The sequence below is a fragment of the Bos taurus genome, chromosome 2, assembly GCF_002263795.3.
Source record: "Bos taurus isolate L1 Dominette 01449 registration number 42190680 breed Hereford chromosome 2, ARS-UCD2.0, whole genome shotgun sequence".
Taxonomy (NCBI): domain Eukaryota; kingdom Metazoa; phylum Chordata; class Mammalia; order Artiodactyla; family Bovidae; genus Bos; species Bos taurus.
In genome coordinates, this window is record NC_037329.1 from 126,089,708 (window position 1) to 126,159,450 (window position 69,743).

General features: G+C 53.3%; 1 protein-coding gene and 1 pseudogene across 1 annotated transcript; one reads left to right on the forward strand and one right to left on the reverse strand.

Moving 5' to 3' along the window:
• Nucleotides 1–604: 604 nt before the first annotated feature.
• Nucleotides 605–52,620, forward strand: SLC9A1 (solute carrier family 9 member A1). Its single transcript, NM_174833.3, has 12 exons — nt 605–1,745; nt 38,944–39,404; nt 42,663–42,913; nt 43,840–44,057; nt 45,198–45,400; nt 47,167–47,256; nt 47,713–47,783; nt 47,908–48,081; nt 48,300–48,414; nt 48,579–48,680; nt 50,067–50,139; nt 50,727–52,620. Exons 1-12 carry the CDS (start codon nt 1,394–1,396, stop codon nt 51,071–51,073), a joined length of 2,457 nt encoding a protein of 818 aa, NP_777258.2. The 5' UTR covers nt 605–1,393; the 3' UTR covers nt 51,074–52,620.
• A 4,822-nt stretch (nt 52,621–57,442) lies between these two features.
• Nucleotides 57,443–58,608, reverse strand: LOC104971349 (small ribosomal subunit protein eS10-like; annotated as a pseudogene).
• Nucleotides 58,609–69,743: the final 11,135 nt, after the last annotated feature.

The following is a 69,743-nucleotide window of genomic DNA, read 5'->3' on the forward strand; positions in this document are numbered from 1 at the left end:
CCTGGTAGCTCAGTTGGTAAAGACTCTGTCTGTAGTGTGGGAGACCAGGGCTCGATCCCTGGGTTGGGAAGATCCTCTGGAGAAGGAAATGGCAACCGACTACAGTATCCTTGCCTGGAAAATCCCATGGACAGAGGAGCCTGGTGGGCTGCAGTCCATGGAGTTGTGAAGAGTCGGGCACGACTAAACCACTAACACAACATACTTTACTACAACAGGTATAGGTACTCCTGTTATCTTCACTTTTTCAGATGAGATAGCTGTGGAACAGAGGTTAAGTAATTTGCTCAAGGTCACATGGTAACTAAATGTCTAAGACAATAAAACATCATTCACGTTTCCTGGGAAGTCTCCATGAGACTGCGAAGGTGGATGTGAACAGCGCTTTGTAATTAGCAGAGCATTTTACCCTTTTTAAAGTTAGAATCTCTGTAGATGCTGGACTTTGGCTATCTCTGACTCTTCCCTTCTCTTTCGACGCGATACTTTCTTTCCTCGGCGACAGGGGTCGCTGCATCGCGCGGGCACTGACAGGTCCTTCTAGCCCGCAGCGCCGGCTGCTCGCTGGTGCCTATAAGTGGCAGTACAGCGCTCAGTAGACAGCAGTCAGCCGCCGCCGGTGCCAGGGCCGGGGCTGCAACTGGAAGCGGAGCTGGATGCGGAGAAACTGAAGCTGGGCCGGGGCGCAGCGCAGCACCGCGCCGGGGCCGCAAGGAGGGGCGTTTCGCTGCTGGCCCACCGCGAGCCGCCCCCAGCCCGCGCCAAGGCGCCCTTTCTCCAGGCCGCCTGCCTCCGCCTTCCGCCTCCCTCCATTTCCCCGGAATCTCAGCCCGGCGCGCCTGCACCCGGGTTCTTCTTTGGGTGGGGAAGCTCCCGGCCGCTCTCTGGTTTCACTCCTTCCTCGCAGCCTGGGCTCTCAGCTCCCTTTCTTCTTTTCCTGGACTGGGTCCCACCCCCTTCGATCCCCTTCTTTTAGCTCAGGCTCTCTGCTCCTTCCCTTAGCAAGAGTCCCAGCAGCTCAGCCACTTTTCTCAGCAGAGGGTCCCCGCCTTCCCTTTTCCTTGCCTGGGGTACCCCCCATTCTATTCCTTCCTCTGTCCCTAGGGTGCCGCCTCTCCCCTCCCCCACCCTCTTTCCCAGGCCTGGAGTTCCAAACCTTTTGGTCTCTTCTTATGGTCCTAAATAGGTCCTGGTCCCTCTTCCCCAGTTTGGCGTTCTAGATCAGGAACCCAGCCTTCTTTCCACCTCCAGAGGACTGCTTCCACAAAAACACATCTCTCAAACATGAACTTTGTCTAGAGTCTCTCCTGCCCCCTCCTGCTGACCCTTGCTACCTATGTCCCAGGTCTTACTCTCATTTTGCTAAGGGTCGGGGGGGTGGGTAAGCAGCGGGATGCTTCTGTGGCCTGGCGCCAGTGGCCTCCCTCCGCCTCGAATCTTCCCTTCGTTGCTTGTGGTGGTAGCCTTGGTGGGGCTGCTACCCGTTCTCAGAAGCTATGGCCTCCAGATCAGCCCTACCGCCAGCACCATCAGAGGCTCAGAGCCGCCCCGGGAACGCTCAATTGGGGATGTCACCACCGCCCCACCGGAGCTCGCCCCCGAGAGCCGCCCTGTTAACCATTCCTTCGCTGAACATAGCCCAAAGGCTCGAAAGGCCTTTCCAGTCCTGGGCATCGACTACCAACACGTGCGCATACCCTTCGAAATCGCCCTCTGGATCCTACTGGCCTGCCTCATGAAGATAGGTAAGTCCACCTCGCCCCCGATGCTTCCGCTGTCACCTAACTGATGAGCCTGTTGCCCATCCTTACCACTTGAAGCTGCCCAGGAATGAGGGTCTGGACTGCTCCTGTATAGTAGGCAGCCTCCATCCGGCCATCCTGATGCTTCTCAAACTTGAGCTCTGCGGCCTCCTCACATGGGAGCGGGGTATTGTTCACGGGAGAGAGCAGGACTGGAGGATGCTTCTGGTCCTAGGTACTTTCAGCGAGGCTTCCAGGCCTGGCAGGTCTCCTCTGGAGCCAGGTGCCCAGCTGTGTGTGTGTGTGAGACAGGCGTGTCTTCAGCAAGTGACACAGTCTGCTCTGTCACCAGCCACCATTGTAATTACATGCTTCATGGAAGGCTGTTTCAGGACGGAGGATCTTTCTACTTGGTTTGCCTAAGGAGTTTGAGTAGAGTGGGCAACGTGTGTGCTGGAGACTTACAGGTGTGGTGGAAGATGAGGCATCACTGTATTCTCACCTTCCTTCCTTCATCCCGGGAGTGTTATCCGTCAGCTCTGCCTGCCCAGGCTGGTCAGGAGCCCCTGAGTCAGTTTCCTGCCCGGGAATGCCATTCTTTATACAGTTTATGGGACAGGGGGCCTTGGGAATTCCTGAAGTCTGGTTTGAGGCGGGGGAGGGGGAGTGGAGCACGGTCAGGCTCACCTCCAGGTTGCACCCTGCAGTGTCTCAAAGTGCTGTCCAGCCGGGCCAGTCATGGTGGCCTGCCTGCTACTCAGCCAAGTGGGAGAGGGACGGGTGGAGAAGCTCAGGATGTTCTGATATGAAGAGACTTTGAAATGTTCTTTTTGGAAGAAGGAAACAGAAAAGTGGTTCCCCTCCAGAGGCTGTCTCCCCGCTAGGTCTGGGCACTCTGTTCTGCTGGGTGATAGATGCTGGAGATGCTCCAGCTAATAGATGCTCCAGATGCTGCTGGAGCTCACCAGAGCCTGTCCAACCCAGAAGTCCCTGGAAGTGGTGTCCTGGGGGGCTTTGACATCCGCCTTTACCTTTTTAGCCCCCAGCCAGCTGTGGAAGGCACGAGGGCCTCGGACTCTGCTGGTTTGGGTTTGGAGAGTTTGTGATTCTTGGCAGGATCCTTGCAGCTCTCCCAAGGACACGCGGGAGCTGAGGGCGATGCCAGGCTGGTATGAGGCAGGCTCCGGAACATGCTGCAGGAGGGCTCGGGTGCTTCTGTCGTTACAGATCTAGGAGCTGGCTTCCTGATTCAGGGCTTTGGTGCTGTGACTGTGGCAGGCCTGTACATGGGGCTGGGCCACCAGCACCTATCCCCTGATGGCAGCCGGGAAAAAAAAAATCAAGGCCGGGGCGAGGGGAGTCGTGTGTACTGATTCTGACAAACACATGACCTTGAACAAACTGGGCTTTTTTCTGCAAGTCTCGCCCACCTGTGAAACTGGCAAGAATCTCTAAATTTGACCATATCCATTGAATCCTGAAGCCCCTGTGTCCTATTTTGCTGTAAGAACCTGAAGTGACTGATGTGTCATTTGCCTGTGTGAGACCGGGAAGAGGCCTCACAGGCACTATTTATAAATTGCCCTCCTCCTCTCTCCAACCCCGTCACCTCCCAGCCGCACCTGGCATTGTGTTAGGGCATGGGGCGGGGGGCTGGGGGACTAGTGCATGCGCGGTGGGTCTCAGTGACTTCTGGTAGGTCGACAGCATGACCACTGAGCTCCTACTCGGGACAGTCAGGAGTTTGTCTGTGCAGGCCTAACTCCAGTCCCAATGGGACCAGGTTTGGCCTGATTTGTCCCCGCCAAAACTGTGCCGGGGCCCCGGGCAGTTGGCAGAGGTGGTGCCATGACACGGGTATCAGCCTAGAAGTTAGGAAACTTGGCCTTTTGTCCCGTCTCCCTTGTGACCTTGGGCCAGTGACGCCTCTCCACTTGTCAGTTGATCTTTGTGGCTTCTTCCAGGTCTGACATTTCTGCCATTCCACTGACTTGGGTAACCCTGGCAAGTCATTCAGCCTTGGGCCATAGTTTTCCCATTGTAAAAGTGAGGATGCTGGATATGATCTCTGAGGGCCTTTGCAGTTGCGAGAGACTGTGTGTCTGCTTTGACAGGACGTTTTTCTGCCTCTGGAAATAGAGGTGCCCTCACACCTGGCCATCCTGGGGAAGAGAGTAGAGAGAAAGGTGATCTTAAGGGTCCCTGTTCAGGTGGCCAAAAGCGAAAGCCCATTTCCCCCTCTTTGTTTGGCTGTTTGTTTTTTGGCCACACAGCTTGAGGGATCTCAGTTCCCCACCCAGGGACTGAACCGAGGCTGCAGCAGTCAGCCTGGAGTCCTAACCCCTCGGCCACCAGGGAACTCCCCCGCCCCTTTGCAGTGTTGAACTGAGGTTGGCACCCCTCTGCCCCTTACCCTCTCTGACCCTCAGTTTTCTCAAGTATAAAAAGGGGGAAATACTAGTATCTAGTTATGGTGCTGCTGACGTGGTGAGGACAGAAATTAACACGCCTGAAGCTGCCTTTGTGCTCACAGGAAGCACTCAGTGAGGCGCAGCCACCCCTGTTTGTAGTTCAACCACCTCAGGTAAACGCCTCCCCACCTCAGCCTCCTAGAGCCTTCCTCGGAGGCTGGAGGATTACGGATCTCTCGGCCTAGGCTGCCGCCAGGAGCCCCTCCTTCAGGTTTCAGGAAGGACTGAAAGTCAGTCCCACCGACTTTATTCTTCCTTTCGCTTTAGCAGGTCCTGTGGGGAAGGAACATGGTGCCACCTGACTCCGGGGGTGGGCTGGGCGGCCGAGGCCATGCTCCCTCTCTACTACGCTCTGGAGCCTTGGAGTTCATCTTGGGGTCTTGCCCCTTCTCTCAGTGCTCCAGCGTAGGTAGGCGCCCTGTTGGAGGCCTCATTCTGTCATCTGTGACAGCTGCTTCCCTTGCACGTCACCTCTCCTTTAAGAACAGAAGGTTCTGTGTGCAGTTCTACGCTTGTCCTGGTCGTGGAGCTGAGCCTCAGGTAGACACTGGCCGAGGGCGGATGGCGTTAGAGCCTAAGATTAAAAAACAATTCTTCACCTGTACACCCATGGCTGATTCGTGTCAATGTATGGCAAAAACCACTACAATATTGTAAAGTAATTAGCCTCCAATTAAAATAAATAAATAAATTTAAAAATAATAATAAAGTGATGCTATTAAAAAAAGTTATTTTGGCCGCACAGGTGTGGCACGTGGAATCTTAGTTCCTAGCCAGGAATTGAACCGGTGCCCCCTGCAGTGGAAGCACAGAGTCAACCCCTGGACCTCCTGGGGAAGGCCCTAGAGCTGAAGTTCTAGAGGAGATGCTTCTGGGTTCTTTCTGAGTGACTCAGTGGGTGACATGGGGCAAGTCTCTTCCCTTCTTGGGCCTTTCCTGTCTCTCTGACAGTCTCCTTCTCCAGGGGATCTTCCCAACCCAGGGATTGAGCCCAGGTCTCCCGCATTGCAGGCGGATTCTTTACCAGCTGAGGCACAAGGGAAGCCCGACAGTCAGAGATTCTTGCCTTTTTCCTCGTGGGGAGCGCCTAGTGATGTGAGTGGGGGGTGAGCCCACTGGGAGAACTGTGAGAACGACTCCAAGCCCTGGGTAGGACCACTCCGCATCCCACCCCACCCCACACTGGGGTTTGGACCCTGCATGAATCCCGCTTTGTCTCTCTATTTACCTGGCTCCCAGTCCTGTGTGTGTTTCAAGGGAGCGCCTCGCTGTAACCCAGCTCTCCACTGGCACCCCATACAGTTGTTCACCCACGTCCAGCTCCTGGCAGCCTGTGAAGCAGGGATTCAACTCGTCTCCTGACCGCAGACAAAAAAAAAAAGCCTTCCTTTGTCCCTTCACAGCTTATAGCTTTTCTTGGTTTTGGTCTTTGCAAGGTGCGTCCTGACGTGTCCTCCTCAGAACAGGTCTGTGAGGAGGGGAGATGGGAGTCGTTGTTGCCCAGTTCACACATGTGGATATCAGACCCAACGGCTGGTTTCCTGTGTAAGACTAGAACTCGCTTCTCTCACTTCTCAGAAGGAGAGAGGAACAACTTAAAGGTCACCTTGAAACTGTCCCTAGAAGCCCAGGTGGAACTCTCCAAAAAGGAAAAGGTGACCTTTTTCTCTTTGGGAAGAAACAGCAGAATACCCGCGGGACAGTGTGGGGAGGTCAGCTGGGGCCTAGGAGGGAGTTCAGGTAGGAGCCCTGGGTCCCGGGGCTCCAGGACACTTGGAGGGCCTCTGCTGGTCGTGTGGCTTGGGCTTCACTCAGCTGAGCCCCCATGAGATGCCCCTCTCCTCTCTGTCCTGCCCCTTGCGGCCGCTCCCCCTCTAGTTCTGGTGGGAAGGACAGACAAGGTCACAAAGTCGAGGCTCTGTCCCTGGTACCTGCGTGACCAGGCACCTGGTGTCTCTGAACCTGACTTGCCTCATCCGGAGGGTGAGGATGCCTTCTCTTTCTTCCAGCATTGAGACAGAGGCCAAATGTGGGATGCCCAGCACAGAGTCCAGCGCTGTGGCGGCTTTTCAGGGCCTGTTCAGGTTCCTCCCCTTTGGGCGTCTTCCCAGGCCACTCCAGCCCACAGCCATTGCTTTCATTTCTCCCCCAAAGCCGTATCCCGTATTGTTTATCCACAACTTTGGCGTCCGGCCTAGCCTGCCCTGTGACATCTCTTCTGCTGGGGGGGCTGTGTGTTTTAAAAAGAATTACCATTTATTGAGTATATGCAGAGTAGTGTCAGGCAGAAGTAATCTCGTTTAATTCTTACTAAAATTGGATGAGATAAAGGCTATCTCTGTTTCGCAGATGAGGAAACAGCTCAGAGGGCTTATCCTCTGTGATGTGGAGCTGCCGTTGTCTACTTGAGTCATGGTACAGCTTCCTCTCAGGGTACAGCTGCATCTCCCACCCTCACGTTCCCCTCAGCAGATGCCTGGCCTCTGCAAGGAGTAGCTGCCCAGCTCACCACACCTGCTAGCGGGGATTTTAGTACTACCTGTCGGAGCTGGCGGCTTCCCAGGTGGCTCAATGGTAAAGAATCTGCCTGCCAGTGCAGGAGATGCGGGTTCGATCCTTGGGTCAGGAAGATCCCCTGGAGAAGGAAATGGCAACCTACTCCAGTATTCTTGCCTGGGAAATCCCAAGGACAGAGGAGCCTGGCGGGCTACAGTTCATGGGATTGCAAAGAGTCGGACATGACTTAGTGACTGAGCACTCACCCCTTAGGGGCTGGCACTTGTTGATGGCAGGAGCTCTCTCCCTCCACTCAGAGAGCCATCGGGGTTCTGTGCCGGCATCCTCTGTCCCCATGAGCCTGCATATGTGCACCTGAATCCCGCAGGGCTGGGCCTATCCTTTGTCCTCTGCTAGCGACCCTGCATGCCATCTATTTGTTCTCTCAGTGGTCTGATCCAGAGTGCTTCTTCCCTGCTTGGACGGGGGAGGACCAATTAGAGGGTCATTTCCTTTTGCCAGCAGGGGTGGCTAACCTTGTGATTACCATCTCCTGCCTCTGGGTGGGAAGGGTGCTGGGCTGCTTTGGGTTACCCTTGGGGCCCAGCAGGGTCCCCAGAGAGGCAGCCTCTGTGTTGAGAGCAGGTGGCACAATTGTCTTTAGCCCTTTAAGGCATGTGGAGTTTAGTACTGATTCTCATTAGTATTGTAACTTGTTTCCAAAGCACTTGCATATACACTGTTTAATTCTGATCTTCTCAGTGGTCCTGTGGGCTAGAATAGCAGGTGGTGCTTTTGTTTTCGTTAATATTTATTTATTTGGCTGCACTGGGTCTTAGTTGCAGCACACAGGGAGCTTCAGTTTTCGTTGTGGAATGAAAATTCTTACTTGCGACATGCGAGATCTCGTACCCTGACCAGGGATCGAACCCAGACCCCTTGCATTGGGAGCACGGAGTCCTAGCCACTGGATCACCAGGGAAGTCCCTCGCAAGTGGTATTGATGTACCACTAATGACATCTGATGTACCAGATGTCATTTTACATCTAAGGAAACCTCAAGTAGGTCACTTAACAAGTAAGGACTCAGTCCCCAGACTTATAACCCAAAACCCTGTCCTCTTTCCTGCCTGGTCAGGTCATTGTGAAGACAAAGGGAGACCGGAGGTCCCAAGAGGCTTTAGCTAGAGTAAATGACCAGACGCATCCCTGTTGGTAACCTGAACGGTTGACAGGAGGGACAGTTTCCTCTTGGAGGAAGGAAGGGCGAAAGGAGCATGGTGGTTTGGGTTGCTCTGGAGCCCAGGCCACCTCAAGTCCAAGTCCTTGACCCCTCACACACGCCTAGTATTTGTATGAAGAAAGAGCGTGAGTGTGTGAAGGCTGACTCAGCTTTGGAGTCTGTCCTTCTCCTAGTCTGTGGAGCAGCAAGCTTTTGAAATGGAGAGCTTTCCCTTTCCCTTGATGTGTTGTAGGCCCTCTGGGAGGAGAAAGGAGAGGCAGAGGAGTGAATTATAGCAGAAAACACGTGGGATGGGGCAGAAGAGGGAAAGTCGAGAGACCTGAGATCTGGTTCCAGCTTTTTGCCGCTTGTGTGACCTTTTAGGCAAGGTGCTCTTCTCTGAGCCCTCATTGCCTCATTCGCAGTGTTTATGTTAGATACTTGTTAATTGTGTGAGCCGTCACATATCAAGCTCCTGTTGGAGACACTGTGTCAGATATTGCCCAGCTGGGAAGCACTGGGGCTGAAGCTCAGATCTGTGTGACTTTGCAGCTGGTGTTTTCCATCATCATGCCCTGATTCCCTTTCAGTTCAAAAGTTTTCTTTTTCCCATGATCATTGTAAAATAGGGAGGGAAGGAAGGCGTTGCAAGTCTTGGCTGCTCTCTGTGGATCATTTCTTGGGTTGAGGGGGTGGTAAAACTGTGCACCCCCGTTCCCTGCAAAGCCTCGCTGTGAAGCAAAGAGGCCTTCTCGGAAGTGGTGGCATTCGGAAACACGGGAGGGACCTGGGCTCCCTTCGGAATGCCAGCCTGTGTGCAGCTGGCTGGCAGGCCTGCCTCTCTCCCTCCCTCCTCCTGTCTCCCTGCCCTCCCCCACCTCCCCCCTTTCCTTCCGTGGTGGGGAGAGAAGGCTCACTCAGCAAACCCAGGACCTGGGTTATCCCTGAGTCATCCATCGCCTGTGTGGGCCTCCTTCTGCAGCGCTCACTGCCCCTGCAAACGTCTGAGTCAGACACGTCTCCCCAAGGTTGTCTGCACACACCGCGCTGGGCCCGACCATCTCTTTAGATGCCGACAAACATCAACTGGTACTTTAAGGCAGCCCGTGATTACATGTGGGTATTTTTAATCTTATAGGCTAATCTAATTTTAACTGAACTAGGTTTTGAATTGGGCTTGGATCAGTGGGCTGCCCCCACCCCCTTCCCTGAGATCGTGCTGACTTCATTTCCTTACCCCCTAAAGTTCTATCAACATATGAGGCCAGTTTGGGGGTCTGTTAGGTCAGACATGACCCCTGAGTTCTGACACTGACTTGATGAGAGCCTGGAGTTTCCCCAAATTACCCAGTCAAGAGCTTTCCTGAAAAGATAGCATCCTTAAGCAGCTCTGAGCGAGATTCAGAAGAAGTCCTATTCCTTCCCTAGTCCCCTTCCCAGTCCCTTGTGGGGGACACTTGCCCCTAAGCCCAGACTGGCCCTTCCACAGCGCTGGGCCTATTTGAGACCAGGTCACAGAAGGCAAAGAGACAAACTCACAGAGGCTCTGGCTTTGGGCTGGCCAGCCAGGACTGAGGGCAGCTAATTAATTTGTCTGTTCCAGCTGAGGTCGTAGAGGGAAATGAGCCGAAACCCACCAGCAGGCTCTGAGCTTGGTGGCCCATCCGGAACCAGGAAGAGTGAGAGACCCAGGCCTGGCTCACCGGGACCTTCCAGTCTGCTTGGAGAAAATGGTCTCTGTGTGCTGAGGGCTGGGCGGACTCCCGGCAGAGGCAAAGTTCAGAGGGAAGAAGCAGTCCCCCGAGGGCACAGATGGTTAGGGAAGGCATCTCAGAGGAGGGGAACTTGAGCCAGTCTTGAAGATGGAGAGGAATTCGGGAAGCAGGCAGGACAGAGATCTATTCTTAGTACGCGATTCCTACGAGAATGTCAGCCCATTGAGGGCAGAGCCTTCGTTTGCTTTCTCCTCTGTGCCTGGCATGGAAGAAGGGCTCTGAAAGATCTGAGGGGACAAGTGAGCGTATGACTGACTTCCATGCAGAGACAGTGTCCATGGGAAGCGTTTGAGGCAGCCAGGACACCCGCCTGACACAGGGATGTCGGGCGTCAGCCAGCCCGCGTGTAAGTGCCTCCCGCCTCTGCCTCTCCCATCTCCCTCCACTTCGCGCTAATGGAGGGTCTGCAAGGGCATCCTCTCTGAGCTGGGTGGGGTCTCTTTGGGAGAGTCTGGATCCATTTGGTTTGCCCTCAATTTGTGTAAGTAAAAGCAAGATACCAGAGCTTCCTCAGGGAGCTGCCAAGAGCCCTAATTGAATTTAGCTTTTCCCAGTAAGATTCCTCAAGTCATCACCCGCAGGATGACTGTGAATTAATGAGACCAGTGGCCATAAACTATGCAAAAAGGCAGTCTCGCTAATTTATAGTTTACCCGGACAGGAGGACTTAAGGCTTCTCTTCGTTTCTATTTATGTGTTGGGGGTGGGCTGGGGCCAGAATCTCCATTCGGTGGCAGATTTATTTTTATAATTTGAATACGTAAAACACATTCATGGTAAAACAAAACAAACAAAAATAAAATCCAGCAGTAGAGAAAGGTATTAAGGTAAATATTAGCCTCCTCACTTCTCTGACCACCTCCACTATCACACTCCCCAGAGGTTACCCCTGTTAACTTTCTTGTGCACCTTTTCAGAAACTCTCATGCATGTACGAGTGTGGGAGGACAAATTTAGCTTTTTTTTTAAGTGTATTTTTAAAATTTTGTTATTTATTTCTGGCTGTGCTGGGTCTTCATTGCTGTGCAGGCTTTTCGTTGCAGCCAGTGGGGCTACACTCCGGTTGCAGTGCACAGGCTTCTGATTGCTGTGGCTTTTCTTGTGCGGAGCACAGGCTCTTGAGCAGGCGGACTTCAGTGGTTGCATCATGTGGGCTCAGTAGTTGTGGTTCCTGGGCTCTAGAGACTAGGCTCATGGGCTTAGTTGCTCCATGGCATGTGGGATCTTCCCAGACCAGGGATCAAAGCCATGTCTCCTGCATTGGCAGGTGGATTCTTTACCACTGAGCCACCAGGGAAGCCCCCAGATTTAGTTTTTATCAAGCCACCTGTGTAAGGTAAAGAGCTCTAGGCTTGGACTCAGGGACTGGGTCTAGTCCTAGCTCCGCCTCTTTCTATGAATATTGATCTGTGGCACGTCATTTTGCTCCCCTGGGCTTTAGTTTCCCTGTCTGCCGGTTTCAGTTGCTGAAAGGCTCTCTGGGACATTCCAGTAGGAAAGGCAGTCATCCCAGGGGAGCTCCTGCTCTTGTGAGGCCTGCGCAGACAGGCTCTTGGAGGGAGATTTCCGCAGCCCCACTGTTCTGGGGAATGCGCCACTGCTGTCATGAACCTTGGCTTCAAAGCACAGAGTTCTCATGTTCATGACCATGGTCATCTCCGACTCTGGTTCAGGGTTATGGGGTTAAATAAGTGGGTCCACAGAGAGCCAGCTCTCTTGCTTGGGAACAAAATACAGGTGGGAACTTGTGTGGCTCTGACTGAGATGCTGAGGGGCTCAGAGAGGAGGAGAAGAGATGAGGGAAGGCTCCCTGGAGGAGGTGATCTTGAGCAGTGGGCCAGATGAAGAAGAGGAACATCACTTGATGGAGGTGGGAGGCTTGCTGTTCTGTCAAAAGAGCTGTTCCTGTCCAGGAAGCCATTTGGCTTTGTCCAGACAGGTCCATGCAGGAGAACCAAGTGCAAGCCTTGCAACCCAGAAGCTGCTGCTCTCACCCATCAGATTCTTCAGGCCTTTGACTCTTTTACAAACCAGCAAAGAGCCTGAGAGCTCTGCTTTTTATTGGATCTTTGCCATCAGTCCAGGGGATGAGATCTTATCTCCTGGGGCCAGGGCCCACAGGAATCAGGATGTCATACCATGTAGGCAGGATGCCAGCATGGAGGTAGGGCCAGCTCACCCCACTGAGCCCAGCCCAAGGCTCTGAGTACAGCTCAGGGCAGGAGGGGAGTCGGCACCCTACCACAACCCTCTGGGCCTGCCTGACTGGTGGAGCTAATAAAGACGCACAAGAGCTGCTTCTCTCAAGGAGCTTAAGGACTCGTCTGAGGAATTCAGTGTAGATGCAGAAGAGTCAGGCAGTAGAAACTGGGTGTGAGTCGAGGTGCAGATAGAATTCTTTGAGGGTAGAGAGGAGGCAGAAAGACCTTCCTGGGACTTGCCCAGTGGTCCAGTGGCCAGGACCCCATGCTCCCAACGCAGGGGGCCTGGTTTTGATCCCTGGTCAGGACTCTAGATCCCACAAGCCACAACTCAGACCCGGCACAACCAAAATTAAATAAGTAAATATTAGAAAAAGAAAAAAAGGAAGACCTTCCTACCTCGGAGGACCAAGGAGGCTTCGTGGAGATGACTGGTGAGCTAGGCCTTGAAGAACAGGTAGGATTTAGATGAGACGCTTGAGTGAAACGGGGCTTACTGGGCACAGCCCAAAGCTTTGACTCGGGGCAGGACTTTCGGACTGCAGAGAGTGGCCCAGAGCAGTTTCCTCAGGAAACATGGTAGTTAGGAACAGAGGCTTTGCAGCTTGACAGACCTGGGTTGAAATCTTAGTTCAAATCTTAGCTCAATTCTGTAGTGACTCAGGCAAGTCACTTTCCCTATTTGAGTCTCAATCTGATGATTCCCGACATGGGGATCTTCCCAGGTGGCGTGAGTGATTAAAGAACCTGCCTATCAGTGCAGGAGATATAAGAGATGGAGGTTTGATCCCTAGGTCAGGTAGATGCCCTGGAGAAGAAAATGGTAACCCACTCCAGTATTCTTGCCTGGAGAATCCCATGGACAGAAGAGCCTGGCAGGCTACTGTCCATGGGGTCACCAAGAGTCAGACTCAACTTAGCATGCACGTGTGCAAGCATGGGGTAACGCCTGGCAGGGGTGTCGGGAGGATTCAGGGAGAGTGCCCTTGTAAGATGCGTGGCATAGAGTTTGACACATTCTGAACATAATGATCAGTGATGGCACTTAGGAGTCCTTCTAGGATAAGGAGGAGGAGAAATAGTGGCTTATTTTCTGTGACTCCTGAATCTCCAGCAACTGAAAAATCACTCAGCAAGACTTCCTGATCCCTGCTGGGCATCCAGTGCTGTGCTAAACGCAGGGGTGAGGTGGCTGCGGATAAATAAAATTTATTATTTCAGTGAAGTGGGTGGAGCGCTTTTGAGCATGCATCAGAAAACCTTTTGGAGAGATACTGTCATTCTCCTTTATACAAACGAGCAAAAGAAGGCCCAGAGCACTTGGGTGACTTGCCTAGGATCACATAGCCTGACTGTGGCACAGCTGAAGCCAGACCCAGGGCTTCCCATTCCAAGTGCTGCTGTATCTCCTACGTAACAGTCCTTTCCCCACCTCGCTGGAGTAGCAAGACTTATCACTTGAAGCATTGAATGAGCAAAGCGAGATTTTGTATGACAATTTGATATGTAACTATAAAAGCACTAAATTTTGCAGAACAGATGATGATTTTTAAAATAGACTCAGCTCTGATGAGGTGCCAGGTGATCTGTGCCAGTGTTAAGGGCAGAAGATTCTGCCAGTTCATAACTGCATCACCTTGTCTGAGCCTCAGTCTCCACAAGCAAGTGGGATAATGTCTGTAAAGCCCCGAGCACATCATAAGAGCTCAGAAATGGGAGTTACCACCATCCTGTATCATTACAGGAAGAGGAGGGAATTCCCTGGTAGTCCAGTGGCTAGGACTCCGTGCTCTCACGGCTGAGGGTGTGGCTTCAATTCCTGGAAGGGAACTAAGATCCCATAAGCTACAAAGTGTGACCGGAAAAAAAAAAAAAGAAATTGTTTTAAAAGAAGAGGAGAGGGTGAAGTCTAGCAGTGGAGGATGATTTTAGGTAAGGGGGCTGGAGGATGTTGGGGTAGGGCTGACTGTCATTGTGACTGGGATGAGCATAGAATGAGACCATGAGCTGAAATGTCTGAGTTTGATTGTCAGTTGGGAATCAGTCCACCCTAAAGGGAATCAGTCCTGAATGTTCATTGGAAGGACTGATGTTGAAGCTGAGACTCCAGTACTTTGGCCACGTGGTGCAAAGAACTGACTCATTTGAAAAGACCCTGATGCTGGGAAAGATTGAAGGCGGGAGAAGGGGACAACAGAGGATGAGATGGTTGGATGGCATCACCAACTCGATTGACGTGAGTTGCGTAAACTGTGGGAGTTAGTGATGGACAGGGAAGCCTGGTGTGCTGCAGTCCATGGGGTCGCAAAGAGTCGGACACAACTGAGCATCTGAACTGAACTGAACTGGGAATGGGGAGAGACACACTCAGTTAATACTGATTCATGCCTGATAAATGCTGTGCTAAAGATGGAAAGATGAATAAATATAATCCTAGCCTCACGGGAGAGGCTGGTGTATAAACAGGCACTTGCCCTGTGCTGTGAAGTGCCGCAGCAGGGCCCCCAGAACTGTGGGCGCATGGGGGGAGTTGGGCCGTGGGCGATGGATTAGGAAGGCTTCCCGGAGCTTGACGGTTAAGCAGGAGTTTGCTCATCTCGCATGGAGGGGGTGCTGGGGCAAGGTAAGATGTGGGTGATGCGGAGCATAGATGATGCAGAGTCACCGACTTGTGCTTTTGAAATGCACGGCGCATCCTTCATTCCCTCCATGTCACCCCCAAACGTGCTTCATCCCCCTGCCTGGCTGGGCAGAGAAGCCGAGCCTCCCTGCGGAGTAGTGAGCACCCGGGATGGGTGTCCTCAGACACAGGTGGTCAGGGAGGAGCTGCCCTTGAGTGAGACCTCCGGGTGCCTGGCCTTGTGCTGAGGGCTTCATGCAGCCTGTCATGGTCTGAGTGTCCCCACAACCCTGAAGGGTTCGAGTCTGGTGTCTGCCTTTATCCAGCTTACAGCTGCCTTGGGAAAGTGAAAAAAGGGAATAATGACATGCTCCCTGATAGCTGCTGTGGTGGTGGCGGTTTAGTCACTAAGTCGTGTCCCACTCTTGCAACCCCATGGACTGTATCCTGCCAGACTCCTCTGTCCATGTGATTTCCCAGGCAAGAATACTGGAGTGGGTTGCTGTTTCCTTCTCCAGGGCACCTTCCTGACCCAGGGATCGAACCCAGGTCTCCTGCATTGCAGGCAGATTCTTTACCAACTGAGCTGTGCCGCTGCCTGAAGCCCAGAAAGACTTCAGGGAGGGGAGAAATGAGGCTGAAATGAGCAGGGGTCTTTGTGCCGGTGTCTTAACCCTCACATGGTGGTGGTAGGGAGTGGCAGGTCAGGTGAGGGTCGCAGCATGTGCTGTGAGCATGGGTGGGCATGGGTAGGCAGCTGAGAGGAGGCCGAGTCAGCTAGGGGGAAAGCCTGGGCTAGGGGTCGCTGAGAAATAAGATTGGGTAGGTGGGCTGGGATGGATTGCGAGCATCTAGAACTCCAGCCAGGGGGCTGCTGACTCACAGGCCTCTCTGGCTGGTAGGACAGACGGCTCCATGGGTCGAATGGAGCCCCTTCCTTGTGTTTCCACCTCTGACTAAGCCACGACAAGCATCTCTAACCCGGTGACTCCAGCAGTCTCCTGGCCCACTCCCCTCCACAGAACAGCCAGTGCGGTTCATTTAGAAATGTAACCCGCAACATGGTGTTCCTGTGTTTGCTGACAAGTGCTCAGTCGTGTCCGACTCTTTGCGAGTCCATGGACTGTAGCCCGCCAGGCTCCTCTGTCCATGGGATTTTGCCAGGCAAGAATACTGGAGTGGGTTGCCATTTCCTTCTCCAGTTCCTATGTTTAAAATCTTTCAACTGCTTCCTGATGAACTTGGGATAAAATCCAGGAGAGGTGTAGCCCATCTACCCCTCTCTCCCTCACTCCCTGCTTTTCTTTCCCCTGCTTCACTCACACCAAGCTTCTTGGGTTCCTCAAACCAACCAAGCCTTCCTTACCAGACCTCTTCCTCCATGGGGCCACGGCTCTTGCTTTCCCCCTCCTGGAAGACTGATTGGAGACGGCCACAGGCTGGCTGCCTCATTCAGGCTCTAAATCAGATGTCTCCTCTTCAGATAGGCCTTCCTGGCCACCTAGTCTAACATGTAGCACCCCTCACCACCCCCCACCCCGGCCCACACGCTTCTGGGTGCTGAGGTCACAGCTGGGAGCAAACTGAGGAGGCTCCTGACATCAGGGGGCTCACAGGCCAGCGCGGGGCGTTGGACAGTGGACACAATGGCAGGTGGTGATAAATGGCCTGAAGGAAATAGATAGGAGAAAGATGTGCTGCTTTGGATGGTCAGCAAAGACCTCTCTAGGGAGCTGGCTTTTGAGCTGACCACATGACAAGAAGGAGCCTGTCTTTCAAAGATCAGGGCCCCTGAAGAGAGCATGTTTGAGGAACCTGGGGTAGAGTAAGAGAGAGAGGGTGGTGTGAGGACAGAGAGGAAGGTGGGAGCCAGACAGAGGCTGCTCGGCCCGTGGGCCTTGCGTTAGGCATCGGACTGGGTTCTGGATGTGCTGCCGCTAAGCCGGGCCGGTGTGCAGATCACTGGTCTGACCCGGGGAGGGATAGGGCTAGCATCCTAGGGGTCAGAGATGGCTCCCAGAGCTGGCCGGGGCTCTGGGCTGGCCACAGCGAGCCGAGCAAAGCAGGACACTGGCCCAGGGCTATTCTGCCAGGTCTGCGAGAACAGGAGCAGAGCTTGGGAACAGTTACCTCTGGCCAAGCCAGAAGCAGGAAGGAGAGCCCTGTTCAGAGAGGAGTGGACCGGGAGTGGGAGGGGGGCGAGAGCTCTTGGGGTGGGGAGGGGCCAAGTGAGGTGCCAGGCTCTGCTGGACTCCTGGCCCAGCCCTGCACCCCCCCGCCCCGGGCAGGATGTCACCAGACCTGTCGTGTGGGAGGCGTGGCACTGCTGAGCCCCAGGACCCTGACATGCCTGTTCCCGGCTGAACCCTGGGCCCACGTGGCCTGGGGAGTTATCAGGCCCAGAAAGGGCCGGCCTGGAATCAGAGAATTAGCCTCGATTGTTGACAGGGATCCTAGAGACAGAGTCAGGAGTTCAGGGGGTGTAATGGAAAAAGATAAGGGTGGTGGGGTTTAAGAGGCCTGGACTCGAATCCTGGCTCCTGGTCACCCAGCTGTGCGGTGACTGATGGGCGGCGTTGGGAGGTTCGGTGACGGTGCTGTGGGGAGCACGCAGCAGCGAGGGCTCATCCGTGTCTGGCCCAGCCCCCTGTGTCACAGAGGAGGAAGCAGAAGGCCAGGGAGGAAATGGCTTGCCCACAGGCCACAGCGGGCGGTGGCAGAGCTGGGTTAGTTCAGGTCTCAAGCCCTGGTCTGGAGCTCTTCGGCGGTGGTGGGAGTGGGCCTTCGCTCCTGCTGGGTTCCAAGGGGTGAGCCCGCTGCCCCCGGCGCCCCACCTTCTCCCCGACTCGCCTCTGAGCACCTACTACGTACACATCTGCAGGGCTGTGTGGGAGGCGGCTGACAGTTCTGTGTGGGAGATAGACATGCAAACAGCTTAAATACAAGGCAGGCCGGAGGGACACCGGCAGGAGGCGCGATGCCGCGTGGGCCCTGGTGGCAGACGGGCTCCGTTCTGGCGCCGTCTCTTAGAACGGAGTGGTGCTGGGGCCCGGACCGGAGTCGGGCCCCCATGGAAAGGCCTCTGGTCCGCGGCCGAGCAGTGAGGATAACAGTACAGTGGCAGCAATTGCGGAGGTTTGGGAGCGAGGCGTGACTCCCTTCAGGCCGTGGCTGAATGGCTTGTGTTTAGGGCGAAGGCCCTCCTGGCGGGTGGAGAATGAACTCGGTGACGTTTTCCCCCATGTTCTTGGCTCAGGGAATGTTCCGCCTCCTCCCTCCGCGGATAATCATCCTTCCTAAGAAACTGATCAGATGGGAAGCTGCAGGAAGTGGTTTGGGACAAGGACTGTGTAGGAGTTGGGGGGAGAGCAGAAAGGATGTCGCAGAAGGGGGATCAGTGCCAAGCAGCAGGAGGTGACTGTCTTTGGAGGGGGTGGGGGAGCCTGGGCAGGCTGGAAATTTAAAGCACAGGGCGGTGGTTCTGGGGAATCCAGCTTCCTCAAAGCTCCTCTGCCCCTGGTCCCTGGTGGGGAAGAAGGTGAGATCAACTGGCAGGGTCTGGCTTTTCTGAGTCAACGGGAGCTGGGGTCCTAATGGGCTTCCTGGGTGGCACTAGTGGTAAAGGACCCGCCTGTCAGTGCAGGAGACATAGGAGGCCAGGTTCAATCCCTGGGTGGGGAAGATGCGCTGGAGAAGGAAATGGCAACCCGCTCCAGTGTTCTTGCCTGGGAAATCCCATGGACAGAGGAGCCTGGTGGGCTACGTTCCATAGAGTTGCAGAGTTGGACATAACTGAAGCGACTTAGCACTGAGAACAGGGTCCTAATGGGAGAATGTGAGACAGCAAAGTCAGATGGCTGGAGCACTGGGCCAGGGGTTTGAGCTAATCCCAAGCCCACCTCTGCTGCTTAGCTGTCCTTCCACATTTGAAATTCCATCGTTGTGGCCCAGGGCCTATTATGGCAGGTGGGTGGGTGTGTGCAAGGCTTCCTCTCCCTGCACGGAGCACTCCAGCCATCCCAGCTCCCAGTAGGCTCAAGACTTTAGTTTTGGGCCTGGCCTCTGCTCCCTTTTGGCCTGGCGGTTAAACTGCAGCCCTCAGTGTGCTGAGCCTTCCGGGGAGCCAGGCTCCACCCACTTGATGTGAGCAGGTGACTGAACCACAGTGACTGGTGGTTAATATTGAGGAGCAAGCCAATCTTGAAGCCAGGGGCAAGGCTGCTTCTGCAGAGAGACACAGGGACTCTTTGGGGAGATTCGGGGCATCCTTTGGGCAGTCAGGGTTCAGTGTGGCCTGGCGGCTTAAGGTCTTCAGAATCTAACAGACCTGGTTTTGAACCTCAGCTCTGTTCCCTTCAAGCTGTATAGCCTTGGGCTAAGGACCTGTGTGACCTGTGAGCATTATTTTTTTCTGGAAATAATTCTCACCTGCATTTTTTAAAAAACCTTTCCCCCTCTGTTTATTTAATGGAGGAGTAATATACATCCATGGGGCTTCCCTGGTGGCTCAGGGGTAAAGAATCTGCCTGAGGTGCAGGAGATGCAGGAGACACTGGTTCGATCTCTGGGTTGCGAAAATCCCCTGGAGGAAGGCATGGCAACCCACTCCAGTATTCTTGCCTGGAGAATCCCCATGGACAGAGGAGCCTGGCAGGCTACAGCCCATGGGGTGCAAAGAGTCGGACACGACTGAAGCGACTGAGCACGCCTGCACCTACATACGTACATACAGTAGATTACACTGATCTTAATGTATACATACAGCTTGCTGATTATTTACAAATATTTGCACCCAGACGGAGATAGAGGACGTCTGTGTACCCCGCCAAGTCCCCTCTGCCTTCCCCAGTTTGTACCCCGACGTGCCGCCGAGAGAGCCACCGTTTTGACTTCCGTCATTGTCACTTGGTTGTACCTGTTCTTTGACTCTATATACCTACAGCCAGACACAGGGACTCTTTGTATCTGGCTTCTCTTGCTCAGTGTTTCCTGGAGGTTCCCCTTTATCCTCGCCTGTCCCAGCGGTTTGTTCTCTCTGTAGCTGTGTATGGTATCGCCTTGTGTGAGTAAGCCATAGTTGATTCATTGTGCTGTTAATGGGCATTTGGGTTGGTTCCCTTTTTTGACAATTATGAATAAAGCTGCTATGAATATTCTTATACACCATAGGGTCTTTGTGAAAATTGAGATAAACAATTACAGCAACATGTTTAATACTGAGATTTTTTAAAAAATCATTTATTTATTTAAAAAAAATTTTTTTTTTTTTTTTGGCTACACCATGCAGCATCCAGGGTCTAGTTCCCCAACCGTGGATCAAACCCACACCCCCACTTTGGACCACCAGGAAAGTCCCCCTAATACTGAGTTTTGACCTAGATCTGGTGCTCAGAAAATTCTGCCCAGATTTTTGTTGTTGTTGTTTGTAAAAAGGAAAATAACAAAAACAAACCAACAAACACTACATGAGTATTTAAAGAAAAATATTCAGGTCATATCCTTTTCACTCCACCTCTCCTTACCCGCCCTGCTCCCCAGAGTCACCCCCCCAAAAACCCCCGCTTAGAACCGATCACTCTTCACAGTTCAATGTGTCTGCCTGGACTTTTCCCTACAGTTGTGTGATGTTCTTTTTAATAAAAGTAGTTTCACGATAATAATCATGCTGTCCATAATATTTTGTGACTTCACTTTCGTCATTAAATCTGCTCTTTTAAGAGTCCCCTTATCCGCCTCAGTGGAGCAGTTTCGAGAGAGACAGGCTAGGTGAACTCTTGAACTGGTCTCTCGGGCCTTCCACTCTAGCCTGGCCTGACTGCCCTCGACTTTCCTCTGTGTGGAGCCCAGGGTGCAAGGTCTGGCTCAGTTGTGCCCTATCTGAGTATGTTCTTGGGCATAAGTGCCACGAGCTTTGTTTTTTTTTCTTTTTTTTCCTATCTTTGACTTGGGAGAATCCATACTTGCCTCAGAAGGACGCCGTGATGTTCACATGAGACCGGGTATGGGGAAAAGATAAAGCAAGATGGAAAGTGACACATGTGTGCTGTTTATCATGTAAAATCAGGGGCTGTCAGAGGTAGAGGAGGCCTCTGAGAAGCTCACTCAGCCCATCATCCGGCACGCTGAGGAAACAGTGGCCTGGGGAAGGTCACAGAGCCAGCAAGTGATGGAGCCAGACCCGAACCGAGGGAGGTGTTGGAGCTACAGCGTCCCAGGGGACCTCCCCCAACCTCCGTTCCACTCTCTCTGGACCAGAGCTTGGTCCACTTCCTACCTGAGGGGACTCCCTGCTAGGGAAGAAGGGTGGTCTAGAAAATTTCCCAGGCTCAGTCTCTCCCCTGGTTCCTGGCTGAGGCCACTGGGTGCTAGAAATTCCAGGCAGTGGTCTGGTTCCCCACCCTTCCCTGGTTCAAGAGTGCAGAGATGCAGGAGGGTGGGGGACAGAGGAGCCTTGGATGGGAAGGAGACGCAGCCCTGGTCTGGGACCTGAAGACCCGGGGCTCTGTAGCTCCCAGGGCTCTCCATGGGGCTCTGCCCCATGGAGCTCGCTTCTTCCCCCTTAGAAGCCAAGCTAGCACCCCTGCCCCTGTCCTCTCAGACAGACAAGGCCTGGATCTGAGTAGTCAGCTTGTAGCTCATTGTCCAGGTCTCCTGAACCTTCACCCTCACAGCTTCTACAGGAGAGTTGTAGGAGGTCTCCCAGGCTGGGGAGATTACAGCCTAGGCTGAGGTCAAGAATCTGGAAGCAGAGGCCTGACCAGCGTGGGCTGGGCCTCTGCCTCACCACCCGGCTCCTTCCCAGGAAGCATTTAGTGTGATAAGATACGGGCCCAGGTGGGCTGCACTTTGCTTGGTGTTACCGCCTGCAGTGCCAGGTACACAGTGGCGCAAGTGCCTCCTGTGCTCTGGCTCCTGCCTATCTAGGAGGCACGGCTCATTGTGAAAGCACCCCGGGCGGTGATATCAGGGAGCCGGGCAGGCCCTTCCTTGGGAGTGCCCTGTTGGTCCAGGGTGGAGCCTGGGGACAGCCTCTGAGCCCTGGTATCTGCCTTCAGGGCGAGGTCGTGGAGTGCCACGTCTTCTAGTGGCAGTGACTGGTGGCGTCACAGGAGTCCGGCCCAAAGAGTAGGGGGCACCTCCACCTGGTGCCCGAGCCTTGCCCTCCAAGGCCCTCTCTGCCTTCCTCAACTCAGTGGGCCTCACCTGACCCTGTGAGGTGGTGGAGGTGTCCCCATTTGTAAAGGAGGACCCTGCGGTCTGGAGAGGTTAACTACTTACCCAGGGTCACACGCACCAGAAAGCAGAGGAACTGAGTGACTTTGAAGTGTAGGAAACCAGAGTGAAAGAGCCCCTGAAGTTCCCTGGTCCTTTCCCTCCACAGGGGAGCAAACCAAGGCCCTTAGTTCGGGCAGTGTGGGGCCTGGCATTCAGGGACAGTTTTCTGTCTTTTCCACTGGTAACAACAATAGTTATTCCATTCCAAGGCCCCCAGCCTGCTCCTTGGAACATTCTGAGATTGTTCCTGGAGAAGGAAGTGGCAACCCACTCTAGTATTCTTGCCTGGAGAATCCCAGGGACAGAGGAGCCTGGTGGGCTACCGTCTATGGGGTCGCACAGAATTGGACACGACTGAGGCGACTTAGCAGCAGCAGAGATGGTTGCAGTGAGGTCCATTCTTCAGAGAATTGAGAAAACAGTATCCAGATCATTTTCTCTGTGGCTCAGATGAGGAACCTGGCTAAGAGCCACCCTGGAGGATGAGCCGCCGTCAGCTCCGGAGTCAACCTCCTGGGCTGGAGTCCTGTTTGGTCTTGCCACTCACCAGCGAGGAGGCCTTGGGCAAGTAACCTAGCCTGTCCGAGCCTCAGGTTCCACATCTGGGAATGGATATGACAGGGCCTCCCTCACAGGGTAGCTGTGAAGGCTAAGGAGCCCTCAGTGAGGCTGTTATCATGAGCATCCCCGTCTCCTGGGGAAGCTGGGCCGCTGAGCTGGTTAGAAAACCAGGGCTCCACCTGGAGTTCCAGGCCTTTTGTCGCCCAGGCATGCCCACTTACGTCCCGTGTGAAGGGTCATCCGATTGGCCCTGCCCACGGGGAGGCAGGTGCTATGGAGCCTTTCGCTGCGCCTTCCTGGGTGCGGTGCGCTGCCTTCTACGGGACGGGCCGGCGGCAATTAGACAGCTCGGCAGCCTCTCAGTCTGCCTGGGCCCTTGCCCCTCCGTGCCTGGCTCCTCACCGAAGGACTCCCGGCCTCCAGCCAACCGCATCTGAGGATGTGCACAACCTGTGCCCTGAGGACCAGAATGACAGCAGGAAGCCGTTATGCATCCTTTCCTATCCAGCAGCCTGGCTTGAGGGCAGAGCTCAGCTTCCAGGGTCCGGCAATCCTGGAATCAAACGCCAATTGTCTTGCTGGCTGGCTGTGTGCCGCCTGGGCAAGTTCTTTAGGCGCTGAGCCTCAGTTTCTCCCCCTCAAAAATGGGAACAGTACCTGTCTCAGGTATTGCTGAGGTGAAATGAGAACGCACAGGGCTTGGTGTGAGTCTCCCTTCCTGTGCTGGTGGCAGCTGGAGGGCTGCAGCACGCCCCTCTGAGGCAGTGCGCACAGGTCCACCCCAGGACTGAAGGTGCCTCTGCAAGGGTCCCATTCCTCTTCACCAGGGTACCAGACAGCTCCTGGTTCTCCCGCAAGCAGAGCAGATGCAGAACAAGGGCATGTGAGTGCCGCCAGGGGTCCTGGAGGGAACCAGAGGTCTAGAGTGGGTGGGTGGCTCCCCCCCATAAGGAGTGACAGAGCTGGCTGTGAACTGAGGCTTCTGCTCCCAGCACAGGGGGACAGAAAGCCAGGGCTCGGAGATGGAGGCAGCCTGGTTGAGCCATGGCTCAGGAGTCAGAAAAGACTAGCTCTGGGGCCCTGGGTTAGGTCCCTTCACCTCTCTCTGCCTCCATTTCCTTTGCAGAAGGAGGATGGCAGTACCTGTGTAGAGAACTTTCAGGAGGATCAGGCAGTTAATGTGGACAAAGCATCACAACGGAGCACTAGGAAAGGGTAGTTAAAAGAAAAAAGGTGGGAGTCACGTGAGGGGTGGTACCATGTTCCAGTGAGGACTGGATTTGGGATGTTGAGTCCTGGGTGTGGAGTCTGGCACTGCCATCACGTTGCAGTATGACCTTGGCCAAGTCCCTGCCCGTCTCTGGGCTTCCTTCTTGGCATCTGTGAAGTGGAGGGGTCGGATTGAGATGGTCTGGGGAGATCCTGCCTCCTGTGACCTCCCTGGCTTTTTTGCTGCCCCTCTTCTTCCCCAGGAGAGGCCTGAGTCACTTTGTTTCTGGAGCCCTGGGCCTTCCTGGCACCAGGACCGAGGCCTGCAGCCGGCCGTGTCCTCATCTCTGCAGTGTCCTCTAAAGGGCAGCCTCCTCTGAGCATGCTTGGCTCTGTGTGTCTCCGGGCTCCTGGAGGCCTGGGGCGGCACACTGTCCCCGGTGGAATGGGGAGGAGGCTGGGAGAGGCCCACCCGCACGCCCTCTGTGTCCCCCTCCTTGCTGACGGTTAGCCAGCTGGGATGTTTTCAGGAGAAGCGTGTGGACACTTTCAGGGCAGACCCTAGACCGGTCCTTGGGCATCTTAGGGGGGACCTCTGGCCTCCCCACCCCAGCAGCCTACCTCAGGGATACGGCTGCTGAGGGTCCAGGGAGCCCGGGTCTGCACGGCCCAGCCACATCCCCAGCGCCCCAGATCTGTGTTCAGGTAGCCTGGCAGGACATTCTGTGGATCTTATAGGGAATGAGAAGTAAACCCAGTGGGGGCTCTAGAGGGCCTCTCTTCAGCCTCCCCTCAGCACCTCCAGAAACTCCTGCCAGCCGGGCTCAGCCTGAAATTGATGCTGACAGGGACAGGGCACCCTGCTGTGCTTCGGAGGGGCTGCCCCAGGATGTGGCCCCGTCTCCTGGGCAGCTGTGCTCTGGTGCCAGCAGGCCCTCTCCAGCCTGGGACTGGGGCGCAGCGTGGGGACCGGGCCCTCCGCTGAGCTCTTTCTTTGGCAGTCCCTTGTTCAAGATGTATCATCGCCTCGGACCTTCAGAACAGCTCTTTGACATAGACATGATTGTGAACCTCGCTTTTCAGATGAGGAGACAGAGACTCAGAGGGGCGAGTGCCTGCAAGTAGGTGGCAAAGCCAGGAAACAGATTACTGGGTTCTCAGGACCAGGTGCCCCGCCTCCCTGATTTGTGTTGAAACTCGAGACAGAACCCGGGTGTGACACTCCTGTTTGTTTTTCCAGCGTCTCCCTCCCAGCCCACTAGCTCCCAGCCCACACCTGAACCACCTCCCCTGGCCCAGCCCTGCTTGGAGCCCAGGACCAATCCCTCTGCTTCAGTCTCCCAGGGAGCTGGCTGCTAGGGCCCCCGGGAGAAGCCGCCTCTGGCGCAGACCCGCTGCCCGACCAGGGTGGGTCCTGCTCCCACCAGGGCCTGACTATGAGGCTGGGCAGTGATGACCGCAGCTCCCTGGGAGTTTATTAATGCCTCTTTTACTTCCTTTTCTCACGGCCACCCTGTGCCACAGTGCTGTTGCTAGAGATGCAGGAAGCAGGGTTCAGGGCAGTACCATGGTTTGCCAGAGATCACAGAGGAGTTCAGGTTTAGAGCTGGGACAGAAGCCAGCACCCTGGTTGGCAGCCAGGACTCTTCATGCTGCCCCGTGCCGCCTCGTGCAGTCTTGATCAGCATGAAGGCTGCTCTGGCCCAGACATCATGCTTGTTGGCATGGGCAGAGATGGTGAGCGTTGCAGAGCCCTGGCTTTGTCCATCAGCAGGGCTCACCGGTCAGACGTCAGAACTGGAAAGGCTCTTGTTATGCCTCTGAGGAAGGGGGAAACTGAGGCCAGAGAAAGGCCAGGGCTTGTTCAAAGCACCTAGTGAGGTGGTGGCAGGGTCTCGACTGGAGCCCAGGTCTGCTGATCCCCGGCCTGGCTTTGGCTTAGGTGCTTCTCCTCTCAGTGTAGCTTTCTGGTCTCTGCAGGCATTTGGAGATGAGATGGGGGCTAGGGCTCATCCATCTGTCGGAATCTTCCAGAAGTGGAGCCAGCTGCCCCCGGAGCCTAGACTTGCTTGCTAGGCAGTTGGAGAGCTCTGCTCCACCCCAGGGTGCTGAGCCTGGGGGCAGTACCATCTCCCGCCTCCCTCCCCGAGGGGCTTGTAGGCAGGACTGTCAAAGCCCTCCGGTAGCTCTGCCTGGTCCACCGGGTTGACCCAGAGTTCCCTCTCCAAGGTATTTAAGGCCTTTCACAGTCTGGCCCTGTGTGAGCACTGGACTGGGAGTCAGCGGTGTCAGCTTTGTGACCTGGCTTGGCTGCTACCCATGTGATCTTGGGTCAGTGTCTGGACCTCTCTGAACTTGTTTCCTCATCTGTTGTCTGTGTGCCCTGGGTTTTAGCGAGGACCAGAGGAGAGGCTGCTTTATGACCACTTCTTCAGATGATTATTTCCTCCTCGGCCTTCACTCTCATTTGTGCCCAGTAGAAGCGCTCTACCCACACACTCGTTCCGTCTGTTCCGCCTTTCTGGACACTGGGGGCTTTGCCTGGAAGGCCTTCCCTGTGCCTCCCTAACCCCAGCCCTTCCTTCAGGCTCAGGCCAGTTCAGCTAGTGCTTAGTGCTCACGCGCTTAGAGCCAAAATTGAAGATTAGGTTCAATTAGGACAGGAATCGTGCCCTTGGATAGTCATGCAGACTCAACAAGGAAGTTTGATGCTTGCCCGGTACCAGGCTCTGTACTGTGTGGGAGTCAGCAGTGAGTAGGACAGGGTCCCTGCCCTTGAAGAGCAATCTGGAGGAGAGACGGCCAACCAGCCCCATGGTGTGAGCAGACTCTCTCGGTCTGCTCCGGGCTCCTGTGTCTGGGTCTCATGCGGTCCTCGCATCAACCTTGTCAGGTCATGAGGCAGAAGACCATCATCCGTTGAGCAGATACTGATGGCGAGCCTATAGCCTGCCAGGCACAACTCTAGCCGCCAGGGACACAACAGAGATTGCGGCAGTCTGCCCTGACGGAGCTCACGTTCTGGGTCACGGGGACGTCAGTGAGTGCATACAAATGGTCAGGAAATGCCAAGTGCTCTAAGAACCATAAAGCAGGTTAAGCAGAGAGAAGGGAGGGTGTGGGACCTGGTAGAAAGGAGGACCTGCCATTCACCTATTCAGTTTCAGGCAGAGGAGCTAACAGGTGCAAAGGCCCTGGGGTGGAATCGTGCTTGCACTCAAGACAAAGCAAGGAGGCCAGTAGAGCCAGAAGGGAGTGAGGGTTTGCCACTGGATTGGATGTGGGTTGTGAGAGGAAGAAAGGAGTCAGGATGATTCTGACGGATTCTGATTCAGGGTCTGGGCCTGAGCAACTGAGTGATGCTGGGGAGGTGGGGACCACTGCAGGAACAGGTTTTGGGGTCAGTGCAGCTCCCGTGTCCTTGTCACCCTGCAGGTCCACCCCATGCACACCCAGACACACTGGTCTCAGGGTTCCCCCATTCCCCCGCCACCCGCCTTCTGGACTCCTCCCCATCTTCTCAGGCCCGCTCCAAGCTCTGAGAGGTCACCAAAACACTCTAGTTGAGGGGTACCTGGTCTCCCTTCTTCATCACTACCCCAGACGCCATGAAGCACAAGTGGACTCTAGCCAATCGAGCTAGGAGGGGTGGAAGGGGCCCAGATGCCCCCCCTCGCCAGCCTGCCCCACCGGAGTCCTGGTCTCCCTTTGCAGCTCCCCCTCTCCCCTGCGGCCGCTGAAAATGGGGCGCCCGGACTTGCTTTTGCACGGCTATTGTCCTGGAAATGGTAGAATTTCTCTTTGTGTTGCTGTCCTGCCACCATCTCTCTGTACTCCCCCTCTCTCTGAGTGTGGTGACATCGTGAGCAAGTTCAAGTTATATATAAAGGATTGAATTCATTATTAGGCTTCTAAGCGGAGTGACTTGCAACTGGGACTCTTAAGAACAACAGGTATTTGGTATCCTCAATTTCAGTTTTCTCTTAAGCTTGCATTTGGCAAACTACGCCCTACCTCCACCAAAAGGAACAGGAAAGAAAAATGCAGCTTTCTCAAGGCTCTAAGGTTTCTGGAAATAGAACTTCTCTCACCAAGCCTCCTGTTTTCTTCCCCACCCCAGGTGTGGGGCAGACTGGTGCTTGGAGCTCCTGCTGCTGTCTTGAAGTCCTGAGAGCATCTGGCAGGGGTCATGACAGGTCCCGGGCATGGGGATGGGTGGGAAGGGCAGAGCCCCAGCTGGGGAGCTGCATACCTGGGGCATCAGGAGACGAAGGGGATGGTAGCTTGAAACTAGACTAACCCCTGGTTCTTTTCGAGCTCGAGCATCCTGTGCTTTCCTCTCCTCCACACTCCTTAGTTGAAATCCGGGGAGCCCAGAAGGGTCTCCTTTGCCAGGGGTGTGACTCAGATTTTTCTGATGCCTGTGGTACGAGGGGGTCAGGAGAAAGCAGAAACTGAGGCCCTCTGGTCTCCTTGCCAGCACAGAGGCACGGCCTGCCTGGGGCTCTTGGTGAAGGATCTCGGAGTGTAAGAAAGCAGGCTTCAGCCCGATGCCGTTGGTGCGGTACATCCAGTACATGATGGCACAGGCAGGGCCATACTCACAGGGAGGTTGATCCACGGGCCGGGGGGCGGGGCGGCCAAGGGATGGGACCTGGAGGGTGGGGTCAACCTGGGTCTGAAACGCTGCTCTGTAGCCCTGGCTCTCTGACCTTGGGGCATATTAGTGGTCATCCCTCTGACCTTCTCTTTACTTACCTTGAAATGGGGACTGTAATAATGCCTGTTGCCGGAGGGTTGTTGAGAGAATTAAACAGGAAGCTGCAGCGTTTAGTGCAGTCTCTGCTCCATAGAAGCCAGTATAGCACTGTGTAGAATATACCATTTACACAAACATTTTTCTAAATGTTTATCTAGTCAGGCTGCCTTGGCCCTAGCTGCCGCACACGGGATCTTCGTTGAGTCATGTGAGACCTTTCGTTACCTCGTGCAGGCTCTCTAGTTGTGGCATGCGGGGTTAGTTGCCCTGTGGCGTGTGGGATCTTAGTTCCCCAGACGGGGATCAAACCTGTGTCCCCTGCATTGCAGAACAGATTGTTAACCACTGGACCGCCAGGGAAGTCTCTACACAAAAATTTAAAACTTGAGAAATACAGAAGAGTTTTGAAGTTTATGTCTCTGTTTCTGGGGTTAGGGGATTGTGGATTGGGTATTGAAAGAGGAGGATCAATGGCAGATAATTCCCCTTTGACTTAATGCACTTATATACTTTTGGGGAAAAAAAAAGTTTTAAAGGACCATGGGTTTCATTTAAAATCACCAAAGTAATATATTTCTATTTTGAAAAAAATCAAAAGTAGCTGGTGTGTATCACATGGTCCCCCATCAGGGACCCAAACCAGCCTCTAGAGTCTTTGGAGCCTGAGGTCCTACCCCACCCCCTCCGACCGGCTGCCTGGAGGCCTCTCCTTCGCCAGGCCCTCCGGCTGCCCGCTGGAGCTCTGTGTCTTGTCAACACACGCAGGCTGTTTACTGCCAGTCCCCAGCCCGTGTCCCTACTTCCCCTGCCCCGTGTGAGTCATCATCCACCTCCCTGTGTGGGGACACTCCATCCAGCACCTTTCCTGTGGGGGTGGGGAAAAGCTGCCGGAGGGAAATTCGTTCAGCACATGTTTATGGGGGGCTTCGGCGACTGGGGAGACTGGACTAGGTCCCTGGAGGTGCTGCCCCAGTGCAGGGTGAGGGGGGTGGGGTGGAGGTGGGTCCCAAAATGGGTCTTGAGACCCGCAGAGAAGTCTGGTGGAGTGAAAGCCAGGGCAGGAGTAGAGCCTGGGTCAAGGCCAGGTCCAGGGCTGAGGGTTAGGGGTCCCTCTGAGCCCTGCGGTGTCGGCTCCAGTCCCTTGACTCAGGTCCTGGCACTCCTGCCTCCTCCAGCTGTGCCAGCGCCTCCCTCACTTGCAGTCTCATTTCCAGGCTGGTTGGAGGCTTCAGAGTCCTTGGAAGGCTTTGCAGATGCCGCCCTCTCTGTTCCTTTGTTCACTGTTCCCCCATCAGCCCTCTGCCCTCCAGACCCAACTTCAATCCCACATCCTTTAGGAAGCTTCCATCATCCCCTTAACTCACTTATCCCAAGCATCACTTTTGTGGGGCCCAGGGCCTTGTGCTGGGCTGCCAGGGGGACGAGAACACCAGCTGCAGAGCTCCCACCCCTCAGCTTGCAGGAGCACCTGACTCAGCCTGGGCTTTCAGGGAAGGCTTCCTGGAGGAGGTGACACCTGCACTAGGTTTGGAAAGGTGGGTAGGAGTTCAGAGTGAAGGATTGCCCTCTGTGTGTGCAGAGCTGGGATTTGGGCACTTCCAGCAACTGGAGTACAGGGGTTGATAGGTACGGGAGGTTAAGGGCTAAGGATTAACTGGCCCAGAATCCTGATCACAGCCTCTCTTGTCAGGTCTCCAGGTGGGCCCGGCAGTCACAGTATCTCTCTGCTTATTGCTTTCAAGTCTCCTTGACCCCCCGCCCCCTCTGTCCCATTTCTGTCCTTCAGTTCAATTCAGTCGCTCAGTCGTGTCCGACTCTTTGCGACCCCATGAATAGCAGCACGCCAGGCCTCCCTGTCCATCACCATCTCCCGGAGTTCACTCAGACTGACAGCCATCCAGCCATCTCATCCTCTTTCGTCCCCTTCTCCTCCTGCCCCCAATCCCTCCCAGCATCAGAGTCTTTTCCAATGAGTCAACTCTTCGCATGAGGTAGCCAAAGTACTGGAGTTTCAGCTTTAGCATCATTCTTTCCAAAGAACACCCAGGGCTGATCTCCTTTAGAATGGACTGGTTGGATCTCCTTGCAGTCCAAGGGACCCTCAAGAGTCTTCTCCAACACCACACTTCAAAAGCATCAATTCTTCGGTGCTCAGCTTTCTTCACAGTCCAACTCTCGCATCCATACATGACCACTGGAAAAACCATAGCCTTGACTAGACGGACCTTTGTTGGCAAAGTAATGTCTTCGCTTTTCAGTATGCTATCTAGGTTGGTCATAACTTTTCTTCCAAGGAGTAAGCGTCTTTTAATTTCATGACTGCAATCACCATCTGCAGTGACTTTGGAGCCCCCCAAAACTAAAGTCTGACACTGTTTCCACATCTATTTCCCATGAAGTGAGGGGACCAGATGCCATGATCTTCGTTTTCTGAATGTTGAGCTTTAAGCCAACTTTTTCACTCTCCTCTTTCACTTTCATCAAGAGGCTTTTTAGTTCCTCTTCACTTTCTGCCATAAGGGTGGTGTCATCTGCATATCTGAGGTTACTGATATTTCTCCCAGCAATCTTGATTCCAGCTTGTGCTTCTTCCAGCCCAGCGTTTCTCATGATGTGCTCTGCATATAAGTTAAATAAGCAGGGTGACAATATACAGCCTTGACGTACTCCTTTTCCTATTTGGAACCAGTCTGTTGTTCCATGTCCAGTTCTAACTGTTGCTTCCTGACCTGCATATAGGTTTCTCAAGAGGCAGGTCAGGTGGTCTGGTATTCCCATCTCTTTCAGAATTTTCCACAGTTTCTTGTGATCCATACAGTCAAAGGCTTTGGCATAGTCAATAAAGCAGAAATAGATGTTTTTCTGGAACTCTCTTGCTTTTTTGATGATCCAGCGAATGTTGGCAAATTTGATCTCTGGTTCCTCTGTCTTTTCTAAAACCAGCTTGAACATCAGGAAGTTCACGGTTCACGTATTGCTGAAGCCTGGCTTGGAGAATTTTGAGCATTACTTTACTAGCATGTGAGATGAGTGCAATTGTGTGGTAGTTTGAGCATTCTTTGGCATTGCCTTTGAGCTATTTGAAATAGCTCAACTGGAATTCCATCATCTCCACTAGCTTTGTTCTTAGTGATGCTTTCTAAGGCCCATTTGACTTCACATTCCAGGATGTCTGGCTCTAGGTGAGTGATCATACCTTCGTGATTATCTTGGTCGTGAAGATCTTTTTCAGTTCTGTGAAGACCTACAAGACCTTTAGAACTAACACCCAAAAAAGATGTCCCTTTCATTATAGGGGACTGGAATTCTGTCCTTACTTCTCATGTGTTGATCATCTCCGAAGTTTGTTTGCCACATCACAAGGTACAAGGTGCTTCTGTGTCCAGTCCCTTGATTCTCACTTGTCTGCACACGAGGAAACCGAGGCCCGTCTGTGATTTCATGATTTGTCCAAGCCTCCTGATTACTAAAGGGCAGAGCCGGGCCTGAAACCCACGTTTTGATCTGACCAAGTCCTCTTTTCCCTATGCCTCAGGGAGCCCAGCGTATGCTGCTGTATTCTCCGCTGATTTATTAGCTAATTTCCCACCCAGACTGGATGTTCCCAGAGGGTGGGACACTGTCTCCCCTGAGACGGGGACTGAAAGAGGCCAGAGATAGAGGTGCCGTTTGGAAGAATGATGGGGGAAGGCACAGACAGAGACTGACTCCCCCGGTGTGGGGGACGATTCCTCTCCAGGTACTTGGAACACATTTATTTTTGGCTGTTTTGCAGGGGAGGCACATTGCAGACTTGACTTCTCTTTCCTCTGATGCTCACAGGCTTAGTTTTCATTGATGCAGCCTGCCACAAAGACTAGAGATGGGGAGACCTGGGTTCTGATTCTGACTGTGCCACTTCCCGGCTCTGCAGCCTTGGGGAAGTCACTTCACCTCTCTGAGCCTCGGTTTCTTCATCTATTAAATGGGGGTCAAGATATGAGATAAAATGAGAGGAGATGTGAAAGTCTTGCATCCAACCCTCTTAAGTGTCCAGTGTTTTTCTCCTTCTCTATGCTAGAGATTATATCTTAAAGTGAATTATGATCTTACTGGGTGGGCATATTTTTAAAAAATTGTCTTCACAGTTACCCTGCTCACTGGGTTCTCAGGTTACTCATCATCACCCCAGTGACGGGAGGGACCAAGACTCAAAGACATGTGTAACAGGTACTGTGCCAAGTGATTTATATACACCATCTCATTTAATCTTGGCAACTCTCCTGTTTGGGTATTGGCAAAGGCTTGGTGAATTCAGCCTTGCTATTTGTCTTTTTCTTTCCTTATTTTTCATTCATCCCATTATCCATACATCCATTTGCGGGGTACTTGTAATACAGACCCTGCTGCTGCTGCTAAGTTGCTTCAGTCGTGTCCGACTCTGTGCGACCCCATAGACGGCAGCCTACCAGGCTCCCCCGTCCCTGGGATTCTCCAGGCAAGAACACTGGAGTGGGTTGCCCTTGCCTTCTCCAATGCATGAAAATGAAAAGTGAAGTCGCTCAGTCGTGTCCGACTCTTAGCGACCCCATGGACTGCAGCCTACCAGGCTCCTCCACCCATGGGATTTTCCAGGCGAGAGTACTGGAGTGGGGTGCCATTGCCTTCTCCAATACAGACCCTAGAATGGCTTTTTTCTTCCTTCTCTCTCTGGCAAACTTCTCTTGATCCTTCAAAGCCTAATTCAGATGATCCCTGCTCTGGGAGCATCACCTACTCTTGAAATCTCAGAGTCTCTTCCATCTCCTTCCTCTTTCCCACACTTCACATCTGAAAGTCAGTTTTGTCTCAGTTCATAAATAGTTAATGCCCACTCTATGCTGACAGCTGGAGACCCAGATGACTTAAAAAGTTCGCACCATTGCAGAGCTTAAAGTGATGTCCATCCTAAATGATGGACAAGTGTAACAGGTCGTAATAACATAGTGTGATTCACATTAAACCTGGTTTAAGCCTGGTTTTGAAGATTATAACAATAATAGAACCACTTTTTGCCAACATTGAAGGTAGCAGTGTTTGCCATTCTTTACCCTTATTAGGTCCTCTTAGGTTCCAGAAACCTTCTGAAACAGGCTTTTACATGGACGGGGAAACTGAGGGTAGGAGATGTAACTTGCCCAAAGTCACCAAACTAGTCAGTGACTACATCTGGCTTGTAACCCAGGGCAGAGTGGCGAGTGCCACACGTCTTTGTCTCTGCCGGTCTGGCTGCAAGCCTACTGAGGCAGCAGCTGCATCTGGACCTCAGAGCTGACTTGATGGTGGGAAGACTCAACACTGAGAAGAGTCAGAGCCCCTCTGACTCTCCTGCCCTAGGAGTTTAGGAGAAGACTGACCCCTTCCGGCTGAGAGGGGGCAGCCTTAAAAGATGGAAGGGTTCCCTAAGGTCTTTCCTTGAGCAGAACAGCTGCGGCAAGACTTCCCTGGAGAAGAGCTCATGGAAAGAAATACCACCTCCGGTCCCCTGGGAACTGCTTTGGGGCTCTTCAGTCCTGAGTTCTGAAGCGCCCCTTAGAAACAAAATAAGAATAAAACCAGGGATAATGTGGCAAGTGGCTGAGAACCCAGAGTGGCGCCAGACTGCCTGGATTTGAATTGGTTGCCAGCCACTGGACTTCGAGCAAGTTGCTTCGCCTTTCTGTGCCTCAGTTTCCTCACTGCGGGGCTGATGGCTGTGACGGCCAGAGCCTGGTGAGGTGCAGGTGAGTTAGACATAGCAGAGCAAGCTGCTGTGAACTGTCGAGCGCCAGGCTCTCCTTGGGAGGGATCAGCTTTCATTACTGTAGCGGAGCCTGGTTGCTGGGGCAGTTGAAGAGGGAGTTAAAGACATGGAGTCGTTGTGCAACCAGGAATCCCTTGGGACCTGGCCGAGTTGCAGCCCCAGAGCAGTCCTCAGGCCAGGAACTAGGGCGGTAGAGCCCCTCATGTGCCCCTGGGTCCCTGCTGACCCAGCTCTGGGGGGCCAGGGAGGCCCCTCTTCCTGGCACACCCCTCTGACTGCCAGGCCCGGGGAGAGATGCGGCCAGTGGGGTTGAGCTATCCCTTCACCCTGGCAACCAAGGGTGACGTGGAACAGTCTTGCCTGCTTGCTGCACGGCGCCCAGTCTCAGCAGATGGGGACGGTCTGGAATGTAAATAAAACGTCCTCACAGTGAAGTACAGAGAGGCTGCTGGGGACCAAGAGCCCCTCATCAGTCTGCAGCTAAGTCGCGTGCCGGTTCAGTTTACCTGTGTGTGTCAGAGAAAGAGTATGTGTGTGTGTCTGTAAGACAGAGAGGGCAGGTGAGCATGAATGTCTCAGAGCGTGCGTGTCAGAGACAGCAAGAATGTAGGTAATTGTGTGCATGTGTGTAAGAGAACGAGTGTGTCGTCAGAGTCTGTGTGTGAGAGCATGTCAGAGAGTGAAAGCGGGGGGAATGTGCGTGAGAGAGTGTGTGTGTCAGAGCTAGAGTGAGTGTGCATGTGTGTGTGCCCCCCATTGCCCAGCTGTCACCCACTCCGGGCAGAGTGAGAAACACCACTCCCCTGCCCCCACCTCTTCACCTAAAAAGGGAAGCCAGCCCCAAAGTTGGCGGTTTCGCCCCGTGGCCGGGAGATGTTGAATTCCAGACCTCTTCCTCCCGTCCTTGCTCTGGGAGGTCTGGGGGCTCCAGCAGGAGGCCGTGTGGCTCGAGCGATCCCTGGACTTGAGCTTCACGGGTCCTCATGGGGGGACCGGCCGTGACCTGACAGATCGCCACCCCTCTCTGCATCTCAGTTTCCCCAACCATGTGATGGAGGATCTAGGTGGCTTCTGAGGTCCGCGTCGGCTCTCACGGCTTGGGTCTGAGTCTTGTGGCCTCTGCCCCACCCCTGATTCCATCCTGGTGACATCACCACTGTCACAAGTTCAGGCCCAGAAGTTTTGCCTCATTTCGTGGCATCCTGAGGTCCTGTCTCAATGCTGGGTCTTGGTCAAGGGCCCAGAGGCCCAACTGTCCCCCTTTCACTTCACTCAGTTTCTGGGGTACAGGGTTGGGACAGCAGGTGGAGGCAGGGCCTCTGGAGAGGGACAAGTCAGAACAGGCCATCAGGCCCCCTTCCGCTTTGCCTGATGACAGAATCCGCCCCTCCCCCAGAAGCTATTTTCCAGTAATGTGCAGCCTACCCACAGGCCAGGAGCCAGGGTGGATCCCGGACTTTCCTCCCCTCCCATTCCCTTGCCCATCAGGGCTCGTGATTCTGCTCCCCGAGAGGCAGGGCTGACACAGGAAGACCTGGGGGTTTCTGCTCTGGGGACAGGGCACCAGCCCCAGGTACTGTGAGGACCGACTCACTTGAAGTGAGATGCTCTGAGCTAGAGTCGAACTCCTCCCCTGCACTCTGGGAAGGCTACTGAACCTTGCCAAACCTCAACTGTCTCTTCTTCAAAATGGGGACAATACCTATCCCACAGGGCTAGGTATTGTGAGGACTAAAGACGTGACATATGCCTGGCTCCTGGTGCACCTTTAGGAGTAATGAATGTTCTTCATGTTATTGCTCTTGGAGTGTTACGCACACACACAATCATCCCTCTGCTCCCCCAGTGGGCTGAGGCTTACTGGTCTCTGGTGCATTGCCTGGCACTTCCTGCAGCCAGGAAAGCTCTGTGGATCGGATGGATGGCATAGAGGGTGGTGAGGCAATTTCAAAGCCTAGCAGTCTGGGTGGAGGTGAACACTGTCCTCCACTTGCCCTGAGCTGCCTCTTTAGACTCTGTTTACTCCTGTGGCAGCTCTTGTTGCTCAGCTTCTGGGGTGGCGGTGGGGCGTTGAGGAAGTCAGCTGGCTGTCTGACTACTGATCAGCATGGGGGTTTCTACTGATCGGAAAATGCAAAGGGCTTGGCCAGGACCCACGTGAATCTCTATAACCTGTCTAGGGAGGGATGTTCCTCTTCCTTCTCAAGCTTCCCAAACCCCCATGCTGTCCGTCTTCCCTCAAGGCAGATACAGGTCCCAGGTGTGGTGCCATTGTCCTGTTTCACTGCGTCTGCCTGCGTTGTCTGACCTCACTGGGTGTTGGGGAGAAAGAGGAATCCAGGTCATGACTGTGGGTCAAAGGTTATGATGGGGGACACACCAGAGGACTCCTGCTCTAGCCCAGGCAGGCAGGGGTGGTCAGGGAATGCTTCCTGGAAGAGGAGGAACCAGAAGGATATGGTGTCAGCCACATACAGTGTGGGTAGAGGAACAGTGTTCTGGGCAGGCAGACTGGACTGGGCAAAGTTCTGCAGGCCAAAGAGGGTGTACCTCACTTGAGCGAATTGAAAGGAGTTTGTCAAGGTTGAAACATAAGAATACGCAGTCGGGGGAATTCCTCGGTGGACCAGTTGTTAGGATTCAGTGCTTTCACTGTGAGGGCCTGGGTTCAATCCCCGGTCAGGGAACTAAGATCCTACAAGATGCATGGTGAGGTCAAAAAAAAAAAAAAAAAGAAAGTAGGGAGCATGAGACATGAGCAAGACCTGATGATGAAGGGCGTGCTGAAAGTTTGGACTTTAATCTTTAGAGCAAGGGAGACTTGGACTCAACCTGACTTAGCCCTTCGCAGTGTACCAGCCACACGAACCCTGAGGGTTACTGACAGACAAAGACGGATGGGCATGGCAGGGTAAGAGGAGTGGACTTTTCCGCAAAAGTGGTGACTTTCTATTTTTGCCTCACTACCCGGCATGTGAAATCTTAGTTCACTGACCAGAGATTGAACCCACACCCCCTGACACTGGAAGCCAGAGTGTTAACCACTGGACCACCAGGGAAGGCCTAAAAGCTGTGACTTTGGGTCAGGTCTGTTTTGAAGTGTCCTGGCCTAGAATGGGGATGTGTTTTTTTTTTTTTTTCCAACATGATTCGATTGTATCTTCTGGGTGCTTGGCCCTGTCACATCCAGGCCCTGGGTGCTTGGCTCTGGGCCTGGATGGTATACTGAGTCCTGACTTGTTGCTGGCACCACCCCGATCAGTACCTGAGAGCAGGAGGGCTCTGGGCCTGGGGAGCGATGTTCCTCTTCCTTCCCAGGCTTCTCCAGGGGTAAAGAGAGAAGAGGCCTGGCCAGACAGGTTATAGAGATTCACGTGGGTCCTGGCCAAGCCCTTTGCATTTTCCGATCAGTAGATACTTGTTGAGCGCCTCCTGTATCCCCGACCCTGGGGACATAATCATAAACAGAGATGGAATCTGCCTGCAGAGAGTTTACAAGCTAAGGAGGGGAGGAGAGCGAGAGCTTCCACCTCGAGCAAAGTGGCAAGCGGACCATCCTAACCAGGCGGACCTTGGGGGTTATGTCCCAGGTCTTCTCCACCCACCTCCTCACCCAGAACAAACCAGAGACCCATGAGCAGCTTGGGGGCGGAGCTGGCATTGAGAGGGGCCCTCTCTGAAAGGGATTTTTGCCACTTCCCTGCTTGGTGTTTGGAAACAAGGGGGCCGGCTGCAGAGGGTGGCCTACCGCTGCTGCTGGCCAGGACCTGGCTTGGGGAGACAGTTGGTGGGTCTCAGGCAGAGGGGCATTTTCACCTTAATGGGGAGAAAGGAGGGAGTGACTTAAAGAAGGGGGCATTTGATAGAAGCTGGTGGGGTCAGACCTGGGTTCTGTCCTGGTTCTACTATTGATGAGCTGTGTGACCTTGGGTGAGTCCCTTCCCCTCCCTGAGCTTCAGTTGCCCCTTCTTTAAAGTGGGTGGAATTGGGTGAGAAAGAGGACGGCAAACAGGTTTTGTCTCATGCGCAGAACCCATTGATTGCTGTCGGCTTCCTGAGCATCTCTCTGGGCTCAGCGGGAAAGCACTCGAAGCTGGGATTGGAAGTCGCTGCGTGCGTGCTGCACGTTTGCAGGCCCCGGGCAGTATGATCCCCAGGTTCCTTCCTGCGCTGATAGTCTTTGATTCCTCTGTGCTCCTTCCTGTCTCCTGTGTCACTTCTCCACCGACCATTGTCTGCCTTTTGCTTCTACGCCTCCGTGATGGGGAACTTGATGTCTTCCCTTAAACAGAATTCTTCGATTGTTATGCCTGGTCTTGAGCTTACATCCATCTCCATGAACTTGTGCCTGGACAGATGACTTGGGTTCAGGTGTTAGGTAATGCCCTCAGGATTGCAGATGGAAGTTGTGAGAGGGGAAGGCACCAGAGAAGGACCCCTACCCTAACCTGGGCAGACGGGGCAGTCAGGGAACTGGGTGGTACTTGGAGCCTTGGTAATCGGTGTATAATTTCTGCTTTCTGAAGGCATACAGACCTGCTTCTTTCTCCTACTTTATGACAGTGACAGGGAGCCTCTGTATGTCCTTTGAAAAAAGCACTTCAACAACATCATCATGTAGTTTACACATCAGTTACGTATAAACATAACCCATAACTGCATTATATTAGCCTGTGAGGCTGGTGTTATCAGCTCTAGGCGAGGAGGCTGAGGCTCAGAGAGTAACAGAGCGGCCCCCTGAGACCAAGCCTGAGCCCCTCTTGGTCCTACCCCTAGCCTTCAGCCCCAGCCATATTCTGTTCTCCTGGCTCCCCTCAAGCCCACGGCCTTCCGTTATCTCACCCTCTGCAGGTTTCCACGTGATCCCCACCATCTCGAGCATCGTCCCGGAGAGCTGCCTGCTGATTGTGGTGGGGCTGCTGGTGGGGGGTCTGATCAAGGGCGTGGGCGAGACGCCCCCCATCCTGCAGTCGGAAGTCTTCTTCCTCTTCCTGCTGCCGCCCATCATCCTGGATGCTGGCTACTTCCTGCCGCTGCGGCAGTTCACGGAGAACCTGGGCACCATCCTGATCTTCGCCGTGGTGGGCACGCTGTGGAACGCCTTCTTCCTGGGTGGCCTCATGTACGCCGTGTGCCTGGTGGGTGGCGAGCAGATCAACAACATCGGCCTTCTGGAGAACCTGCTGTTCGGCAGCATCATCTCGGCCGTGGACCCCGTGGCCGTGCTGGCCGTCTTCGAGGAGATTCACATCAACGAGCTGCTCCACATCCTTGTGTTTGGGGAGTCCCTGCTCAATGACGCCGTCACTGTGGTGAGAGGCAGGGGCCACGCCCCGGGGCACGCAAGACCCAGACCCAAGCCCAGGTCCAGAGTGAATCCCATATCCCCCGGCTCACGATAGTAAGACAGCAAGTGTCCAGCCCTGCCTGCTATGTGTGGCCATCGTGCTGGGCACCGGCAAGGATTATCTCAGTTATCCTCCTGACTACGTTAAGAGGTGCTTCTTAGTCTCACTTTGCAGAGAAGGAGTCAAGCTTAATGAGGTTAAATAACTCAGTAGAATAGATAGAACTGAAATTAGAAGCCAGGTCTATCTGACTGCAGGGCCTGAGCTCGGCCTGACCAGGTCGTATGCTCTGTCCCTGATGCACTCTGATATGATCTTGGTTAAATGACTGATCCTCTTTGTACCTCAGTTTACCCTTTATAGACCAGTTAGTCTCTGAGGGGCATTTTAGCTTTCTTGGTAGCTGTATCTTAAGCTAGGGCTTCCCAGGTGGCTCAGTGGTAAAGAACCCACCTGCCAATGCAGGAAATGCAGGTTCAATCCCTGGGTTGAGAAGATCCCCCAGAGGAGGAACCCACACCAGTATTCTTGCCTGGGAAATCCCATGGACAGAGAAGCCTGGTAGGCTGCAGCCAGAGTTGGACATGACTGAGCATGCATGCGTACACACACACACACACACACACACACACACACACGTGTCTTAAGTTAGAATTTAATTTGTGCAGAGTTTGGGGGCAGCATTCATGGAAAGGAACCTTGTCTCTAAAACCTCCAGAAGGTGGCAAGTAAAGTGGGTCAGTCTGGGTTGGCCACTTGCTTACTGTGTGACCTTAGGCATGTGACTGTACCTCTCTGGGCTTCACCTTTGACAGCTGGGATGTGGCAGAGTAGTCAGTGCATTCCTGCCAGGTCTAGCGAGGACAGACACCCCCACCGCAGGGTCTGCACGTGGCAAGGCTGTGTATGTTTCCACATACCCTTCCTCCCAGCCGGCTTCCTCAGGAAGCAGGTACGTGTATGTGCACACCCGTGTTGTGTTGTGCAAACACCTACATCCCCCTCCTGGCTGGACCCCTCAGGGAGCAGCTGCCCGCACAGGAAAACTCACGGACCCATGTGCACGCCCTGTGCACGCTCGCACACGCACTCCCGCCTCACTCCCAGCCGCTCAGGAAGCCGCACCTCAAAGAAGCCACCGATGGTAGTGGTCGCCTGCCAACAGCCTCGGCTTCCTCTCCCGCTTCTTCCCCTGGCGCCCTGTCAGCTCCTCGTGAAGCCAGGGGAGCCGCGGGCTGGCCTATCTGTCCTGTCTCCTCGGGCACCCACCCTTGCCCACAGCTGCCACGCAGGCCTGTTTCCCCCTCTGGAGCAGGGACCGTTGTCCTGAGCCTGCCGTCCTCCCGGGGCTCTGACGGGAGTCACACTCACTCATACCTGCAAAAGCAGTTGTGCCAGAGATGAAGCCCTCCCCAGAAGATCTGGGTGTATGTTGGGGTTCAGGCTGGCACTCTTGGGGAACAGTGGGGCGTGGCTGCAAGAGTGGATGCCCCCATCTGGCCACCGTGGGTCCATGGCCGTGCCTCCCCGAGACAGGGGCAGTGGTGGGAGTCATTGCTCGTGTTCTGTCTGATCATGTATTGTCTCAGCTAATCTACGCAGACTCCATGAAGTTAGCACGGTGATTTTTCCCAGTTTTTTGGGTGAGGGAACTGGGGCACTGGGAGATTAAGGAACTCGTCCAAGATCATAGTAGCTGATAAATGATATACCTGGGGTTCAGATGTACACAGTCTTGAGTCCAGAGTCCAGATGCTTAGCACTATGCTACTCTGCCTCTGTAGTCCCAGTGACAGTGGTGCCGGGCCAGAAGTGAGGACCTTGCCCTCTGCACCTGCCCCATCGGCCCAGGCAGTGCACCTTAGGGACCTGAGCATTTCCTCAGGCCAGGAGTAGGTTTATGTAGCCCAGGGCTGAGAACGCACTGCCAGAGCCCTGCCCCGTCTCCCAGACGGCTGTGTCCAGGCACACGGGGGACTGGCCAGTGCTTGGCATCTCCCTTCCCTGCCTGGCCCAAGTCGGGCCCTTTCTAGAGCTCTGGGCGTGGGTGTGAATGCCCCATTACCCAGATGGTAGGGCTGAAGGCTGCCCCAAGCTGTGTGGCCTCAGGCCTTGGCCCTGGAGCAAAGGTGCCCTGCTTCCACATGTGGCCCAGGTACTGGGGGCTTGGGAGGCTTTGTTTCGGGGATCCCCAGGTCTTCTTCCCCACTCCCTCTCCATTCCTTCAGCCTGGACACTCCCCGGCTGGTTTCCGGGCAGAGCTGTCTGGGAGAAGGCCAGGCAGACAGCACCTAAGAGGAGGTAGATAGAAACTCAAAGCTGGATCCCCAGGGAGGCCATCCACTGCTGGCAGGGACCAAGCTCTGGGCCCAGTTCTGTTGCTCCCAGGCGGGGGTTGGGGGGTCCTCTGGCACATCACTTCACCATTCTGAGCTTTAGTTTAGCGAGGGAACAAGCATCTTTAGCCTGCCTACCTCATGAGGCTGTTGTGTGGCAAACAGGATGACCATAATCAAAGGGCTTTACAGTGTATGAAGTGCCACTTAAAGTCTGATGGTGGTGTTACAATGACCATTTATTTCCCCAGCCCAGAGGTGGGGAAGCCGTGGAGAGCCTCTGGTTCCATAGTGCCTGAACTCGGTGGTTCATTGCAACCGCCTGAGGGCCTTGTTGAACAGAGATTTCTGGGTCCCACTTCCAGACAATCCAAGTAGAGTATGGGCTGGCCGAGTGTATTTTTAGAAAGCTTCAGCAGTTAAGAAGTCCTATTCTAGTTCATTATCTGAATTTCCCAGCTTTGTGCTAAAGGAAAGACCGAAATCCAGGCAGGGACGTGCACGATGAGCTTGGTGAATAGCAGCTAATGCTGTGATAGGCAATTTGCCCTCATTAACTAATTGAATCTCACAGTAGCCCTGTGAGGTTGGTACTATTGCCCCCATTTTCTGGACAGGAAAACTGAAGCGCAGGGAGATTGAGTCATTTGCCCCATGTGTACAGCTGGGGAGCAGCAGTCAGAATTTCAACCCAGGTGGTTTGGCTGCAGAGCCGGTTCTTTCTCTGCACAGCCCACTGCAGGCCCAAAGACCCTCTGGGCCCCAGACCCCTCTGCCACCTCTTGGCTGTGGTCAACAGAGGGGACAGAATCACCCTGGGTGACCCCCAGGAGCCATGGGGCAGGGTGCCCACCCCCCTGCCGACCAGCCTGCACACCCTTCCCAGGTCCTGTATCACCTCTTTGAGGAGTTTGCCAACTACGACCGCGTGGGCATCGTGGACATCATCCTCGGCTTCCTGAGCTTCTTCGTGGTGTCCCTGGGTGGGGTGTTCGTGGGCGTGGTCTACGGGGTCATTGCAGCCTTCACCTCCCGCTTCACCTCCCACATCCGCGTCATCGAGCCGCTCTTCGTCTTCCTCTACAGCTACATGGCCTACCTGTCGGCCGAGCTCTTCCACCTGTCAGGCATCATGGCGTGAGTCTGGGCGTGGCGTGGAGGCGGGGCCCCAACTCAGATCCCCCCGGGCTTGGAGGGTCAAAGGGAGCTCCCCAGGGCCCAGCCCCCCAGATCCAGGCTTCAGGTCTCAGGGCTGCCCAGAAGCACAGAGTGAGGCTTCTGGAAAGCCTCACCCCAGCCATTTCTTCCTTTCTTTTGTTACAAAGGGAGCCCCTTGGCAGTCTCCGGACGCAGGCACTCGCGCCCACTACTCCTCTCAGCAGCTCTAGTGAGGGGGCGCGAGGCTTCCCTTGTTTGGGGGTCCTGAGGCCCCAGCTGCATCTTGCAGTTGGGGTTGGGGGGGCGGCGGGGAAGTTGTGCTAAGGTGCTCCCTCTAGGAGAAGTCACTGGAAGTGTCAAGGCTGGATTGGGGGATGGGGATGGAGGGTGACAATGAGGAGGCTGGGCCAGCGGGAGTGAACCCCAAGTGTGGGTGCCAGGCTGGGAAGGGCTTGGGCTGCCGCCCGGAAGACAGCTCTCTGTGGGGACCCCCGGGTGTTAAGGGGACCCCACACTCTGGAGGATAAACCTGTGGCCAAAGACGTGACCCCTGTCAGGTGGAGAGGCTGTGTGGCCTCGGGGAAAAGGCCCAGGCTTAGGAGCCGGGCAGAACTTCTTTTGTTCGTGTCTTAGCTCTGCCACTCCCTGGCAGTGTGACCGTGGGCAGGTGACTTTATTTCTGCATGTCTCAGATCTCTCGTCTGGAAAATGCCAGAATACACCAGTGTCTGCAGGGTTGGCTGAGAGTATTGAGAACAGGGGTTGGAAGCCGGCAGAGGTGTCTGACCCATGAGAGGAGCTCAGGTGCCCGGCCCCTGCCTGCCTTTCTGGCGCTGGAGGCGCCCTGGGAGGGTGTGGCTCGACTTTGAACCCCGCTCCCCGCTCTTTCCTCCCCTGACCCCCAGACTCATTGCCTCGGGCGTGGTGATGCGCCCCTACGTGGAAGCCAACATCTCCCACAAGTCCCACACGACCATCAAGTATTTCCTCAAAATGTGGAGCAGCGTCAGTGAAACCCTCATCTTCATCTTCCTGGGCGTCTCCACTGTGGCCGGCTCCCACCACTGGAACTGGACGTTTGTCATCAGCACCCTGCTCTTCTGCCTCATCGCCCGAGTGCTGGGTGAGGGGCCGGGCCCGGGGAGGGGTGTGTGTGCACGTGGCAGGGGGTGCGTGCGCGTGGCAGCCGGGTGCATGCTATGTGTGGAGGTGGTGGGTTTGGCTCCAGGCTGCTCCTGGTGCCCCCGTGGGATGGGGGGCTTCCCCATTCCCTCTCCCTGCAGCACTGAGGCCCTTATGGGCCCTGGAGGGGACAGAGGGCCACGCTTCTGGGGGTAAACAGTCATGATGTGCGGGTGGAAGAGGCATCAGCAACCCTGGGACTCTGAGCCAGTCAGTATCTGAGGAGAGGACTGAGGCCCCCAGGGCCAGATCTGTGTTCAGGTCTGTGGTCTTCGCACCTCCTCTTCCCATGCGTGACTTTGGCACTTGCGGAGTCTTCTGCAGAGCCTCCCAACTGCTGCTGCCAGCCCCAGGGCACCCCTGGGCGCCAGGCCTCAGGCCCTTGGGCAGCTGCTTCACCTTCTGGATACATTGGATACCTCAGTGACCATGTGGCTTCTGCCCGTGGATCTCACCTCCTCTCTGAGGTTAGGTCTGGGCATGGCACTTAACTTGCTGTACTGTCTTAAAAACCCTTTCATCCTGGGCCTCATCCTCTGGAGATTCTGGGGCTATGGGGTTGAGATTGGACTCCATCCTCCCTCTGCAGTTTTTTTTTTTCTGGCCATGCTGCACATGCGCTCTTAGTTCCTCAACCAAGAATCGAACCCGTGCTCCCTGCAGTGCAAGCCTGAAATCTTAACCACCGGACTGCCAGGGAAGCCCTAGCATTTTTAAACAACTTTTTATTACAGAAAATATCAAACACATAGAAAAGTAGGCCCCGTGTACCTATCATATTTAATAGGTATCAACTTGTAGCCAGTCTTGTCTCATCTCTTTTCCTGGTGCCCTTCTGCCCTCCAGCTCCTGGAGGCCTCTATAATGTCTCTAAAGTGTACACAGGTTGAGGGACCTCCCTTAAAGATCCACCCAACTCTTGGATTGAGGGATTAGGAGCACCTTGGACTGAGGGACCTGAGATATGAGTTAGCTGGGTGGGTTTACCAGTGGAGGCTTCCTCCAGACAGAGAAAATCTCCCAGCTGCAGAAGCCATGAGGGGCCGGGACAACCTGACCCCTCGCTTCCCCTCCCTGGCAGGCGTGCTGGGCCTGACCTGGTTCATCAACAAGTTCCGCATTGTGAAGTTGACCCCCAAGGACCAGTTCATCATTGCCTACGGGGGCCTGCGAGGGGCCATCGCCTTCTCCCTGGGCTACCTCCTGGACAAGAAGCACTTCCCTATGTGTGACCTGTTCCTCACGGCCATCATCACCGTCATCTTTTTCACCGTCTTTGTGCAGGTGCTGGACAGGGCGGAGCAGCCCTGCCCGGGGGCCCTGACTCTGCCAGGAAAGAGGAAGCACATGACCGAGCGGGGCAGGGGGTGGGGGTGGCGGGGAACACGGGTTGTAGTTCCAGCTCCATCAATACCTCGTGTAGCCCTGGACAAGCCAGTCCACCCTTCTGGGCCTCAGTGTGCTCAATTGTAAAGGGAGAGTTTGGTCATGCGTCATTGTGGAGTGATCCTGCCCAGCTCAGTTAGGAGCCCAGGTAGCATTGAGAGGGATAGGTGCAGTCAGCAGGACCATGAAGTTCATGGTAGGGATTTAGGGAAGTGGTTTAATATCTTAGGGTCTCAGTTTCTACATCAATCAAATGGGGACAGTAGCACAACATGGCATTCCAGGACTCTTGCCTGGAAAATCCCATGGACGGAGGAGCCCGGTGGGCTGCAGTCCATGGGGTCACTAAGAGTGAGTGACTTCACTTTCACTTTTCACTTTCATGCATTGGAGAAGGCAGTGGCACCCCACTCCAGTACTCTTGCCTGGAGAATCCCAGGGACGGAGGAGCCTGGTGGGCTGCCGTCTATGGGGTCGCACAGAGTCGGACACGACTGATGCGACTTAGCAGCAGCAGCAGCAGCCGCACAACATGAGGACTGGAAAGGTGAAACGACCCCTGAGCTGCGCCGTAGGAGGTCATTAGCCAGAGCTCTGCTGCTGTCAGTGTGACCCTGGAAAGATGCTCCTCCCATCTCTGGGTCTCATATCCCCATCTGTGAGGTGGGGGGACTGGACCAGATGATCCTGAAGAATCCTTGCAGCTGCTGGCCGTGATTTCTGTGCATTTGAACAACCAGGCTTCGCTGAAACCTCACCCACCCCTTGAGTCCCTGAGGGAGCCCAGCCTGAGATGATGTAAATCATTTCTCGTTGTCTGACCCGTGACTTTGGGCAAGTGAGAAACACTTCATCTGTGTGCTTGTCCATGTGTTTCTCTACCACCTGCTCCATCTGTCCTGGATAATAACCCTGGACAAGCCCTCAATGGGAAACATCATTGCCTTCTCCAGAGAACACAGCGTAGAGCAAACTTCTGGGGCTGGACTTGTCTTCTGTCTTTTAAAAGGAGAAGAGGCTGCCTCTTTGATCATCTTGCCCTGCCTCCATCTTCAAAAATACTTTACCACCTTGATTTTGCAGTTGGTTTACTGAGCCAGTTTTTAATGAATGCAGCATTGAGGTAGGGACCTCCCTGCCTGAGTTTGAATCCAGCTTTACTACTTCTGTGAGACCTTAGGGAGTTACTTGACCTCTCTCGGTCTTAGTTTCCTCATCTGTACAATGGGGACAAGGAAGGGGTCATCGTAGGTATTGAAATGCTAATTCCAGTAAAAACACCACTGGCCCTGGCATTCAACAAGTGTGCAGTTAGATGAGCTACTGCTGTCCTTACTGGGTCCTTCTGGGTCAAAAACGTGCAAGGGGGCCAGAGCAGAGGTGGTCCTCCCTGTTAGGTGACAGAGCACATTTGTGGTGGAACTCACACTTGAACTCTGGCCCGGGCTAGCTGACCTGTGTGTGAGTCCCTTGGCTGGATATGAACCCCCTGGCTATGTCTTCAGGAATAAGTGGGCTTAATATAACCACAGCTTGGCTGTTGGGAGATTGGGGACGTCAGAGCAAAGGGCATCCCAGGCTCAGGGACCTTAGGGTGGGGGACCTCTGTGGCATCCCTGCCAGGGTGGCAGGACTGGAGTGCCTGACACCCACCCGCCCCCCAGGGCATGACCATTCGGCCCCTGGTAGACCTGCTGGCTGTGAAGAAAAAGCAAGAAACGAAGCGTTCTATCAACGAGGAGATCCACACGCAGGTACCGGCAGCTGGGCCTGGGCCCTGTGCTGCAGGAGGAGGCTTAGGGAGCTAGGGGTCGGCTAGGCCTTGCATCCACATCCTCAGTCAGCCCTCCTCCCTCATCCAATGCCTCCTGAGGTCACCGGGTCACCCCATAGGGAGGGGTGGTGTGAGCAGCCAGGAACCTGAGGAGGGGGCGTCATGCTGCCTCTGCCTCTGCAGGAACCTGGCCCAGGTGCTGGGCACAAGTGGGTTCAGAGAAGAGGGTTCAGCTGGGCCCCAGAGGCAGAGGGCTGGAGGGGTCCACAGGGATTCGGGATGAGTGGGGTGTGGGCGCCACCTCCTGGCTGCTTCTGGAACTACAGGGCTGGGTTGAGCAGAGCAGTGCTGGGGTGGAAGGTGGGGGCCCACTCAGGAGTCTTGGTCCGGGAGGAGCCCAGTAGTGAGGCTTGACCTGGCCCTGGGCACGTTTCAGTTCCTGGACCACCTTCTGACAGGCATCGAGGACATCTGTGGTCATTACGGCCACCACCACTGGAAAGACAAGTAGGTGGCAGGCCTGGCGGGCAGGAGGGCGGGGAGGGGCGGGTAAGGGTCTCCCCCGCCCGGGGCCTGGGCATCTTCCCATTGCAGGAGCCAGCTTCACCCATCTCCTCCTGCCTCCCACCAGGCTCAACCGGTTTAATAAGAAGTACGTGAAGAAGTGTCTGATAGCCGGTGAGCGCTCCAAGGAGCCCCAGCTCATCGCTTTCTACCACAAGATGGAGATGAAGCAAGCTATCGAGCTGGTGGAAAGTGGAGGCATGGGCAAGATCCCCTCGGCCGTCTCCACCGTCTCCATGCAGTGAGTGCTAATGGCCAACCCCGGCCGCGTCTGCAAGCCACACGCTGACCCCTCAATACCCACCTGGAGCGGGTCCCTAGGTCACTCCACCGGGCGGGCGGATCATACTGAGGACCCAGGCTTGGTGCACCCAACCGGATCATCCCCAGGGGACCCTTCTGGCCCGGCCCAGCCCCCAGAGTCCCAGGAATTGTCTCATCTGTGCCCCGTTATCCCAGGAACATCCACCCCAAGTCCCTGCCGGCCGAGCGCATCCTGCCAGCACTGTCCAAGGACAAGGAAGAGGAGATCCGCAAAATCCTGAGGAACAACTTGCAGAAGACCAGGCAGCGGGTGAGGGGCTGCCCCTGCCCGGCCCACTTCACTTACTGCAGAGGAGGCCCCGCCCCCACCCCGCCCCACCCGCCTCCGCTCCACACGCCCAGAGCCACCCCAGCCCCTCCAGTCCCAGCTTCTGGGCCCTGGCCGGGCCTGCCTGACAGCTGTTCCTCCCACAGCTGCGGTCCTACAACAGACACACGCTGGTGGCCGACCCCTACGAGGAGGCCTGGAACCAGATGCTGCTCCGGAGACAGAAGGCCAGGCAACTGGAGCAGAAGGTGTGTCCAAAGCTGGAGCCGGCTCCTGCCTTTCTCTGGGAACCTGGGCTCTTCCTCTGCCTGCATCACCCCCAGCCAGCCCTCTGGGAGACAGAGCCACTCCCATCTGGTGTTTTGGCCTCCCCCAGTGTTCTCGCCTGGAAAATTCCATGGACTGCAGCCCTCCAGGCTCCCCAGTCCATGGGGTTGCAGAGTCAGACACAACTTGGCAACCGAACACACACACACACCCCCCATGTGTTTCAAAGGCTGAGCCCCAGGGAAAGTTCCAGAAAGCTGCTTTCTCCACCTCTTCTCCACTCAGAGCAGCAAAGAGGCCCCCCTTCCCCACTGTGTCCTTGGGTATCAGATCTAGAAGAGTCTGTCCATGTGCTCTAACCTCTCATTTTCTAGTGAGAAAACTAAGGCTCAGAATCAGAAGGCAAAGACACGCATGCCTTCATTCATTCGTTCAGGAGAATATTTGCGGAGCTCTCCCTAAGTGCCACGCGGCAGAACTGCCTCACCCAGTCCCTCCCTTATGGAGCACACAGTGGCCCCGGGCAGAACCGGAAGTGCAAGGGGCTCTGAGCACCTCAAACAAGGAAGTGGTCAGAGTGCGCTTAGGAATGAGAGTCACAGGGGAGGGAGTGTGGTCAGGGGAAGGGCCAGGCAGAAAGGAAGAAACTGCATAAGTTCCTGACCACACACAGGGGGCTCAGCTTTCAAGGAAGCTCGTTAATGGCGTTAAAGGTTTGGGCTTCCTTCCAAAGCATGGAGAAGTCATGAAGGGTTCTCAGTAAGGGAAGCACATGGGAAGGGGTGCGGGTGGATTAGGGGGGTGGCAGGGGGAGGGGAGGAGCAGGCAGAATTCAAGGATCATTTAGGAGGTTGGAGTGGCAAGACTTGGTTACCAGTTTGAGGTGGGACCGAGGGAAGGGGAAAAGGAGGCAGGGGTCACGTCTGGCCTTTGATTGGGGTAGGCAGGTGGGGTGGTTGAGGGGACACGGAGGAAGGAGCAGGTTTTGGAAGAAAAGAAGTAGCTGAATTCAGTCATAGCGTGTTGCACTGAGAATCCCGGGGGTCATCCAGGGCCCGGGTGACATTCCTGAGTTGACAGTGGGTCTGTCCTTAGGGGCAGATGAGGGCCAGAGCTAGAGGCTGGGCTGGTGTCCCCACGGGAGAGGTGGGGCAGTGTGGGGGTGTCCAAGGTCATCCCAGAGCTCGACAAGAGGCTGGGCCAAGCCCTCAGGACCCAGCACTGGCCCAGGCTCCACGGGCATGGGCAGAGTAGGTGTGGGCACCCCGGGCACCCAAAGGAAGGGTGTGTGGCCACCGGCCTGGGGCGCCATCCAGAGGAGCCGCCTCTGCTCACCCCACTGCCCCCATCTGCTCTTCCTCTGTCAGATCAGCAACTACCTGACCGTGCCGGCCCACAAGCTGGACTCGCCCACCATGTCTCGGGCCCGCATCGGCTCAGGTGAGGCAGGCCGTGGGGGCCCGGGGAGGGGCCTCGAGGCTGGGCACGGGCCTCAGAGAGCCTGCAGGGAGGACGGGCTTCTCACTGGCCAAGCCGTGAGCTCCTCCTATGTCAGGTGGAGTTGGGGGTTCACCAGAGGGGGGCCCCCCAGAAGAGTAGCCCTGCTGTCCTCCCCAGGGAAAGAGTGCTCCACGAGGGGGCTCACGCTGAGGAGCTGGGTGCCCACGGGGAGGCCAGAGGGGGCTGCACTGTTGGGCTCTCTGACATGTGGGGGACCAAGGCAGGCCTTCCAGGACGGGGGACTCAGGAGGGAGCCTAAACTCTTTGTCGGAGCAGGGACTCCTATGGGAGCCCCAGGGCTGAGCAGGGGCGCACAGTCCTACCTTGGAGAGCAGTCCGAGGGGAGGAGGAACTATTGGCCAGGTGACAGGATTCATAAAAGGCCCATTTGGAGTGATTTGAAGCATACCAGGATGACTGCACTCACAGGCAGTCTCTTTGGGAGCCACTGGCGTGGGCAGAGGTGGGCCACACACTGGGAGGACCCAGGGCCGGAAGCCAGCATGCTCCTTGCTCTTGGTTTGCAGACCCGCTGGCCTATGAGCCCAAGGCCGACTTGCCTGTGATCACCATCGACCCGGCCTCCCCGCAGTCGCCTGAGTCTGTGGACCTGGTGAACGAGGAGCTGAAGGGCAAGGTCCTGGGGCTGAGCCGGGATCCGGGAAGGCTGGCTGAGGAGGAGGAGGACGACAAGGACCCCGATGGGGGCCTTACGATGCGGACCAAGGAGCCCTCATCCCCGGGCACCGACGATGTTTTCACCCCGGCACCGAGCGACAGCCCCAGCTCTCAGAGGATACAGCGCTGCCTCAGTGACCCAGGCCCCCACCCCGAGCCTGGGGAGGGAGAGCCTTTCATCCCCAAGGGCCAGTAGCACGGGGGGGGGCCAGCGGGCGGTGCCCTCCCACCACGGACTCTCCCACCAGAGCTAGGGCTGCTGGCGGGGGGCGAGGGCGGGGTTCCCCTCCTCCTTCCCGACCTGAACTGGCCCCGGCCCTCCCCCACCGCATGGCAGCTGGGCCCACAGCCCCCACCGCAGCACGGCTTCCCCTTGCCTCCTGGGAAGCGCCCTCCCTCCCGCCAGAACTGCCTTCCAGATCCATCCATTGGAGGTGGACCTGCCTGGCTGTGAGGCAAACCCTGCCCCCTCCCAAGCCAAGCTCTCTCCCTACCTGGACCAGGGCCTCTGAGTCCCCTAGACCTCTGCGGGGCCCCTCCCATTCCGTCACCCTACTCATTCAAGTCAATCTTAGTTTCTAACCAAAGAGCCTCTGGCTCAGCCTTGGTCCCTCCTGGGAAGGGAAGGAGCCAGGGCCTCCATTAACAGGGAAGAGACTAGGGGACCAGGCGTTGGACTTGGGGAGAGGTTGGGGACCGTGGCCATGCTGTCCCCCTGCCGGCTCTCACCCTGGCCACCTCACCTGACCTGTCCTTACTCAGAGCTGCAGGCTGAGGGCACCTCTGAGCTCTGTCTGGAGCTGGGACTCAGCTTCTCCAAACTGGGCTCCAGCGGGGACCACTGGGCCCTTCAGGGGCTGCTGATCGGAGTTCCAGAGAGTGCTGCCTTTTTATCTGTTTTGTTTGTTCACACTTCCATGTACGATTCTATTTGCATAGAGGGCATTCCTGTTTTTAAAACATTTTGAAACCTCTGCCTGAACAGAACTCCTGCCATCCTAACTCCAGAGCACCACACATCCGCATACGTGCCTGTCTGCCCAACACTTCCCCAAATCAGTCCTTTGTACACAGGGCTCTGATTTCAGAAATGACCTCACCACCCCCCATGCCCAACACACACACACACACACACACACACACACGGACACCCCATCGTGACTTTCTCTAACTCATAGATGCTGGGCCTCTTGGGACCTTCTTCTGGGCCTGGTCCTCAGCTCCTGCTGGCCTGTTCTCTCTCCTCCCCCTCCCCACCCCCATTGGCCCCTGGAACCTCTCTTGTAAGCACTGCTGTAGAGCCCTGTCCTCGGGGGGCGGGGGTGTCCCCTGAGCATCTCCCACTGGCCAGGGCTGGTGGGTGAGCGGAGCCCTGGCCCCAGAGGCCTTTGCTCTCAGAAATACATGCCTACTCCCATGGCCACCATGGGCCTGGCCCAGGCCTAGTGATCTCTGTTCTTCTCTCTAGGGTACTCCTTTCCCCAGGATCGTGCAATAGTCAGAGCATCCCCTCCCCAGTGGCCTGGGCAGAGGGTGCTCACCTCCCCCTCCTCTCCATGAAAGTGCTGTTTTGGGCAGGAGTCACCATGCAAGGGTGACGTTGACAACCATGTTCAAAGCCACCACAGCTGCTGCCGCTCTGCCGCCTGTACAGAAGAAACCGAATCTTTTTCATATTCTAATAAATCCGTGTGAGTTTTTGATAGAGTTGAGGGCTGCTTCCTGGGAACCAGGGACTTGGGGGAGGAAGGTGGCCCAAGCACCCGAAGGACTTGGCTCAGTGGCCGGCACAGAGAGACACTTAGTCCGTGTCAGGCGCTGGTGTGCCGATTCCCGTGGCCCCAGCACCAGGGCACAGGCGCGAGCAGAGCAGAGCAGGAGGCTCCCAGCCCTCGGCTCCTTCTGACGCAGAGCAGCGCTCACCAGTCCTGCCAGGAAAGCCATGTGTGCGTGTCTCTGTGCGTGTGTCTGTGTGTGTTTGTTTATGTGTCTCTGGGTGTGTCTCTGTGTGTGTCTGTGTGTCTCTGTGCGTGTGTCTGTGTGTATCTATGTGTCTGTGTGTGTCTCTGTGTGTCTCTTTCTGTGTGTCTCTGTGTGTGTGTCTGTATGTCTCTGTGTGTCTGTCTCTGTATGTGTGTCTGTGTACCTGTCTGTGTGTGTCTGTGTGTGTGTGTCTGTGTGTATCTACGTGTCTGTGTGTCTCTGCATCTGTGTGTCTGTCTGTGCGTCTGTGTGTGTGTCTCTGTGTGTGTCTCTGTGTCTCTGTCTGTGTGTGTGTCTGTGTGTCTCTGTGTGTGTGTCTTCGTGTGTCTCTCTCTGTGTGTATGTGTGCGTGTCTGTGTGTCTCTGTGGGTGTGTGTTTATGTGTCTCTGTGTATCTCCATGTGTGTGTCTGTGTGTGTGTGTCTGTGTGTATTTATGTACCTGTGTGTGTGTCTCTGTGTGTGTCTGTGTGTATCTATGTGTCTGTGTGTCTCTGCATCTATGTATCTGTGTGCTGTGTGTGCGTCTGTGTGTGTGTCTCTCTCTGTATGTGTCTCTGTGTGTGTCTCCGTGTGTCTGTGTGTGTCTGTGTGTATCTATGTGTCTGTGTCTGTGTGTGTGTGTGTGTATATGTCTCTGTGTGTCTCCGTGTGTCTGTCTCTGTGTGCGTGTCTGTGTGTATCTGTGTGCCTGTCTGTGTCTGTGTGTGTATCTATGTGCCTGTCTGTGTGTGTCTGTCTGTGTGTGTGTCTGTGTGTTTCTGTGTGTGTGTGTGTCTGTGTGTCTCTCTGTGTCTGTGTGTCTCTCTGTGTCTCTGTGTGTATCTATGTGCCTGTCTGTGTGTGTCTGTGTGTGTGTGTGTGTGTGTCTGTGTGTATCTATGTCTGTCTATCTGTGTGTGTGTCTCTGTCTCTCTCTCTGTGTGACAAGGGAAGGAGGGGTGTTGAGCAGGACTTTTCCTACGTGATACCCTAGGAGAGAACTATAGGATGAGCTGAGGTTAGCCCGGTGAAGAGCTTCAGCGAGTTCCCAAGTATTCTAACTGGGAGCTGCACGTGGGAACACCCTAGGAGCTGAAGAAAGGCTGGTGTGGCTGGGTCAGAGTGACAGGCAGGGAGGTGAAGGTGGGACCTTGCAGCCCACGGTCAAGATTTTGGTTTATGCTACAGGCAAGGGAGAGGCTCTCCATTGTAAAGTGGGGACAATAACCCCTGGATGGAACATGCTCAGGAGTGTAATGGTCTCAGCACAGTGCCTGGTGGGCTTAGTTCAGCTGAAGTTGGATCCATGAGGTGCACTTTCTGGAGCTGACCACCAGAGGGCAGTGAGGCCTTGGCACGCACCCCAGGCACCCCTGGGACCTGCTTTATGGAGGATAGCATCTCCTTTGCCCAGACTTGGGACCTGTGAATGGACCTGTTTTGATCCATAAAATCTGAAGTGATGGGTATCAAAAAGACCATAGGGAGGGACCACAGCATCCATTCCTGTAACAGTGTCCCAGCAAGAAATGGATGGAACACTCAAAGGGTTACTAAAGAACCTTCAACTAAGGAATTCTTTACAGAGGTGTGGGCAGGGTTAAGGGAACTTAGCAGGGATGGGACTCAAGGGGATCACACTACAGGAAGCTGAATGGCAAGAGGAAGAAGTTGTTACTTCGGTGGGTGGGGGGGGGTGGGCTGCCTTGCTGGAGCTGCAGCTGCAGGGATCAGAACACAGCCCCTGCCAGGCAGGGAGCCAGAGGAGAAATGCTCTGACTTTGATCCTGCTGGCGCCTCCCCTTGGTCAGACCCATGGGGAAGGGAAGGGAGGCAGCGGCTTCACTGAGCACAGTTCACACGGGTGAGCCTTCAGTAGGGGGACAAGGGGAGAGTGGATTTAGAGGAGGCAGAGCCGTTCCCTTTCCTCCCCCTCACCGTTCACTGTCGTCCTTCGGATGAAAAATGGGTGTCCCTATTGCGTAACGGCTACAGAACTTCTGTTTAGAGTAATGAGAGAGCTTTGAAAATAGATCATGGTGATGGTTGCACAGATGCCACTGACTGTCCACTTTAAAATGGCTTGTTTTACGTTATGTGAATTTCACCTCAATTCTTAAAATTAAGGGTTTATTAAAGAAAGCTCATCCCTAACAGGAGAAAAAAAAAAAACCAGACTCATCAGCTCACCATATCCTTGTCTTACCACAGCATTGTTATCCTTCAGTCACACTCACCGGGAACCTAACTCAGTCATCATCAAGGCTCTTTCAGCAAGACAGCAGAGGAGGGATAACAGCAGAAACCCGCTCCAGACCCCCTTTGGGAGCTGGTCACGAGACCTGTGTTAGCAGTCATGCCTTCCTCCTCCCGCCCCTCCCGTGGTCCTCTCACCAGCTGCCAGCACTTTGGCTGCTCTGGGCCTTTACTCTGTGTGTGTGTGTGTGTGTGTATATCTGGGTCTTTACAGTGTGTGTGTGTGTGTGTACCTGGGTCTTTACAATGTGTGTGTGTGTGTGTGAGTGTGTATCTGGGTCTTTACAATGTGTGTGTGTGTGTATCTGGGTCTTTACAGTGTGTGTGTGTGTGTGTGTGTGTGTGTGTACCTGGGTCTTTACAATGTGTGTGTGTGTGTGTGTATGAGTGTGTACCTGGGTCTTTACAATGTGTGTGTGTGTGTGTGTGTGTGTGTGTGTGTGTATCTGGGTTTTTACAGTGTGTGTGTGTGTGTCTATATCTGGGTCTTTACAGTGTGTGTGTGTGTGTGTGTGTGTATGAGTGTGTATCTGGGTCTTTACAATGTGTGTGTGTGTGTACCTGGGTCTTTACAGTGTGTGTGTGTGTGTATGAGTGTGTACCTGGGTCTTTACAATGTGTGTGTGTGTGTGTGTGTGTGTGTGTATCTGGGTTTTTACAGTGTGTGTGTGTGTGTGTCTATATCTGGGTCTTTAGAATGTGTGTGTGTGTATATCTGGGTCTTTAGAATGTGTGTGTGTGTGTGTATCTGGGTCTTTACAGTGTGTGTGTGTGTATCTGGGTCTTTACAGAGTGTGTGTGTGTCCTAAGTCTTTATTCCTATGGAATTCAGGTTCGTATTGGTCTTCAGTTTGTTGGGTTGCCATTTCTCACTGTCACTATTAGACGTGGGAGATCTGAGAGGCGCTCAATCAGTCCTCTGGATTCTAGGCATGGCCTTCTTGCCCACCCTCCCTTTTCTAGATTCATCACCCTACCTGGTACACTTGATCCCCTCTCTACATTTGAGTTAAGCAATACACAGAGCTCAAAATGACCAGAAGGAAGACTACTTGTGACTTCAAGGAACCACATCTGTGTTCCCTCCAGGCCCACTGAACACAAAGTCGAGAGAGGGAAAGCAAAAATTCCTCCAGGAGGTTATTTGGAATCACAGAAGAGCCACCCTCATTTCCACTGCTGGGTCCCCAGGTCTCTGCATCCAGGCTGTGAGAGAGGCGGAGCCACTGATTTTAAACTTACACTGCATCCCGCATGTCAGTAACCCAAGTCGTGGTCTCCCAGCTGGCACTGGAGGTCTCTATCGACTCATCTGCTTCTGAGCGATGGGACTCACTGTGTGTCCAGTGCTTCCATGGGTGAGACCACTTCTCTGCGCCTTTCACCAAAAAAGGAAAATAGGCTATGTGGGGGATAGCAGAGTGATGAACAAGCAAGTACAAAAATGACGAGGCTGGCAGAAGCACTACAGGCGGGGAAGGCAAGTCCATAGCAGGAATGCACATTTATTACCAAGAGGCAATAGATAACTGATCCTTTATGAAGCAAGGGGACAGGGCACTCAACCTGCCAATAGATAGCTAGCTGGTCCCTGAAGGGTGGTGGTTCTCAAATTTTTTGATGTCAGGATCTTTTTACACTCTTTAAAATTATTGAAAGGTTATACTCTTAAAAATTGTAAACGGTTTTTGTTGATGTGGGTTATATCTATTTTACTGGATTAGAAGTTAAAGCGCTAAACTATTTAAAACTAATAAACCCATTACATAGTAACATAACGTTTTAATGAAAATAACTTTTTGAAAACAAAAGTTGTGAGAAGAGTGCCATGACTTGACATGTTTGCAAATCTCTCTCTTTTTTGACCATGATGTGAGGCACGTGGGATCTTAGTTCCTTGACCAGGGATTGAACCCGTGCCCCCTGCGGTGGAAGTGCAGAGTCCTAACCACTTGACATCCAGGGAAGTCCCTGCAGATCTCTTTAGAATCTGGCTTAATAAGAGACAGCTACATTCTCAGATCTGCTTCAGCATTCAGTCTGTTGTATACATACTGTGTTGCCTCTGGAATATTCCACTATACACTCATGAAGGAAAAAGGCAAACACTGTCTTAGTATTAATAAAGTAGATCTGACCTCATAGAACCCATGGAAGAGTCTTCCTGGTCCACACTTTGAGAACCATTGCCCCAGCGAATAATTCCAAACAGGAAGCTCAGCTGGGTCTTCACTGATGGCAGCTTGAGCACTCAGCAGTGCCCGCTGCCTGATCAGATGTGGTGAGGGAAATCTTGTGTCTATGTGTACTGATTTTATATGGCTGCTGGAATAAATTACCAAAACCCTAGTGGCTTAAAACAACATAAGTTTATTATCTTACAGTTTGGGAGGTCATAGGCCTAAAATGAGTCTAACTGGGCTAAAATCAAGGGCTTCCCAAGTGGCTCGAGTGGTAAAGAACCTGCCTGCCAAAGCAGGAGACAGAAGAGACCTGAGTCCGATCTCGGGGTAGGAAGGATTCCCTGGAGGAAGACATGGCAGTCCACTCCAGTACTCTTGCCTGGAGAATCCCATGGACAGAGGAGCCTGGTGGGCTACGGTCCATAGAGTCTCACAGAGTTGGACATAACCGAAGTGACTGAGCACGGGCTAAAATCAAAGTGTCTGCAAGGCTGCAGTCCTTTCTGGAGTCTCTAGAGGAGAATCTGTTTTCTTGCTTTTTCCAGCATCTAGAGGCTGCCTGCATTCCCTGGCTTGTTCCCTCCTTCCATCTTTAAAACCAGCCATGGCCAGGAGACTCTCACCTCACTCCACCCTGCCTCTGACTCTGTCTTCTGCTTCCACATTTAAGGACTCTTGGGATGACACTGGGTCCATCTAGATAATTCAGGAGAATCTCCCTATTTTTTTAATTTTTCTGGTTAGAGGCTTATTCAACCCAAAACAATCTCTTTCAACTTTATTGAGGTGGCTGACCGCGTCCACGACGAAATCCTCCTCTGACCTGGAATTCAGTTGCTGACCCAGCCTCGGTCGGCACCAGGGGGCGCGGCGCTTTGTCTGTAGGTGTCTCTGTCGGCTTCTCCTCACGTGAGTCTTGCAGGTTGCTCTCCCTCCAGACCTTTGGGCCGAGGCCAGCCAGTCTCAGGACGGCTGCGGCGCAGAGTTGGCAGGCACGATCTCAGGGGGCAGGTGGAGGTAATTGCGGAGATAGTGGATGCCCTCGTTGGTGAGGTACCAGCAGAAGTGTCTCCAGGCAAACTGTTCCTTCACGTAGCCTCACGATTTGAGAGACAGCATGGCTTTCATGACGTGAAGATCAGGCACGTTCTTGTCTCCCAGCTCTGGGTGCTTGGGCATCCTTCTTGGCCACCATCACCCCCTCCTTAAAAAGGAGTTCATAAATGGCAATCCGGTTCTTCTTGGGCATCAACATCACAACGGCTGCTGCGTCCAGGGGCTGAGCTGGAAAAGCGAGAATCTCCCTATTTTTAAGGTCGGCTGATTAGAGACTTAAGTTCTTTCTGCCTACTTTAAACTCCAATACTTAAACTCCAATACTTTGGCCACCTGATGTGAAGAGCTGAGTCATTGGAAAAGACCGTGATGCTGGGAAAGATTGAAGGAAGGAGGAGAAGGGGACGACAGAGGATGCGATGGTTGGATGACATCACTGACACAATGGACATGAGTTTGAGTGAACTCCGGGAGTTGGTGATGGACAGGGAAGCCTGGCATGCTGCAGTCCATGGTGTCACAGAGTCGGATACGACTGAGCGACCAAACTGAACCTTAATTTACCCTTTGCCCTATAAAATATATCCCCAGATCCTAATCCTAATTAGGATCCTAATCCTTGGATCACGATGTGGACATCTCTTTATTTTTGACTGTGCTGGGTCTTCATTGCTGCACATGGACTTTCTCGAGTTGCAGCAAGCGGGGCTACTCTTCGTTGAGGCGCTCGAGCTTCTCGTTGCCGTGGCTTCTCGTTGTGGAGCACAGGCTCTAGAGCGGGCGCTCAGTAGTTGCGGTACATGGGCTTAGTTGCCCTGTGGTGTGTGGAGCCTTCCAGAACCAAGGGTCAAACCCATGTCCCCTACACTGGCAGGCGGATTCTGAACCACTGGACCACCAGGGAAGCCCAGGACATGGACATCTCTGGCAGGTCATTATTTGTCTACCACGCTATGAATGGCCTCTATCCCTGCCACGTGGCCACTCTGTGTGTGGGCCCATTGAACCGGAACCAGAGTAGCTGGGAAAGGAAGCTGACATCAACAGATTAGGTAATCTTGTCCACCTGACCCCTGAGACCCTCCCTCACAATGGATGCCCTCTCAGGACACTTGTGTGAGTTAAAACAGCTTCACCACCTCTGCCCATTTCAAGCAGCTCATCCATAAATCTTTCCCTTAGACCTCTTACCTCTTCATCACCAATCTTCCAATCTTGTTTTCAAGTCCCTGAGCAGCCAGTCAACTTGTTAACCCACTGCTCATGAATCAGAGGAGATCTGTACCTCTAGTCATCTCTCCTTCCATGCAAAATGGACAATCAATGTGACCATAAGAGGATATCTCTTCATCACTGTCTTTTAGAGACACTCTGAGTGTGGCTTTAATGTGGCAGTTAATCCTTTTGTGGCTGGTGCTAACATACCATGCAGACTCATTTGGAAATAATGTCTGTGCTTTTTCCTCCCTGATAACCAGTCATAGCAACTTCCCCAACTGGGGGCTGAGAGAGAAGCAGTGAAGCAGTAAGAGAGCCTACCATGGGAATCTGAGCCACCTGTTCCTGCAATCTCCTTGTGCCTCCTGGACTTACTCAGACCTGATCTAAGATACAATACTGAATAATAGAATGTTGCCATGCATGTCCAGTTTGACAAAGAGATGGATCCGATGATGTCCAGTTCTGGTTGCATGGGTCACTTGGTGTCCTGAAGTTAGGCATTCAGTCTCCACCATGCTCGGGTATGAGCCAGGAGCTGTTTTTCAGTGGAGAATAGTTATTGGAGAATAGTTACTGGCAGAAGAGGGCACGAATTAATCCAGAACCCTAAGGGTCTATAACTGTGCTGCATCTCTCCTGCTGGAGCTTGTCGATACAGCATATTTTCCTGCCATAAACTTCTAAATTGTAAAGCTCGAGGGACGGGGCAGCTTGCTCTGCAGTCTGGACCTGCTACAGCGTCTTATCTTGCCGCAGGCCTCTCTCAAAACTTGCAATATTATGAGTTTTTCCAGTAAATCGGTAGAACAGCATGACCAAATGAAGTATATATTACCTCAAAAATCCAGAGTCCCGTCAAACATTTTGCCTCTTTCTTTGTTGTAGGCAGTATCAGGTTCAGCAACTGTCATTCTGTAGGAGGTGTACTGACATGCCCCAGACCTCCAGGTACCCTAGAAACTTCCCTGACAAGGCATTCCTCTGAATACTTTGTGGGATTTATCACCCTTCCTTTGGCATACATATGTTCTGCTAAGAATCTAAAGTACTTGCAGTTTCCTGCTCACTAGGCGCAATTACCATAATGTCATCAATATAATGGACCAGCATGTTTGGAACTGTATCAAGATGATGAGCATCTCTTTGGACTAGATTATGGCAGAAATCAGAATGAACAAAGCCTTGGGGATGTAGACTGAAGATATACTGCTATCTCTAATACACAAAGACAAACTAATTTTGATGATCTTTGCTTAGTGGGATAGAAAAGAATAGGGGGGTCAAAGATGGGCCCCAGGGCAGAAGTTGTGTTGACTTGCTCCAGTGAAATTTTCGTGTCTGGATCGACAGTTACAGCTCCATCCCACCTAGTAGTTACAGTAATCTAGTCATTCCTCAAGACCCAACTGGCTTTTGCACCAGCCAAATAGGTAAGCTAAACTGGGTCTCAGTAGGAACGACCACTTCTGTGTATTTCAGATCATTGATGGTGGCACTAATTTCTGGAATTCCCTTAGGGATGTGAATATTGCCTTTGGTTTGCCCCCCTGCTTTTTTGGCCTCACCACAGGGCAAGTGGGATCTTAGTCCCCTAACCAAATATTGAACATGCATTCCCTGTATTGAATGGGAACCTACTTGGCTCAGAGGGTAAAGTGTCTGCCTGCAGTGCAGGAGACCTGGGTTTGTATTGAAAGCCCTGAGTCTTAACCTCTGGACCACCAGGGAAGTCCCCAGTGGTGTGTCTGTCAGTTAATTGTCAGAATGGGTCCATGGTCCCATTGAGCTCATTCAGGCTAAGAACAAACTGAAATCCTTGAACTCATGACTCAGTGCAAGGGTGGACATTCAGAAAGCCTCTAGAATGACTCTGAAGGAATCTTTGATCTCTGGGGGCCACAGGGCAGATGTAGCCGAGGACCAAGCCCAGGCCTTAAAGGTCACAGCACAGTCTGACTCAAAGAGTCAGACACAACTGAGTGACTAACACACACACACACACACCAGGGTGGCAGAGCCAATTAAATGTGCAACCCACCACATCTTTATGCTAACGGACGGGCACTGGCTAAGAAAGGATGGGACGTCCAGGCATGGGATGGGGACATTTGGATAGAACTTGGAACCCCAACACCTCCTGAATCTTCCTTGTTGGTGAAGGCAGCACCCCGGCTTCAGTCTGAAACCTTCACACCTTCCTGGCATGAACACCCTGCAGTGACGTCACCTGGGGCCTTTTCCTGATGCTGGTTTTCCTCAGGACACCTCCATCACCTCTCACTACTTCTAGGCCATAATGAGAATTATATCCCATCAAGCCCAGTTCAAGGCTTTCAATCTGTTTTGTTTCCTTAGTGTGTGTTCCCGAGGGCAATCAGATGTAGAGTCAGAAGGCCGTGCCAGTCTTCGTAATCACTACTGTCACCATAGTGACTAAACGTCCTAGCTACTTGGTCTCCCGACATCATACCAGTGCATCTCACACCACCACTGGTCATAAAGGCAGTCACTGTGATGTCGCAGATAACCATCGGCCCTCACGCTCACCAAGGAGGATGTTCGCACACTAATCAGGATGTGTGAGCCACCCATCCCAGAACCCCAGAATCCCAGCCAAGAATCTATTTCCCAGGGCTATTCTGGTACCAATTACTGTAGCAATCAGGACACTGGATGGAAACAGATGGCATATTTAAAGGGGTAACTGAAAAGAGCTTGATGAAGGGACGAGAGCAGAGCAGTGGGCACAGTTGGAGGAGCTAAAAAGGCTGCTGTGGTACTCAGGGGCCGGCAGAGGCAGGAAGCTTTACCCCCCAGGGAGCAAGGGACGGTCCCTGAACCTGATGAGGGCTGCAGCCCTGGGAAAGGTCGGCCTCCACGGACCAGAGCAGAACGGAGTAAAGTGAAGGGTGAGCCAGTGCTGGTACCTGGAGAACGTCAGACACGAGGCCCCATTTTACAGATCAAGAGACTAAGGCTTAGCTGCCCCTGAGGGATTCATTCAGCAAATAGGCCCTGAGTGCCTGTGTGTGTGTGGTGGGGATGTGTGTGTGTGATGGGTTGTGTATATGTGGTGGGGTGTATGTGTATTTTTAGTGGGGTGTGTGTTTAGTGGGATGTGTATGTGTGTGTGATGGTGTGTGTGTGTGTGTGTGGTGGGGGTGTATGTGTGGTGTGTGTGTGTGTGGTGCGATGTGTGTGTGGGTACGGTGTGTGTGGTGGGGTGTGTCTTTGTGCGTGTATGGTGGGGTGTGTGTGTGTCTGTGTGAGATGGGTGGAGGTGTATGTGATGGTGGGGTGTGTGTGTGTGTGATGGTGTGTGTGTGTGTGGTGGGGTGTGTGTGTGTGGTGGGGTGTGTGTGTGTTGTGGGGTGTGTGTGTGTTGGGGTGTGTGTGTGTGTTGGGGTGTGTGTGTGTGTGTGGTGGGGTGTGTGTGTACAGTGGTGTGTATGTGGTGGGGGGTGTGTGTGTGTGGTGGGGGCTGTGTGTGTGGGGGGTATAGTGGGGTGTGTGTGTGGGGGTGTGGTGGGGTGTGTATGGGGGGTGTGGTGGGATGTGTATGTGTGTGGTGGGGTGTGTGTGAGTTGTGGGGGGGGTGTGTGTATGTGGTGGAGTGTGTGTGTGTGGTGGTGTGTGTGTGTACAGAGGTGTGTGTGTGTACGGAGGTGTGTGTGTGGTGGGGTGTGTGTGTGTGGTGGGGTATGTGTGTGGTGGTGTGTATGTGGTGGGGTGTGTGTGTGTGGTGGGTGTGTGTATGTGTGGTGGGGTGTGTGTGTGTGTGTGTGTGGTGGGGGTATGGTGTGTGTGTGTGTGGTAGGGTGTGTGTGTGTGGTGGGGTGTGTGTGTGTGTGTGTGTGGTGGGGTGTGTGTGGGTGTGTGTGTGTGGTGGGGTGTGTGTGTGGTGGGGGCTGTGTGTGTGTGTGGGGGTGTGGTGGGGTGTGTGTGATGGGATGTGTGTGTGGTGGGTGGGGTGTGTGTGTGTGTGGTGGGGTGTGTGTATGGTGCCGTGTGTGTGTGTTTGTGTGTGGTGGGGGTGTGTGTGTGGTGCGGTGTGTGTATGTGTTTGGGGGGATATGGTTGGGGGGGGTGTGTGGTGGTGTGTGTGGGTGTGCGTGTGTGTGGTGGGGTGTGTGTGTATGTGTGGTGGGGTGTGTGTGTACAGTGGTGTGTATGTGGTGGGGTGTGTGTGTGTGTGTGGTGGGGTGTGTGTGTGTGGTGGGGGCTGTGTGTGTGGGGGGGTATAGTGGGGTGTGTGTGTGTGGGTGTGGTGGGGTGTGTGTGGGGTGTGTGGTGGGGTGTGTATGTGTGTGGTGGGGTGTGTATGTGTGTTGTGGGGGGTGTGTGTGTATGTGGTGGAGTGTGTGCGTGTGGTGGTGTGTGTGTGTACAGAGGTGTGTGTGTACAGAGGTGTGTGTGTGTACTGAGGTGTGTGTGTGGTAGGGTGTGTGTGTGTGTGGTGGGGTGTGTGTGTGTGGTGGGGTATGTGTGTGGTGGTGTGTATGTGGTGGGGTGTGTGTGTGGGGGGGTATAGTGGGGTGTGTGTGTGTGGGTGTGGTGGGGTGTGTGTGGGGTGTGTGGTGGGGTGTGTATGTGTGTGGTGGGGTGTGTATGTGTGTTGTGGGGGGTGTGTGTGTATGTGGTGGAGTGTGTGCGTGTGGTGGTGTGTGTGTGTACAGAGGTGTGTGTGTACAGAGGTGTGTGTGTGTACGGAGGTGTGTGTGTGGTAGGGTGTGTGTGTGTGTGGTGGGGTGTGTGTGTGTGTGTGGTGCGGTGTGTGTGTGTGTGTGTGGTGGGGTGTGTGTATGTGTGTGGTGGGGTGTGGGGGGGTATGGTGGGGTGTGTGTGTGTGTGGTGGGGGCTGTGTGTGTGTGGGGGGGTGTGGTGGGGTGTGTGTGATGGGATGTGTGTGTGGTGGGTGGGGTGTGTGTGTGTGTGGTGGGGTGTGTGTATGGTGCCGTGTGTGTGTGTTTGTGTGTGGGGGGGTGTGTGGGGGGGGGTGTGTGTGTGGTGGGGGGTGTGTGTGTGGTGCGGTGTGTGTATGTGTTTGGGGGGTATGGTGGGGGGTGTGTGTGTGTGTGGTGGTGTGTGTGGGTGTGCGTGTGTGTGGTGGGGTGTGTGTGTATGTGTGGTGGGGTGTGGGTGTGGGTATGGGTGTGTGTGGTGGGGGTGTGTGTGTGGTGGGGAGGGGGTTTGGTGTGAAGAGAGGGAGGTGCAGAGCCCTGTCCTGGAAGGACGGACAGTCTGGGGAGGCAGACATACTCAGCCTCATTTTCCCATCTGTAATAAAGAATTCCTAATTACTGCCCACATCATAAATTCAGTAAAAGGATCATGCCACTGAGAGCCAGGAAAGCAATTATCCATCAAGAAAATTTTTTTAATTTAATTTTTTTGGCTGCACCACATGGGTGCAGGATCTTAGTTCCCCAACCAGGGGAGCCTGCACCCCCTGCTTTGGAAACGCAGAGCCTTAACCATGGGATCACCAGGGAAGTCCCAAGAAAGTATTTTTTGAGGGTCCATTTTGTGCTATTTTCTGCACTCAGGGAAAGGACGGGGGATTGGAAGGGGACACTTGTAGAGAATTGAAGCCCACCTTCCTAGCGCCCAGGGTGTCCCAGAGAGGGATTGAGGAAAGAGGACAAAGAGAATTGCTGTACACCTGGAACTAACAAAATATTGTGAATCAATTATCGTGCAACATAAAGCAAAGTCACATTTACACTGTACTGTAGTCTATTGTGTGCAACGGCATTATGTCTACAAAAACAATGTACATATCCTTCTTGCTAAAAATGAAAAAAAAAAAAAACTTTAGAAATGGGTCTCATTGGTTAAAAAAAATAGTGATGTCAAGGTACATGGATTGGCTGGAGTATTATAGAAACAGACCACTGCTCTTTCCAGAACAGGGAATAAAAATCCAGTTACCTATAGTGATTACCTGTGGAGTTTTGAGATTGATTGGAAAGGGGAAAGCAGGAATTTGGGGGGATTATAGAAGTGTTTTACATCTTGATCAGGGTGTTACCAAAACTCATTGAATTGTACACTTAGGATGTGTGCATGTTACTATGGGTAAATTTAATATCCACTTTAAAAATTATATTAAGAAATCTAATGCTCAGCCCTCAGCTTACATCCTGGATAACAGACTCCTGCAGTGCTCACTGTTCTGCTGCTACTTGGGAGGCTTCTGGAAACCTGGCTGGTTAGATATCAGCCTGGTCCCACAGCTAGAATAGGGTCGCATTCTCAAGTTTGTCAGAATCCCTGGTGACTCAGATGGTAAAGACTCTGCCTGTAATGCAGGAGACCCAGGTTCAATCCCTGGGTTGAGAAGATCCCCTGGAGAAGGGAATGGCAACCCACTCCAGCATTCTTGCCTAGAGAATCCCATAGACAGAGGAGCCTGGAGCCTGGAGCATGGCAGGCTGCAGTCCATGGGTGCAAAGAGTCGGACACGACTGAGCAACTAACACACACACGTCAGTAGTGTATATACGTCAATCCCAATCTCCCAAATCTTCCCATTCCTCCTTCCCCACCTTGATGTCCGTTTGTTTGTTTTCTATATCTGTGTCTCTATTTTCCATTTTGCAAATAAGATCATCCATGTGTGGTTGTGCTTATACGAAATAAAAAATCGATACAGATGCTTGTCTTGTTTCTTTGAGCGAGATGAGTGATATTGAGAGACATTCGTGAGCTATTGGGAAATGACCCAGGTGAGATGGAAACACTTTAAGAAAGTAAAGGGGTAGAGATTCAGAGTCAGACACCTTTGAGAGCAGCGGGGACAGCTTCTCCAGGGCTTTCCCCAGGGCCGGGAGCAGGTGGGTTTGCAGATTTAGTGGCAGGAAGATGAAGTATGGCAGTGTGATTGAAGGCTTTAGTTCTCTTAGGAAAGAATGAGGGAAGTTCACCAAACAAGAATAAGCTTCGAAAAGGAGGTAGAAAATTTGAGGAATGAGGCAAAATCATGAAACAGTAATCTTGAGAGTGTAGAGAAGAAGGAAATTGTGCTTATTCAGAAAATAAAGTAGAATTTTCCATGTTGAGTCCATTTGATGTTTGAGAACAGGAAACCAGTCAGCCTAATTGTATGATGTTATCAGTGATCTTCAGATACTTGAGCACAGGCACCGGAAGGATGAATTTTGCCAAGTAAGAAAGATGAAATAAAAGGAAATGAAATGAAAGATGTGATTAGCATAAGAAACCATAGAATCGAGTAGAGATTCCAAGAGAACTAAAGATGGAAGAAGAACTGAGGTCAATGGACTGGATATCTTCATGAGAGGGAAGCATTATTAAGCAGGTGTGTATTAGGGGGAAAGGCAAAGGAGCTATATAACAAAGATATCCCACAATACAGCAACTCAACATTAGGTTTTTTTTTCCGCCTATAACAATCTTGCTCCAGTATTCTTGCCTGGAGAATCTCATGGACAGAGAAGCCCGGTGGGCTACAGTCCATAGGGTCGCAAAGAGCAATTTAAACAACACAACTGAAGCAACTTAGCACGGACGCAACAATCCTGAGATAAGTGGTCCAGGCTGTCGGGGCCACTGGGCTCCCTGCAGTCATTCAGGGACAAGGCCCTTCCCATCCTGAGGCTCTGACAGCTCCTTAGCTGTTGTCTTCATCTTCATGGTCAAATTATGGCCCATGTTTAGCCCAATGGAAGAGAAAAGGGCACGAAGGGGAATGCACCTAAACTCGAAAGCAGAGGCTGGAAGGTGACCCCCATCACTTCTGCTCACATCCACTGGTAACAGCATGTTGTGTGGGTGCTCCTAGCTGCGAGGGAGGCTAGGAAACGTAGTTTCTAGCTGGGCAGCAAAGTAACTCTACTGCTAATACACAAGAGGGAGACAACAGATTTTGATGGACATCTGACAGTCTTCGCCATGGGGGATGCTTGAGAAAATGGGCATTGTAGTTGTCATATTTGATAGCATAATTTAATACTTTCCCCTTTTTTGAACACTACCTAGCATACCTAATTTTTACGTCTTTGAACTAATTTGCCGGTTAACATCTTAGTACATCAGTCTTTGGGAGTAAAGTTTCTGGTAAGCATCTTCCTAAAAGCATCTTCCTGAAAAGAAGATATTTTAGGAAGATGCTTATAATGAATAAGCATCCTTGAATTCTGACAAGCTTATGATGAAAAACTAGGCAAAATCTAAGTGAAATGAGGGAGGTTAATCAAGGTCGGGAACTGTTTTTCTCTGAGGTCTTTTGCCATCTGTGGGTTTGGTATCTAATGAACTTTGGGTTTGATGGTCTACAAAACTTAGAACCCATCGAAAAAGGAGAAGCTGATAAGAGACCCCAAGGGACCATACTCTCAGTGTAAGAGTGAACCAACAGAAACCAGTCCCACACTGCCCCTCACCCTGGGACTAAAAGGAAATACATCTTGGTTCCAAAAAGACCGGGAGGAAAGAAACCATATGCCTGAGAAGTTGCTTTCTGAACTGTCCCTTTTGCAGAATTTCACATCATCTATCATGGTCTCAAATATTCAGATTGTAAATTTATTTTAAAATGATCGTGGACTGGTAATACCCCTAGCTTCTGATAGAAGCAAATGCCCTCCAAAGGAATGCACCATCATCCTGAGCTTCAAAATTTCAACAAATCGTGTTTTTAAAAATGTGAACTGTTAACCATGCAGACAAGGGAACAAATTATCATGAGTGACCACAGTGGAAAAAATAGATACAATTGATTTTATCACCATCCAGAAACTCCATCAAGAGAATGGAAAGACAAGTCGTAAATGGGACAATACTTGAACACATTTAACTGATGGAGGAGTCCTATCTTGAATATAAAAAAAACTCAATAAGAAAAGACAAACCCACCAAATAGAAAATGGACAAATAAGTTCAAAACATACTTTACAAGAGAAGGAAATCCAAATAGCCAGTAAATACATGGAAAAGTGCTTAACTCCACAATAATCAAGACAGAACAAAAAGTATAAGAAATATTACTATACACACATACCAGTTGGGCAAAACTCAAAAGTGTGACTAAGTGGTAACAAGGATACGGTGCAACTGGAACTCTCACACACTGCTGGTGACTATTAGCCCAAGTACTCTGGAGGGATGCCGGGGGGGAAGTAAAGTGGTAGAAATACTCATATCCTGTGACCCTGCGACATCCCCACTGGAAAAAATGCTCTAAGAAGTACATGGATTCTTCATCAGGAGACATGCACCAAAACCCCCAAGGAGAATTATTTACGGAGCCTCAAACTGGGAACAATCAAAATGCCTATCAATAATAAAGTAGCGAAGTAAATTTTGTTTATAATCAAACCATGGAGTATTAACCAGCAATGACCATAAACTAGAACTTCACAATAACATGGATTAATGATATAAATCCCATGCTGAGTAAAAGAAGCAAACAAAACTCAAAAGATATACGAGGAATTGTTCCATTTGTTTAAAATGCCATAACAGAAAAGTCTAAACTGTATTATATAAGGATGGATAAGCTATATCGAACGATAAAACTATGACAGTAGGCAGTGAGCGCATACTAAGTCACTTTAGTCGTGTCCGATTCTTTGTGACACCATGGACTGTAGCCCACTCTCCACGCAAGAATACTGGGGTGGCTTGCTGTTCCCTCCTCCAGGGGATCTTCCTGACCCAGGGGATGAACCAGTGTCTCTTATGTCTCCTGCACTGGCAGGCAGGTTCTACCACTAGCACCACTTGGGAAGCCATAACACTAGGCAGAGAGAACCTTAAATACAAGAATGAGTATCCTTAAGAGGAAAGTGGGGCATGTGACTGAGGAGGGGCACGTGGGGATTCCTGTGGCCCTGGCAATATTCTATTTCTTGACTTGAGTGGTGATTATACAGAGGTTTGCTTTACGATTGTACTTTACACTATGCATTTATGTTTTACACACCTTTCTGTACATGAGTTTTATTCTACAATCAAGTTTTTAAACAGAACGGAGTTTTTAAACAGATGCGGAGACACGTGCACCCATGGCTGATTCATGTCACGGTATGGTGAAAACCTCCACAATATTGTAAAGTAATTATTCTCCAACTAAATTAATTAATTAAAAAAAAAAAAGCATCCGCCTCCCACTGAAGGGGACAGGGGTTCGCTCTGTGGTCCAGGAAGATTCCATGTGCCTTGG

Excerpts from the sequence above, each read along its gene's own strand:
- SLC9A1 (NM_174833.3), top strand. The coding sequence starts at position 1,394 with ATGCTTCTGTGGCCTGGCGCCAGTGGCCTCCCTCCGCCTCGAATCTTC. Across the intron at positions 48,415-48,578 it reads TGCAGAAGACCAGGCAGCGG|CTGCGGTCCTACAACAGACA; the intron begins GTGAGGGGCTGC and ends TTCCTCCCACAG. Across the intron at positions 48,681-50,066 it reads CCAGGCAACTGGAGCAGAAG|ATCAGCAACTACCTGACCGT; the intron begins GTGTGTCCAAAG and ends TTCCTCTGTCAG.